Source organism: Haliotis cracherodii, unplaced genomic scaffold (genome assembly GCF_022045235.1).
Source record: "Haliotis cracherodii isolate W230 unplaced genomic scaffold, xgHalCrac1.p SCAF_2, whole genome shotgun sequence".
NCBI lineage: Eukaryota > Metazoa > Mollusca > Gastropoda > Lepetellida > Haliotidae > Haliotis > Haliotis cracherodii.
In genome coordinates, this window is record NW_027266275.1 from 22,472,088 (window position 1) to 22,544,176 (window position 72,089).

General features: G+C 41.0%; 2 protein-coding genes across 3 annotated transcripts in view; both read left to right on the plus strand.

The window, feature by feature from the left end:
- Window positions 1-12,013: 12,013 nt before the first annotated feature.
- On the plus strand, window positions 12,014-58,148 carry LOC139467423 (uncharacterized). Of its 2 annotated transcripts, none has more exons than XM_071248986.1 (7): window positions 12,014-12,263; window positions 37,974-38,083; window positions 42,377-42,630; window positions 44,521-44,652; window positions 45,031-45,876; window positions 51,945-52,055; window positions 55,777-58,148. In XM_071248986.1, exons 2-7 carry the CDS (start codon window positions 37,986-37,988, stop codon window positions 55,782-55,784), a joined length of 1,449 nt encoding a protein of 482 aa, XP_071105087.1. In that variant the 5' UTR covers window positions 12,014-12,263; window positions 37,974-37,985; the 3' UTR covers window positions 55,785-58,148. The 2 variants fall into 2 exon arrangements, with proteins under 2 accessions (XP_071105087.1, XP_071105088.1); XM_071248987.1 differs by lacking the exon at window positions 12,014-12,263 and adding an exon at window positions 35,451-35,758.
- A 5,793-nt stretch (window positions 58,149-63,941) lies between these two features.
- The window catches only part of LOC139467425 (erlin-1-like), a 17,465-nt gene continuing 9,317 nt past the window's right edge, over window positions 63,942-72,089 (plus strand). Inside the window, exons 1-10 of the mRNA XM_071248988.1 lie at window positions 63,942-64,006; window positions 64,519-64,616; window positions 65,769-65,791; window positions 66,590-66,670; window positions 66,980-67,026; window positions 67,529-67,590; window positions 68,965-69,090; window positions 69,316-69,448; window positions 69,691-69,782; window positions 70,852-70,941. Coding sequence (XP_071105089.1) covers window positions 64,529-64,616; window positions 65,769-65,791; window positions 66,590-66,670; window positions 66,980-67,026; window positions 67,529-67,590; window positions 68,965-69,090; window positions 69,316-69,448; window positions 69,691-69,782; window positions 70,852-70,941 — 742 coding nt within the window. The 5' untranslated portion in view covers window positions 63,942-64,006; window positions 64,519-64,528. The remainder of the gene's footprint in view (window positions 64,007-64,518; window positions 64,617-65,768; window positions 65,792-66,589; window positions 66,671-66,979; window positions 67,027-67,528; window positions 67,591-68,964; window positions 69,091-69,315; window positions 69,449-69,690; window positions 69,783-70,851; window positions 70,942-72,089) is intronic.

Consider the following 72,089-nt stretch of genomic DNA (forward strand, 5'->3'; position numbering starts at 1 on the left):
TAACTTGTAATCCTGAAGTCCGAACATGCATACCGACAACACTGGCTTGTAATTCTGAAGTACGAACATGCATACCGACAACACTAGCTTGTAATCCTGAAGTACGAACATGCATACCGACAACACTAACTTGTAATCCTGAAGTACGAACATGCATACCGACAACACTAACTTGTAATTCTGAAGTACGAACATGCATACCGACAACACTAGCTTGTTATTCTGAAGTACGAACATGCATACCGACAACACTAGCTTGTAATTCTGAAGTACGAACATGCATACCGACAACAGTAGCTTGTAATCATGAAGTACGAACATGCATACCGACAACACTAGCTTGTAATCCTGAAGTACGAACATGCATACCGACAACACTAACTTGTAACCCTGAAGTACGAACAATACAGGACATCTTTGTGCTAGTTTAAGTGAATACTTAGTTGAATATACGGCAGGGACTTTTTAACACAATACACCCAACTCGAGGATCTTATGACAACACAGGAATGTAATGTTGACTGGAGCACAGTGTACATCACAGAGAAGAACGTCCACACAATAACACCATGGTTCTTCCCTAACAATAAATATCATTGTTATGAATAGATAAAAAACGACAATGCCTCATCCGGTCCCTATTTTTTAAACGAAATGTGCTCACATAGACATTAATACATTGCATCTCTGTGTTCTGTAATACGAAGCATCAAGCACGACTATAGCTGGTACATTTCCCTTGTCAGATTAAACCAAAGCGCAGTGAACAAGGCAGTAGTGTACTTCAAGAGTATAACAGAAAACAGCAAACATGTAGGGTTGTTTTCTTACAATACAAGAAAGAGAATTTACATCACAGAAATTATTTTGAATTAGTGGCAAGTCATGGGTAGTAGTCCTGCTGTAGATAGCCTCTCCATAGAGGTGATATTGTGTTTTGCGCCATTCCTGTTTGCGGCATACCCATGACGCGTTATACGTTGATTTTTTCAGCAACCCGTGGCATTGCTTAAGAGTAAATTACGGTTAAACAAAAGTATTTTATGAGCACGTGATAGCTAAACAATCACCGTATGTTGTTTACATTATATTAAAATAAACACGTGCGTTAGTTACATGCTCCCACCTAAAACACGCAAACATCCCATAGATTTAAGAAAATGTGGAGTTCAGAGCCTAACGCTCGCAATAAAGTCAAAGCCACGCATACGTTTCGTGTTCTATTGGTGGTGTTGATTGGACGAAACAGGAAATTCAGAGTATTGACATCCTCACACGAAGAATCGTGCCAGACAATACAACCTCGCTCATCCCTCAATTGGTTAAATTTACCAGTTATAATGGGACGGCTTGGATTATGGGGTAATGTGGTGGCTCTTCATGGCAGAATTTTATTGTGCACTTTTACACACATTTATTTGTCTGATGATCCTCTTATGAAACATGTCAAGACACATGATGAAAACAAGGCATTCCACTGTTTCCTAAAACGAGCCAAACATATAACCCCAATGTCAGTGTTGATTTTGTCGATGGTTCTGTGTGGCCAAACGGTAGAGAAATGAGAGTTAACCAAGCGAATTGCCATATCAAAGCGGCCCAGACTCAGTTTTTCAAGGACAGGCAATCAGAACGACCATTGACAACACTGCAGAAATCCTTCGCTTTGATGAATTCGGCTGGCCTAAAAATGAAACAGAAGGCATCAAAATGTAAATATAAAATGTAGATTATGCAATTTATTTAATGACACTGTCCAACACATTGTCAGTGGATGTCCAGCTTTGGCACAAACACAGTATCTTAAACGACATGATGGAGTGGCTCAATCCTTTTTATTACCGTCTTCGCCATGCTTGTGGTTTAGACACAGAGGTCCATCAGTGGTACGACCCAGAATATGTAGAGGGCGTCACGGAAAATGATAAATATAAAATTCTTTGAAATAGGCCAGTACACAGCCTCAGACCTATTAAGGCCCCCAAAAAACGATCTTGTCCTTTTGGATAAATCAACGAAATCATTTATATCATTAGATTTTCCGTCACTTTTGACACTAATGTGATTGACAAGATTAAGGAAAAACATGGCAAATATGCAGACCTCGCATTCGAAATGTCACGCTTGAATCTCAAGTACCAAGTTGTCCGACTCCCCATTGTTCTCGGTGCCTTAGGTTTGGTACCTCCCAATCTGTTGACTGACATTGGGAGAGTACCCGGGTTTGCTGCTAGGAATACATCCTTTCTGACAATCTGGGTAATGCAGATGAGTCTTCACATTCTCCGAAAAGTTCTGGATGGGTTTGAATAGGCAGCGCTTCCAGGAGAAATCATTTTTGCTGTTTGGGCTGCATGTAGAGGGAACAAGGGCCCTGAGCTGATAATGAGCCTGACTGTGCCAGGGTCACCCAAACCTTCCTTGCTGCATTTTTAATTTTAATCTGTACATGATATTAAAGCTCATGTTTAAACAGAAAAAAATAAATTACTTTGTACATATGCCTCGCATTGTAGGAACAAAAGTAATGTGCAATTTAGCCACAGACGTTAAGTATTGAAATGTCGCTATACTAACATTGAAAAATACTGGAGCCCCTGTACGTTGGGAAAACATAATTCATCTACTAAACATTACTACTACTAAATAATACTAATCACACACATCTGCCATGTTGCTGAATGCGGTCAGCGCTGATAATAGGTTTAAAAAGATGTGGTGTTTTGTAAAATGATATGAATGCTGTGACAGTGGTTCCAGTTCAACGTATACATGTATATAGCGTTGTGGTATGCTATCTCTCTTCTGAAATACGCAGTGATCTATCGCTGTAGGATTCCACACGCAGCAGGTGTTACCGCGAGATGACTCATTGCATTAAACTCAATAATATCGTTTGTAAATCTACCCTATCCATGACAATAGCCCAGAAGTTTCTGAGTATCATATGTCCACATATTAAAACCTTACAGCTATAAAGCCTTCACCTCGACCTCATCATCAGACCGAGTCACCCAATTACGCAGGTCGCAGACGTGGACGCTATATTAGACGGCAAATGCTGCATCAATGGCACGGCTGTTGTTAATCTATGTTCACGACTTGGCCAGTAGACTGACATACTTCTTGAAGGGATCAAGGTCCCAGGAATTAAAGAGGGATAACTCCGTGTAGAACTCACGCCACCGTTACCACCCTTCCCCTGGTGTGGATGGTGGTACGGGTGGTGAGTCACGTGATGTGTCATGGGGGTAGGGATGCCGCTGAGAAGACGTGTCGTGGGGGACTGACAGGTAGAGGTTTATGGGTTCGGGTTTGGGTGGGATGGGAAGGGAACGTCGTATTACGTTTAAATTTTTACCGTCTCTTGAAGGGGTGGATTACTGTAAGTGGCCATTACCAACTGCACGTCAGAGGTTTGCCATCAAAGGTCACACCGCTTTGTGGGGAGGGAGAATGCCATGTATGTCCCCTGGGTACACGGGTAGTCAAGGGAGGGTCGGGTTACAGGGCGGGATGCCGGTTACATCGTCGGTGAGGGGTGAGAGGGAGATTGATTACACATATAAGGGGAAACCTTACCACTGTGATGTCCCAAAAGAATGTTTATGTTGTAAGAGGTTTTGCTCTTTATTTAAAAATAAATTTGCTATTATCACGTTAAGCATTTCTATTCATTATATTATAGATATAGATTGAATAATAGATTTGGATTTTGCGTTTAGAAAATAGTTAATACATCCACATACCGCTATCGTGTTAAGTATCATGAAATGTGTTTGTCCACGAGACCTTCAATACTGAATAAACTCTCTCACTGTCGTGTTCGATCAGTCGTAGGGTGAAAGTGGGTTACCTGAACTGTCAACGTACAAAGCATCTATTTTATAATCACAGCAGCACTACCCAGGGAGTCACTAACATTGTACAAACTGTATCAAAATGGACGGTGGTTTTGAAAATGCGATTATAGAAAGGGGTCACGGGGTCAAATTGGATTTGAAACAAACTGTCAAGAGGGAAATGTTTAAAGGTAATGTGCGATATTCAATTTTCATTGGAAACGAATGTCTTGAGCTGTCATAAATACACAGACCCCAGGTGATGAAGATTGAAACAGGTCGGTTGAACAGGATCTTCGCAGCTGTGATGCCAAGTGTTTCTTCCGTGACGGCCGCACAACGTATGCCACAATCACCACTATATGGCTACACGTGAATGTGGACCCGTGAAGATCCGGGTTAGAATAGGTCTTCAGCACCCCATGCTTACCGTAAAAGGCGACTAAGCTTGTCGTAAGAGGTGGCTATGTTTGTCGTAAGAGGCGACTAAAGGGATCGGGCGGTCAGGCTTGCTGACTTGGTTGATGCATGTCATAGTATCCCAATTGCGTGGATCGATGCTCATGATGTCAATCAGTGGAGTGTGGTCCAGACTCGATTATTTACAACAAACAACAAACAAACAAAATACATGAATGTAACCTTGACCACAGACTGAAGCCCGTAACTGAACACGTCGTATGCAGACGCACGTGTAGATACATGGAAGCTGGGGAGAAATGTAGCCAGAGCACGCATCACAATACAACTACGACTATAACTGGACTATTGCTTGTTCCATCGTATCCTCTGATCTAGCAACCCCAGCCACACTCGTTCAGAAACACACTGTATGACGAGTACATTGAGTCATGAATCACATGGCCGGCTGGCGTTAAACTCGTGGTGTACTGGTTAATGAGTGAGTTGGGTTTAACGCCGCTGTTAACAATATGCCAGTACTATATTGGAAGGATAACCCGAAGTGATGCAGGTCTTTGAAGTGTACCACTTTGGTGAAACACACGAGCACGGGAATGGTGCTGACAAACCTAGTCGTGATGTGTCTGAGGGAGACAGTTGGAGTTTCGACGTAGGGGGTGTTTTAAATCTGAAATCGTGAAGTTTGACTTTTGACATAAACGTGTTGACATCCACATGAACCTGTTTACAAATAAAATACCTTACATTTACAGCAATGCATTTACGTATTGGAATTACAATGGTTGTAAATTAAAGATTACTTTGCGCAAGATGGACCTTGTAGGCACTGTGTCCATCTAAGCTCATCCGGGTCTTAACACTATGTTCTCCGGGTGTAGAAACGCTATTGGTCCACGTTATGAAACGATAAGGTATAGCCCACGGGAGACAGGCAAGGTACATATCTCAAGGAACGCAAACATTTGTTCGTAATGGCATCACGTCTAACCAGAAAGTACACATGGCCACTCCAGCCGGACAAACAATACCAAGACAAGACGTTGTCGCTGTAAATCACGTGACTGACAGGAGGCACTGAGGCATGTTGGGTAACTATACGTGTTTAACATCCATGCGGCGACAAAGGGGGTGAGCGGACATGACATATGATGTCATTTAATCCCGGACAGATGCGAGTTACGTTGATAACCGTCACATGCCATGTGATCAAGTGGCCGCTTACACTTTATGACCATACAATGACTTATGTCCATTTAGAGGAGGATTGACCGCTCGGACGGCGCCACGGTTGATGTTTACAACCATATTGGGGGATGTTGACACTTTCTTAAAGAATAGGTCGTCCGTCGTCTAGTGGATACAGCTTCTGCCTTTAGAGAGGAAGATCGGTGGTTCGATCGGTGGCCGCGTCATACACTGTAAAAAATTGTTTTTAAGTTCCAAAACACAAACCTAAACATCCTCCTTGTCACGTGATTCTGACACGCTTAGGATTGTGTTTAACAGATAAAATTGTTTAGGGTCTAAATGTGGGAAAGACACGTATAAGTCTCCCGTGATATAACTGTTCAAATATTGTTTACAAACCTGACACTGTCCGTAGAGTATGTACCATTACATCCCGTATTACGTCATAACACGTCCCAGCAAGCTGAAACACTGGTTGTAACGTATTCACGGACCATCAGTATCACAAACTCGTTGTCTCGGCGCCAGACATCCATCATGCTACAAACCCTCCAATAACGTGAATTTCGTGGAATATATATATATATATGTGTGTATGGTATGTCCACATTTAGTCCAGCTCTGTTGTTTTTTTCTAATCCTTTGACCGCCTTTGTTTTTTCGCGTGATGGAAACAAGTATAATCACCACAGGTACAGAATGTGGTCTGGACGGGATTCTCAGCCTGTTGTGCAAGTAGGATCGCAATGCTCTAGCTCATCCCTAAAACTTCATCTATGACATCAAAGCGCTGTCCACCCTGTCTCTCCATTTGATAGAAAAGGTCTTGTCTTTTTCTGAGTCTAAGTGCACGATTGCTTTTAAAAATTAGAAAGGACTGCGACGACAATATCCTTGGAAATGTGAATTGGAAGTTTTTTTCAGACTGTTTTGTATTGCTGTATATATTGTATAGTGGGGATTCAGGTTGGCGTTGGCGTTCATGTTGAACCAGACGAAGCAATTAACATGGATAGTGTAAACTTATAGCTTATATTCTGGCCGATGCCGGTCCAAGTTCCAATAGTCGGGACGCTGGAGAAAGTGTTTCATTTCTGGTCCACGCACAAGAAACAAAGGATAAGACTAAGGACACTCGTTGTGTCTAATTCCGTTTTCTCGAAACAGGTTCTTTGAGTCCGCTTGCTAACCTGCACCTAATACAATACTCGGCTTTGGATAAAGATGATATGTCTACGATGGAATAGTTATTGTGATGCCCTACACGGAATAGTTATCATTTCAGTGTTATTTTCCTAGGAAAGCTTTATTTCTTCGTATTGCTGTCAAAATATGCTAGTACGTATTCCTATGGGTTGGCTTTCTTGAATACTCCAATCTACGGGAAACAGATTTCACCTTAAATTATATCAACATGTTATCCATGAAAGATTTTATATAGTTTGGCTGGTTGTAAACTTCTGATGTATCCGATGGGTGATGGTTGATAAGCGACTGTCGACTGCAGGCGTGGGGTGCCGGTATTCATGTGGTCTTTGGCGGGCTTACCCAAATACGAACCACAGGCCATACGAACTAAGGGCCATACGGACTACGGGTCACAACAATTACAGACCATACGAACTACAGGCCATACAAACTACAGGTCACAACAATTACAGGCCATACGAACTTCAGACCATACGAACTACAGGCCATACGAACTACGGGTCACAACAATTACAGGCCATACGAACCACAGGCCATACGAACTACAGGCCATACGAACTACGGGTCACAACAACTACAGACCATACGAACTACAGACCATACGAACTACAGGCCATACGAACTACGGGTCACAACATTTAAAAGGCCATACGAACTACAGGCCATACGAACTACAGGCCATACGAACTACAGGCCATACGAACTACAGACCATACGAACTACAGGCCATATGAACTACGGGTCACAACAACTACAGGCCATACGAAGTAAAGGCCACAAGAACAACAAGCCATACGAACTACAGGCAATACGAACTACGAGCCACAAGAACTACAGACAATACAAACTACAGGCCATACGAACTACAGGCCACAAGAACTACATGCCATACGAAATTCAGGCCATACGAATTTCAGACCATATAAACTACAGGCCACACGAACTACAGGCCATACGAACTACAGGACACACGAACTACAGGCCATACGAACTACGGGTCACAACAACTGCGGGCTATATTAACTACAGGCCACAGGAACTACGGGCCACAAGAACTACAGGTCATACGAACTGCAGGCCATACGAACTTCAGACCATACGAATTTCAGACCATATAAACTACAGACCACAAGAACTACAGGCCATACGAACTACAGGCCACAGGCACTACGGGCCATATTAAATACAGGCCACACGAACTACAGGCCATACGAACTACAGGCCATACGAACTACAGGCCATACGAACTTCAGACCATACGAACTTCAGGCCACAAGAACTACAGGCCATACGAACTACAGGCCATACGAACTACAGGCCATACGAACTACAGGCCATACGAACTTCAGACCATACGAACTTCAGGCCACAAGAACTACAGGCCATACGAACTACAGGCCATACGAACTTCACACCATACGATCTACTGGTCACAAAAACTACAGGCCATACGAACTACAGACCATATGAACAACAGGCCATGCGAACTTCAGGCCACAAGAACTACAGACCATAAGAACTACGGACCACAAGGACTACGGACAATACAAACTCCAGATCATACGAACTACAGACTAACGAACTACAGGCCATACGAACTTCAGACAATACGGACTATAGACCACAAGAACTACAGACCACACGAACTACGGGCCACAAGGACTACGGACAATACAAACTCCAGATCATACGAACCACAGGCCATACGAACTACAGGCCATACGAACTTCAGACAATACGGACTACAGACCACAAGAACTACAGGCCACACGAACTACGGGCCACAACACCTACAGGCCATGCGAATAACGGGCCACGGGAACTACAGGCCACACGAGCTACACAGTCAGTGAACAGTGTGATAAAAACACAGCCCAACTCCAGAACTTAATCGTGTATTTTGACATGCTAAAACACATGTTCAGAAATAAAGACAGACAGCATTGTACCATTGCATAAATGTTACGGAGGAACTCGAATACGCCATGGGAGATCTGGAACCAACACGAATCACCTGTGATATCATTTAACCTACGATAGTGATGTTCATTTCAGAGTTACATCATGACTACAAGAGCTGTTTATCATCCAAAACTGGTTCCCACTGGAGATATCGCTTGGATGAGATCAAGCGATATCTACACTGTAGATATTGCTGCAATGAAATTACATCACAATGCTTTGCAGACCATTGTGACGTCACTGGTTACCATGACGTCACAATCAAATGACATCACTAATGGCTCTGCTACTGACGCTGTTTGCAGTACTTTTTACACTGAAGACACTGCTAATTACTGTCTACAAATTGAAAAAGTTGGAAGAATGATGTTGGATGATAAATAAAATCTCACCCTCGTGTCTTTTGATATCAAATATATCAACACTCGTTGATAAAAGTGGCAAAAATCCTCGGCAAGCCTCGGACTTTTTCCACTTTTATCAACTTGTGTTCATATATATGACATCAAAAGACACTCTGGTGAGATTCTCTATTTATTGACTTGGACTGTAAAATCCCCGAACAATGTATAACAAATGTGAAAAACTTGCAGACCTGTTTTATTAGACTATAACCTTCTTTCTCGACATAATTAGATAAGAGAAAAAACGCATCCTGGATCACGAACAGTAAATGAGCCATTGTACAACATAACAACGACACTCGTGGATGTTTTAAAAGTATTCAGCTGAAGTGTTTAAGACAAGGCATAGTAAACTGAATGAAAACACATTCGTGGTTCTTGAGCAGTGTAAGGAATAATACTACACGCTGTCTACATACTGGCGGCACATACACTCCGAGTCCGTGTCTGGCACTGGTTGGTGGGAGAGAACGTACTCGGCTGTCTAATACTCAGCCAGGGGGTTTATGGTGTGGCCATTGAGGAATCACGTCTGTGTCGTCCATAACGAGATGACACGGCATCACTACACGGTGTGTGTCGCCCTTTTATTATAAACATACACGCTCCCAATATACAGAGTTCGCTACGTGATGTAGCGCTGTGTGTTCTTCCGCTATTCCTTACAACGATTACAACGACGGAAATGTATAACAAACAATTTAAACGAAACACATGCACGTATGAGGGCGGCAGAGAACTGAGACATACCATTTCCTGTATGCAACGCTTGCTCCTTTGCTAGGCGTAATGACGTCAACAAGGCAGCGTGTTGAGATTAATTAGTATGGCAGTAGCCTTGAGTAAAATAAAGTTCAGTTGAGTTGTATTACCACGTAAGAACTAATCACCCTGTATATAATAGTATTTAAAGTGTCTCCTCGGCCAAAACTGTCCTTACATGTTCCGTATTTTACTGTTTATTGTGAGTGTGTGTGTGCGTGCGTGCGTGCATGCGCGTGTGTGTGCGTGTGCGTGCGTGCGTGCGTGTGTGTGTGTGTCTTGTATAGGGAGCGAGTCAAAACGGCCCCAGGTCAGAACGGCCTCAAAAGGTAAAGTCAAAACGGCCACAGTATGTACACCATATGAGACACAACTTAATTAACAATCACTTTATTCACTGAACAGACAGACAGACAGACAGACAGACATTTAGTATAAAGGCCAGAGCTTATAATACAGTCATTTCATATAATTTAGAGACGCTTGCTTATTTTCCGTTACATTTTGTAGATACTTAAACACACAGCTGTACAAGTTATGTAACAGGTTCACCTATCCTTCATAGATGTACTGTATAAAGATACAGCCTAACAGTGTACAACACTTCATTCTTTGTAGATACCAACAGATTAACAAGATGATAGGTAGATTTTGATAATTATTATTTTCATGTGGTAGATGGTTGCTTAGATAGATTTCTCTTAATACCTTATACCTACTACAAGTAAACATAACATGAAATCCATCTTCAATATATAACTGATTATTATGTTTACAAAATGAGCACAGTCACTGCATATTCAATATCTGTGGATCTACCAGTTTCGACAGCTAACCTAAAGTTACTGCACTCTAAATTTTGCCAAAGAAGACCTTAAGCAAACAGGGATATTTGACGAAAGATACAATTTATCACCAAGCCACAAATATAGCTGATAGTAATAGGCGATAGTGTCAACAAACACAGGGTAACTTCACGACTAATGCGGGAATCGTGGAAGCTGAGACCACGCTCGTCCCCATGATCCCCAGCGAGGTGGCCTAGCTTTGGTTGTTGGTGGCTTCTGACCCGTGTTTTAAACAGTTGTAAATAGTTTTGGTATGCTAAAATATGTTTGACAAATTTGCTTTTAAAAATAATTTTGATGTACAGTAAACTACGGTTATAACGAACTCAAAGGAACTACTATTTTTAGTTCGTTATAACCGTAGTTCGTTATAAGCATATATACAGCATAACTACAGCAAATAGTCGGGACTAAAAAGTAAGTTCGTTATATCCGCCAGTTCGTTATAACCGTGTTCGTTATAACCGTAGTTTACTGTATTAATATGACGGACTTGTAACTATTTAAACATGTTCTCGTCGCTGTATGGCTGAAATAATGCCGATGCGACGTTAAATTATAACTCACTCACAAATAAAACACAAAAATAACTTGGGCGAAGGAAGTTATATAAACGTCATAAATTCTTTTTGTAACTTTTACCCAAGTGTCTTGAATGGCTACTGCGGTAAATCTTCTCATAAATCCGTCTAGTGTTTTGATAAGTCCACTTAGAAAGCGCCTTTCTCACAATGAGAGTGCTACCTGTCGCCTGAAATTGTTGATCACCCCTTTCTGTGCATCAGAAGTCTATATCTTTTGTTTCTGAATAGCTTTAACTGTCCCGTTGGCGTCACCGGGGGGCAAGATTTTCTACCCCGCTACTGCGCGTTTAACTGGAATGTCGCCATTTGACCCACCCGACAATGATACCCCTAACATAACAAGCGATCTGACCAGTTGGGCGGGTGGCTGTCGGATACTTATGATTAACTACCCATGAAAGTCGCCTTTAGAACGTGTTGTCACGAAATCTGTTTATGATTCATGGTGATTACGAGTCCTTATGTCGCAACGTTTAAAGTCACCGGTGTGATCATGTTCCGATTTGTAATGTTTTTAATAACTATTATTATAAAAAAAAGTATTGCGAAATGTTTGGGTTTTTTAAAATAAAAATATAAATAAACGTTAAAGTTCAGTTTAAATATTCCATTTACGTACATGGTATCATAAACAGGAGTTCAAATAATATAAAATTCCAATCATTTCAGAAAACAAGTCAAATTCCGGGTGTGTGGTGGGATTAACCCCATATGCGCGTTATATCGAGGCGAGTGTGTATCGGTGTCCGCGAGTCAGGCATGCATGGCAAGGTATGCGGTGGTCCCCACTTCGGTTCAAGCGGCAGCCGAGGCGAGCGGGTGACAGTCAACACGCTGGTCGGGGACAGTCAACTCAGTCAGTGAACGCTCTCATCACTGAGGGAACACATTTCGTGATTGTTCCTTGAAAGACGCCAAGGTCCAAGCCTGGACTAGCTTGTTCGTAATCAGCACTGACAAGCTGAAATGGTAGTGTAGAGAACGTGGGATATAACATCACTGGATTTGGAATTTACCTGACCGGCGTCTTTGAAGTCACAGGTAAGGCAGTCAGTGTGATTCTCGTATATTGATTTGACGTCGTCAATGAAAGACGACCTTTGGTTTGAAAGACCTTACCACATGTGTTTAGAATGCGTACAAAAAGTGTCGGGTGTGTTTGGTGCATGTATTATAACTTGATATGGTCAGTAGGTATATGGAACGTAATGGTAAGTTGGTAGGCTGTCGTGTATATATATAGGTAAATAGGTATAACACATATAATATAGGTATGTTTAGATTACAATACAATGGATAAACCTATTCGCTAATCGGATCACTTTGTCTTGTGAAGGTATAACGTTTATGTGTGATGTAAGGGTAATTATTACATCCCTGTTCTTCTACACAGTATAACCCTGTTAGCCCGGAAACTATTGCCGCCGAGAACGCCCCTATAGGTACATTACGACGTAATTGTCATTCGTTAATATGGAAATGTGTGAATCACTATGCCGGCCTCGGTAACACCTTGTCGCTGTAGTCGTCAGGGCACACCTGTTTTATTTTTTTCTACAGTCAATGTCTAAATTAAGCCATTTTTCAAAACAACTGAAACTTCATGTCATTTACAAAATTGATTGATTCACTCCGTCAAAATATAACTAGCCTGAAAATACCAATAATTTATTTGACAAATTCTTCTGGTAAATTAACTCGATCACTATTTGGGGTAAACACTCCTCCCTGCCTCAACTGACAAGAATGCCTGGTAAATAAACACAAATAAAACACATGCTAAAAAAGTAACAAGACAGTAAAAACGAAATTCTAAATTATTATATACCCTTAATTCTGATCACGTTTCACTACCTGCATAATCAGTTAATCTGTTAAGTAAATTAATGAAATTTCAAACGAGTTGTTATGTGGTCATATTCCCAACTGATGGTAATTTTGGCACTCGGGTGCATGTAGGAAATCAATTTAATATGATTTTATCGTAATTTGTACCATACATACCCTAAATTAATTCAATATGTGAAGAGAGATATAAGACAGGCCCACAAACTCACAACGCAATATATGTTTTCTCCTCTCCCAAAGAGGAACACTATTATACCATATATAAACATATCAGGCCTTATGAGTATAAAGGCTATTCCATCCAGTGCACCTTTGTAAGGGTTGGAATACAAAATATATACGAAATTACTCGTTAGAAAGGGACGAAATACTATCAATCTCACACGCATTGAGTGTGTCAGTTTGTAAACAATATGTATCATAACATTAAAAAGTGTAATTTGTAAACCTGTAAAACATACACGCATCTTAAACAGTAAGGCCCCCACAATAAAGACGTCCCACTGAGACATAACAGGGGGTGAACGGGGGCTGGAAGACTGATTTTGCGTGAAAATACACGCCTTTTATTCTCTTTTGGTGGATAATGGAGAATGCATATTTCTAGAATTGACCATATTTTTTTACCGATGTTTAAATTGTCTTTAGTTGTTCACTTGCCTTTTTTCATATTACTGTGGGACCCATGAAGATCTGTTTTGGAATAGGTCTTCAGACCCACGCTGGCCTTAAAAGGCGACTATGCTTGTCGTAAGAGGCGACTAATGGGATCGGGTGGTCAGGCTTGCTGACTTGGTTGATGCATGTCATCGTATCCCAGTTGCGTAGATCGATGCACATGTTGTCAATCATGGATTATCTGGTCCAGACTGGATTATTCATAGACCGCCGTCCTATAGCTGGAATATTGCTGAGTGCGGCGTTAAACAACAAACAAATAAACATATTACTGTGGCGGCAGCAATCACACCTGTACATTGGAATGCGGATTGTGCTCTCTGTTGACACGTATTTCGTCGTCAGGCATTACGCGCACTCGCAGCGGTGATAATACAGATCATGAAAAAAATCTTCCAATCTCGTCTTTATTTGCTCTGTGCAGGGTTCAATTTGTTTCTCGACATTTGCAATCAATTCAGGTAACTTAGGTACCGGTTGACATACACCCAGCAAACCGTACACGAGTATATCAGCGGGAGGTGAACACACGTGTCTATATATATATCTGGTTTGAATCCACAATTATAATTAGCAATATAAATAATTAAATATTTCAGTGACTTTACATGAAGGTATGTTTTCATTACTGCTCACGGAGAGAGTGACAGAAGCGTGTCGCTGTGATGTTTATTGTTTGTTTGTTTGTTTTTTTACGCCGCACTCAGCAGTATGACTCCAGCTACATGACGGCGGTCAGTTAATCGAGTCATGACCACACAATCCAGTGATTGATATCACCAGCATCGATTCACGCAATTGGGATACGATGACATGCATCTACCAATGGTAGTGAGGCTGATTACCCGATCCCGTTAGTCGTCACATTTCAAGTGTTTAGCGGAGTGTCATGACAAGTGATATTTGGATACAACAACGCTGATACATAATTATAACGGACATTGGAGGACATTATTACTCGTGTTTTTAAGATTCTCTCTGAGTATGTTTCACATATTACCGATGTGATGGTGCCATGGCGAGGTAAAAAATGGTCCACCTGACACCCACGGGAGTGCCCGGGATGACGTATATATCCGAAAATGCTTCCTAGATTGTTTGTGGTCATTAACAATGTAAATTATTTCCGATGGCTTCTGTACCAGGGCCCACTTGCACAAAGCGATCTTAGCGCTAAGACTATTGTAAGCCTATGTTAAAGTATGGGAGTTACGATCATCTTAGCGCTAAGATCGCTTTGTGCAAGTGGGCCCAGGTTTTGACCCTAGTACCCCGTGCTTATCTTTAGCTGACTAAAATGAGGATCGGAAGGTTACAGTGAGTCATTTTACCCCAGACTGTCATTTTATCCCGTCGCTGTTGACCTTTTGCGCGAACACTTGGTATCATCACTAATATGGTAGCGATTCATGAACACATGCTCATGATATAATGGGAATCGCACAATGGACTCTGCCTTTAGCACGTATTTCTTATGATTATGCAAATGGTTTTGTTTAATTTTAATCATTACTGTACATGCCGTCGTGATATAAGTGTTATATTAAAAACTGTGGTGTTGGACATTCACTCCATCCATTTAACGTCCAAATCTTAAACTGAATATATGGTGATGGGACACTGAGATTCTGAAATGACTTTGTTTTGTTTGTCAACCGGGAGCTGTGTTATACCTTTATATTCAGCATAGTGTTGAAGCTTATGGTATGTGTCACATGTCATATTACACAGGGACACAGTCAACACCCACTAATTCCCTCGGTCTAGCACAACTTCCTTGTTCGAGTGCACTGAGCGTCTGTTGAATTACCAATTTGCCGTCTCATATATCTATATTGTCATTTAAGGTCCGATGCCCTATCATTTACGTACTTAAATACCTTGAACGCTTAATTTACAACACATGGTTTGAACAGAATGATTTGCTCACAATTACTCTGCATGCACTGAACGCAATTCTTGCTTTTATCTTCCGTGAGGGATAATGTTTTTAGCTCTACAGCTGGGGTTCGGGAATAAATTGTCATTCAGCTTATTAATGGGCCAGAAATGGAGAAAGCCCACGTCGAAGTGTTTTACAGTTTGTAATTAAATTTAGTAATGTGTAACACAGAGCTCCAGATAAGCTTTTGGTGTTGTGGGTATTTTACCCATGCATTTTATAATCATTAGGTATCAGTAATTCTATCTGGGTATTCAAATTTCTGTTACCAACTAGTTTTACACATGTGGGTATTTAAGTTAAATATTTAAAAACACTATTCATCTAGTCCCTGCAAACTGGTGTCGTGTGGGTTCGAGAGCTTTATAGGACTCAAAAATACCACGATACTTCCACAAGAAAGTGTGATGGCAAATGATCATGATGTAACTGTCATCGTGGGGTTTGGCAAGGTTGACGGAATGCCCGTTTATAATTTCAAAATTTAAAATGTAATGTTCGTTGCGTATTTGATACGCTTGGATTTTGTTTTACTGCATATTTCTGCATTTCTGATGCGTATTTTACGCAGATACGCAGCTTATCTGGAGCTCTGGTAACAACTTGTAAAGCAAGTACTGACTGTGTTTATGTGTCCCTGATATCTTGTTATCTGAAGGTCCTTGTTGTATAATGCCTTAAACACTATGGGACTCTCTAGTAGTAGTAACACGACTGTGATGCATTTGAACTATGAACTGTTTGAGCCATTTGAATCTGGGAAAGGTACCGCATTGTACGAGAAAGGTCATCCTAGCTTTAAATAGCCCCGGGGAGTGCATGGGGTCAGGCAGCGTGGTCACGCTGATTATTCAATCCCCGTCAGGTAGTTAATACAGTTTGATACAGGTGACTCGGTTGTCCAGGTGCGTTTCATGCCTGCGATAGACTTGTGTTACCTGTAGCGCACGCTATGCCGACCTCCCATACCCAACTTATCTGTGCAAATGTCAATGACGTTGGTGGCCTTGGTCCTGTTCATTGAAAAAAATATGTTTTCATATAGGTCAAATGGGCATGGCATTTCATCAACATAGAACACAACTTATGCAAGATACCATACGGAAAACGCAGAGTAGCGTCCCTTAGTTTTGTCAGGATACGCTCATCGTGGGTTCGAATCTCGGGTTGGGCCAGAATGTGGCTTGGTTTGTCTGTACTATAGTCTGACCACAGTCATGAGTTTCACCGATGCAGTCGACCTGTGCGTTGACGTCCTCTTTGGCATCAAGATAACACGCCCTAATATAGCTGAAATACTGTTATAAGAATGGGACCACATTTGATAAAAGACCCCAGTGGTGTACAAACTGCACGAGACAAAACCAGGAGGATTTCATTTATTTAGTGGGTAAATATCTGTCTTTTGTTATTCCTTTCAGTTGTATCATTCGCATTCGGTTCTCTGTCCAAACTGTCATTCTACATAAATATGAAACTCTAATTTTGAACAAATCGTTAAGAAATTTATGTTCGGTTATTTAAGCCGTTACATTACTATTTCCTGAATTAACTTACGTTAACTTACTATGGAATACTGTAAGGGACAAAAGTCGAGATCGGGAGATATCCCTTACAGCATTCCATAACTTACCTATAGCATTGCGCAACACTGTTTTGTTGTGTGGGTATAAATCTGATACTATTAGGTATTGTTGTGATGTCTGAATGTAATTTGTTAGTTATTTGATAGTCATTGTTCCTTGTTTTGTACATTTCATTCAAAGGACGAGTCAGTATGTGACTAAACTATTTTCTTCCAACGTATCAGTACTTCCTTACGGTCCGCCCCCGTGGCCCAGTGGTAGAGCGTCCGCCCGGAGAGCGGAAGGTCCGGTGTTGGATCCCCGGCCGCGTCATATCAAAAGACGTTAAAAGATGGTACTTGTTGTTACCCTGTCTGGCGCTCGACATTAAGGGGCCAAAACAAGGACACAAGTCAGTATACTGTGTCTGAGTGAGGTATCCATATTAAACTGCGGCATGGTATCTCAATATAAATATATAAATCGGCATCAGTGCGGTCGCTATATAAGTGCAATAACCTTGGACGCGACGTAAAACACCATCCCCCCCCCCCCCCCCCCCCCACCCCCCCACCCCTTCACTACCTTACGGTCGGTCCCAACATGATATCAATATCCGCGTGCTTTTAACCAATTTTATGTGGTTCATCAAAACCATGGCAGGTTATTCAGGTTTAATGGCGGTAATGTCTTTCTTGATAATAAGGGTAAGGGTAGACAAGCTTCACAAAAATTGTGGCATTGTGGTAAAATGTTTTAAGCTGGAAGTCATAAACATAGGTTCACAAGATTAATGACATCTGTCCCTATCCGGCATATTAGCAGCGATACGTGTGTATACCAAACCGGTTTTCACTCCTCGTTTAGGTAAGTATGGAAAACGACCTGGGTGTATGTGCTTTTCAGCGTCAACGTAGCGCATAACGAGGAATGACGACCCCCCGCAAGGACCCCGCTCGACATCGTCGCTTAGAAAAATACGAATTGGGCAGGACTCGTAATATGACATGGTTAACATTCCTATGCTCGAGAGTTGACGATCATGAAGGTAGTTAGTTATACATACATTTTTTTGCCAAAAGGTTACATTAGGTGGAATTAAATACTTCTTGTTGCTTCTTTGATTGCCATTTTTGCATGATAGGTAGAGTACTGTATGCGATATATGGAATATACATTGGAATGATAACCACGAGGTTACATAATTATGTAATGATAGTCTGTTATGAGAATAAGAAACGTGTGTACCAAGCGCGAGGGGTTTCTTGATGTCCCATGATTTCCCCACGCCATGAACTGGGAAGGGTTGTGAAGAATACTGTTATCTTGCAGTATAGTGAGGTTTACGGGGATAAAATCATGTTAAAGTATAGAGTTGGTGAGACATGTAGGATGATGCAATACTTCGACGTTGACAGGGATAGTGAGATGTAATATAGCGACGTTGGCAGGAATAGTGAGATGTGATGTAGAGACGTTGACAGGAATAGTGAGATGTAATTTAGAGACGTTGACAGGAAAAGTGAGATGTAATATAGCGACGTTGACAGGAATAGTGAGATTTATATAGCGACGTTGACAGGAATAGTGAGATGTAATATAAAGACGTTGACAGGAATAGTGAGATGTAATATAGATACGTTGACAGAAATAGTGAGATGTAATATAGAGACGTTGACAGGAATAGTGAGATGTAATATACAGACGTTGACAGAAATAGTGAGATGTTATATAGCGACGTTGACAGGAATAATGAAATGTCATATACAGACGTTGACAGGAATAGTGAGATGTTATATATAGACGTTGACAGGAATAATGTGGTGTCGCAATTACATAACAAACATCAAGAGAAACAGAGCCATTAAACATATGTTTGGGCATTCATGACTTGAGGGCTCAAGTGACTAAGTGATTTAATGGGTTTTTCAAAGGTGTATCCATTTAACCCCCAGGGTGATGAAAGATAATATCATTTGCCCGTGGCATTCATTAACAACTGAAACATCTGATATTCCTGAATGAAGGGCAATGACTAATGACACATGTTATGTATCACTGACTTCTAGTGCCTATTATATATGCAGGAAGACAGCCTTGACATATTGATTTCAACAGTTTTGTTCTGTCAGTGCGACGTTTCGTTACCTTTACTAAGCAACTGATTAGTGAAGGTACCAGCATCTGTAAACGTCTCACTGAAACAATAAATAAGTTAGAATTCATGTGAAATCACTAATTTTTGTTTGTTAGAAACGTGTTTTACACAATTTTAAATCACAAATCCACTTAAATCCTCGAAACCTATCTTAGATTCTATATGAACTTTCATGGCGGAGTGTCGAAATATGAAGGTGAAAACATAGCACTGATTGACAGTTGATGTCAGCGCTGAAGATAAACAGTACAGTTCTCCGAAGACCAGAGATTCCCCCAAGCCGAGCCTGACCACAGTGACCCCAGTAGAAGGCCACTCTTTATCTATATAAATAACGTCTTTCCTGTCAACACAGACTTTGTCCTAAGTCGTGTCAAATCTTCCATAAACCTGTAAACACCAAATCACTCCTTAGTGTTGGGCGTTTCTAGTAGTCTGTTTAAGGAAATGCTACTGCCATGCTTGCTTTGGGTCGTGATTTGGCAATTTGTGTCATTCGTCCTTAGTGTGACACCAACTATTGCATCTTCTCCCCGAAAGGTTGACAACAATGATGGTGTTAGAAGGGGTTGACAACAATGATGGCGTTAGAAGGGGTTGACAACAATGATGGTGTTAGAAGGGGTTGACAACAATGATGATGTTAGAAGGAGTTGACAACAATGATGGTGTTAGAAGGGGTTGACAACAATGATTGTTGTAGAATGGGTTGACAACAATGATGGCGGTAGAAGGGGTTGACAACAATGATGGTGTTAGAAGGGGTTGACAACAATGATGGTGTTAGAAGGGGTTGACAACAATGATGGCGGAAGAAGGGGTTGACAACAATGAAGGTGTTAGAAAGGGTTGACAACAATGATTGTGTTAGAAAGGGTTGACAACGATGATGGAGGTAGAAGGGGTTGACAACGATGATGGAGGTAGAAGGGGTTGACAACGATGATGGCGGTAGAAGGATGGGTTGACAACAACGATGATGGTAGAAGGAGGGGACAAACACACTCATCAATCCAATCAATGTACCCCACCGTGATAGAACTAATGCCTCATTCGTGAATAAAACCGTCAAAACCATTCCACAATCATTAGAAATATCTGCTAAAACCTGAGTACGAGTCCGACCATATTGCAGGCATGTATTTATGAATCACTATCAAATGATGATACCAGATGTTGCGAAAAGGTAAGCCTATCCTGTCCCGCAGCTGGCACCGTTAAAAAGAATGCAAAGGCTAATTAAATGTGCACCTGAAAAACACAGGAACATAATCATGTCTATATATTCGATGCCATTTGTAAAGACGAAATGTTTTGAAACTATTTGAGATTTTCTTATAAAACTGAGGATCTCTTTAATTGGCACTGGGGACTAATATTGAATAGAATTATATTGCCTTTTGTAAATACGGTCACCTCAATTAAGTCAATTGAAAAAATAGGCTTCGGACGTCAGTTGCCTTTAAGCGACCACCTGTGTACCCGCTAGTTGGTTTCTCTGCACCAATCCCTCGCATGTTAACTAAAATTGTCTGAATCAAATATTGTTCGAGTCACCTTTAAATTTTTAACGAATACATGCAAGAATAAGCTGCTAAACTACTAGACTTGCACGAAGAACAAGTAAACTTCCTTGTCAAATATCCATTGTTTAATATATATACGCATTCTCTCTATCATCCAACAACGCCCCTGATTATGTTCCCAGGTTTGCCTTATACGTGCTCACGGGTTTCACCAAAGTGATAATCTGTGAAGATCCGGGGTAGAATAGGTCTTCAGCAACCCATGCTTGCCGTAAAAGGGAAATGTGTTTGTCGTAAGAGGCGACTAACGGGATCGGGTGGTCAGGCTCGCTGACTTTGTTAATGCATGTCATCGTATCCCAAGTGCATGGATCGATGCTCATGATATCAATAACTGGATTGTTTGGTTCAGAATCGATTATTTACAGAACGCCGTAATATAGCTGGAATATTGCTGTGCGCGGCGTTAAACAACAAACAGACAAACCAAACCAAAGTGATAAACGCCCAAGATATGCATCACTCCGGACTTTCCCCCAACATCAAGTTGATATAACTGAAATACTGTTCAAAACGGCGTTAAGCCAAACCCACTCACTCACTCACTCACTGTTTCACTGGCGGTTAACCCAAGCTCGGGCTCTGTGACGTGGTGTTTCACTTCCGTCAAAATGGCGGCCGTGAGCGGCGACGTTAATTTCGAATCATGGTTGTCTGGTACAGACAGGGCAATTAGGGGATCAGGTAGGACGCCTCCACCTGAATGTCCTCAAGTACCTTGGCTTCAGCAGGCCTTTACTCACCTTGGAAATAATTGAGGTAATACAGTACCTTTGCCATATGCCACATACCGCAAAGCTTTGTTGAACAAAAGTAATTGTATATGAACGTTATGCACCGATAGAATAGTGCTGAACATTGTAACGCACCCAAAGACGTTTGATTTGAGTGAAGCTGTTAATAACAAGGCAGTAGGAGCTGTATATAAAAACTTCCCATAGTAGAAGTAAACAACAGAGAACAAGGCCATACTTGTATACTAGTATGTATATAATCTGGAAAGCATGTATATTAAACAGAATAATGATATACAAGACATGTTTTCCCAGTGTAAGCCCCATTAGTATTTCTGGGCAGTTTATGAATGTGACTGGACATATGTATGTACATGTTGACCTTTTTAAGACCCCTGCGATAGGTTGGTCAGACAATACCGCCCTCGGGTGACCCTTCTGGGCATTGACCACGTGTGTCTTCCGTCACGTCCATATGTGTCACAGCATGGTGTAGGTATTGTCCCCACCCCTCAGGTCCGAATCGGCCCCAAAGATACACCCTGGTAACAATGACATGCTTCAATGTAAGTAATTAACTTCTTAAACCTGCTTTAGCCTCGCTCGCGGCCTCTTCCCAGCTGCAACCCGCGGACGCCATGTCTATCTCTGACCTGCACACCTGCCCCAGGCATCATGGCGTCTTCTGATGAATGACAGGTGCACTGCGCCGACCCCCCCAGGACAACTGCAGTTGGCTTAAATGTCACCAAACGTAATGAATACACTGAGATTAAAATAGCAAATGCAACTCATCTTCCCGAGGCTAGGGAGTTAACTGATTATAAAAGTCCAGTTTCAACCCTTGCCGAACTAGGATGGAATTATGGAGTTATATTTTGGATGGACTAACGGGTCTATGCACAGTCCAATCAAAATCGCGTAACGAAATCGACATCGTAAAATACCGTGCAGATTTCGGTCGATTGCAGGATTTGTGAAGCATGTGTACCGCCAACTTGGCGTCAAAAGATATTTTCTAAATCGTTTCATGGTTTTTTTTATGAAAACCTGTCATTTTCCATGAATATGATATGAGAAAATATCGCCTCATTTGCTTTTGATTCCTCGGCGGAATTATTCAGAAGTTATAAACAAGTCAATTTATTGTTTTCAAGAACTATTCAGTGCTATGCTCATGCTGTAAATTTAATACATATGCGTGTTATAACTAGTCGTCGCTATATGGCTGAGATATGACCGATACGGCGGTTAATTTTAACTCACTCGTTCCACCGTTTCCTACTCCGCATTGTACTGTACGATTGTATTTCTCCAAAGCTGAGTCCGTGCAGCAAACACCGGAATGACTCCAATTCACGTCATGGCGCAGTGTACGGCACCAATAAACGTCAACGAGTAATTCTTTCGGCTATTGGACGCGTTAACATATCCACCAATACCGTGCACCTTGGACTGTTTCATTTTTTATGTCCATCCCAAGTGCAAAATAAAATACTCACATGTGTATTTCAATTAACGTACGGTTGCCAGATGAAACGTGCTGGTCGTAATAATCCGACTGCAGCACGTACAGTATATGTAGTGATGTATTGTGTTCTTCTGTTTGATTGTTGAGTATACACACAGATTGGTACAGGCTTGGAACAACTCTCTCTCTTCATCTCTCCACAGATCCAAAATATGTAGTTGCTCCATTCCTCGAAAAGGAAATTTTGTGTGCAGTTTCGTTACCACATTATCGGATATTTAAATTCAATTAAGACGAGAACGGTCATCATAAAGGAAATGCAATTTTACCGATCCATCCGAACGATCAATTAAATATTATTCATATGTTAGAAGATTGAAGGCCCTGCAAGTTAATGTTACACCAAATAAATAAATGTATATCTAATATATCTATATTTAATGCTACCAGTATATACTCGTATTTTTATTGGCCCATGAATATATAGTATGCCTTTGCTTTTTGAAGTAGCGCGTAGGTTCATGCATATCTGGTAAATGTTTTTTATTTTTTATGTTGGCCTAAATACTAGTATATCAAGTATATATTCAGCCGAATATGACTTATTGCTTTCAAGCCACAGATACGTAGTTACATATATAGTGTGTATCCATGTTTGATGAGTGCTTCCTTACATATGTAGTATATGTATCTGTAGTTCGCTTGTCCGCGAAGTAAGTGGCATGGATGTATTGGATATAACTGTACATTATTGACATATTCCGATGTCAAAGTGAACCCCGCCTTATGATCTGGCCATACTGATAAAGAGACCCTCGTGTTGCTGTCTACTCCATCTGATACGCACAATAACCTATTTCATACCAGCTCCGTGCTCTCGTCATATACCTAACCGTTTCCCCTTTAAACTAGCCCAAGCGTTCATAACGTCAGGTGGTGAGTCACGACGAAGACTCGGCTCTGGTTGATCGCTTGGACCATTTGATTCTATGCTCTGTTGAACTTCATGTGTTGGACACAAGCAATGTTTCCGCCTCGCTGGCACACTGTACGCCAGTCAAACCCACGCCATGTATTTGATAGCACTGATTTACACAAACTTTTACGCGCCGAGCTTACCTAAAGGGTCAGAGGTCATGAAAAGTTGTCTGCCGGAGGAGACCCAAGGGCGTGAAGGTCAGACATTGGGACACCGACCTGCTGGGCAAGCTTATCTTTTATTAAGTCATCAAAGTTTAAGATTTCTCTTAGACCTTCCATTTGTATGTGGTGAGTGGCTATGAACGCGAAAACCTGTGCGGTTATTGAATTTCAAGCATTGTTCTCGTTTTCGTACCAATTTACCGCCATGCTTTATTCCAACATGGGGCTTAGTGTCAGCGGAAGTGTTTGTATCAACAATGTGAAGGTCACAGGGGCCCCTTCAGCACTTGGGTGTTTACGGGATGAAGTAAAGAGATTCGGCAATCAGTCTTTCATTCATGTTTACATTGATATCAGGTTATATGTTTCAGCAACAGTATGGGATAATTATCGAGTAGAGACGATAGGAACCCGCACAGTAGAGAATATGTGTTTGTTTGTTTGTGTGACGTTTAACGCCGCAATAAGCAATATTCCAGCTATATGACGGCGGTCTGTAAGTAATCGAATCTGAACCAGACAATCCAGTGATTGACATTATAAGCATCGATCCATTCAATTGGGATACGATGCATGCATTAACCAAGTCAGCGAGCCTGACCGCCTGATCCCACAGGATCTCGATGATAGCGTGTATAACAAAATATATTCGTACAGAAAAAAATCACACCCTCTATATACATAGATACTATGTATATAGAGGGGGTTGATTTTAGTCTCTATGTATATAGAGGGGTGTGATTTTTTTCTATATTATACGAATATATTTTGTTATACACGCTATCATCGAGTTCCTGTGCCTGATTCCGTCAGTCGCCTCTAAGAGAATAATTATGTAATCATTTCTTCCGATCGTGGCAAGTGTTATTTATTTACCCTGTTCGAAGAAATAAGTGCATCGAGCGCTTCGAAAATTGATGAAGTTAAGAGTTTGTCAAAACCACACGCAGGGGTACGGGTGGCCCAGTCTTCTGTGGCGCTAGAATTCGCCGGGCAGAGTTACATCCCTTCTGCACGTCAGCAACCTATGGTTGTCGGTTTTATACAGTTTCGACCCAATATTGTTTTTAGGTTTGTCAGTACCATACACGTGCTCGTGGGTTTCCCCAAAGTGATTAACGTCTGAGACCTGTATCACTTCGGGCTTTCCTCCCACATCAAGCTGACACGCCGTGATATAACTGGAATACTGTTTAAAGCAGCGTTAAACCCAACTTACTATACAACTCAGATCGAGTAAACACAGTTCAAACGTCGATGAAACTAAAACATTTTGTCGATAGTACTCACTGGGCAATTATAGACCTCATCTATGCTAATGATGTTTGAAAAATGTCTGAAATATAAATGAGAAGACAAGGGATGTCATGTAAAGTGTCGGTCTTAATAAGGAACGGTTGTAAGATTACTTACAGATTGGTCTAGAAGTTGGTCATAATACAAATTTCCGTACACTCGAATGTATGGGTAAAGCATATGTTTCGTTTGAACACAGGCGACTTTGTGACTTGGTTGATTTAGTGTCATCGTACTACGATGTTTGCAAGGGTTGTTCATGGTATCGATCACTTACAGACCGCCATCATATAGCTGGAAGATTGCCTTGTTGTGTGTTAAACAACAAACACACTATCACGCAAGGCTACTGCAGGTGGTAGGACTGTATTAGAGTCAATCAGAATAAATGAATAAGAATGGTTTTGCGCCGCTTTTGGCAATATTACAGCAGGAAATACTCGAAATGGGCTTCACGCATTGCCCCCATTTGGGCAATCGAACCCGGACCTTTGGTGTGACGAACGAACGCTTTAACCACTAGGCTACCACTGCTCACGAGTCAATCAGAACCCACAACTTATAACAGCGTGTATACAACTGTTCCATGAGAATCGTAGACGCCAGGTAGTCGCCAAGCCAAATCACCAACTTCGGTGTACATTAAATGCTCACAATAGCTAAATCCAGACTTAATGTAATGTAAAACAAACGTAGATACTATCTACAGATTCCGAGATAAGGCAACAACGTTGGCACGGGGAGGGTAGCCGATATGGGTGGGGCACATCAGTTGTTTCTGGGGTCAATCTCCGGCCAGATCTTTGTTGGGTTGATTGTGAAGTGTTTGAGGGATCATATGTTCAATTACTGAACCCAACTTGCAGATTTCCTACCACGACCTGCGCCCACTTGCACAAAACGATCTTAGCGCTAAGACTATTGTAAGCCTATGTTAAAGAATGGGAGTTAAGATCATCTTAGCACTAATATCGCTTTGTGCAAGTGGGGGCAAGTCGTGGTAGGCAAAGTCGCGCCATGAAGGTGATACCAAGACGATATTGAAATGATGTTAGATCCACAACCCTAATCACATTGTATTTGTAGCAGAGTTCCTTTTTGATAGATGACAACATGTTATATAAAAAGGTCTATGATTTTTGTCAAATTAAATTTTCAAGTATGAGGGTTTGTTTGTTGTTTAACGCCGCATTCGAGTTTATCAGAGACAAATGTTATAATTCTTGTACTTTAAATAAAAAGAAATATTTGCAACTTGTTTCTCGTGTCATTTACAAAACCGTTCAATATATAATGGTTCCATGGCAATAGTGAGTGAGTGAGTTTGATTTTACGCCGCTTTTAGCAATATTCCAGCAATATCACGGCGGGGGACACCAGAAATGGGCTTCACATATTCCATGGCAATAGTTTTAAAAACGTAATTTTATTTCCTTTTTAATGATTAACTCTTTTCAAATGCATTTATCCATTGGTCATGGATATCAATTACAACATGTTGTTAATTCTTTATTATGGTGTGCAAGTCTATCATCATCATGTCAGTACTTATAATCCAGTATATATAATATGTATATAAACTTCAAACAAACATGATACACAGATTGATCAAACTACATGCTCGTATACCTTCAAGCGTCCGTTCCGTGAAGAGATGTCTCAAACTCACGTTGCTCTGTTTCCTTATACACTGGATATTGGGATCGGGATGTTGAAGTATAATTATACCATCTCAGATCCGTTCTTTTCCGTTCTGTTCCGTTCGTCTCTGTTCTGTTCCGTTCTGCTCCGTTCTCCGATGTTTGTGACCAAGCACACTCTGAGTATGCAAGGCACGATGTGTGGCGTGTAAATATAGTGGACGTATAACTTCTATGAATGTGACATTCAGTATGATTACCGTCACATTTATCTTGCTTGCCACATACCATAGCATTTGGAATGCCGTATATACGTCAAATAACGGTATGATTCGGACTTGTTCGGATCGCCGGAATTTGGAGTAAAATTCAAGGGATATTTTTACAATTGCCATAAAAGTTTAGAGGAAATGTTAATGTGATTTGTCGTCCAGCTTTATCTCCATTATTGTAAATTGGGATATATAACAATATAAAAACAGTACTGAGATGTTCCTTATTGTTCCGATTTGGCAACTGTAGTCTTCATGACACTCTGTATTTTTTTAAACTACTCAAAAGATGATAGGGGCGGTCGGGTAGCCTAGTGGTTAAAGCGCTCACTCGTCACGCCGAAGACCCGGGTTCGATTGCCGAAGTAAGCAGGCTCAGAGAAGCGGCATATGTTATTCACTCGTACCCTATTTTAACCTGGTATTTTGTACCGTGTCAACAACACTGGTAGATTGAGATGGATTGTGTTCCGGCATTCCGAGCTGGATGTCGTGAAGGTGCCCCCTGGCTGTTGAATCCTGTCCGTACAACACATGCGTGTTTATTACCGCCTGCGGAACGTAATGTTCATGGTGGATATTAAACCGTTTTCTAACATCTCACGCCCCCGGTGACAGCGCCATCATGAAGGGGCATTGTTCTGACTGGGCGTGACAAGCACCGACACCCACAGCAGGCGGTGATGTTTGGGCGACGCTTGGGAATGTCGGAAGTTTTGGTGTGAATAACTTTGTTGTTGCACCAGTTCCTGAAGTTGAGGTGAAGTGACGTGATGTGGGATTTAAGGTGGCGTAGTAGATTATTACACTTATATAACGACGTGCATGCGCCCGCGCGTGTGTGTGTGGTTTCTTGTACTAGTCCGGGCGTATGCCGGTTTTATAGTGGTAGCTCACTTAGATACCTTGCTGCAGTTTAATATGAATTCCCCACTCAGACAGTGTATTCCGAGCCGACCAGTTCTTGTTTTATCCACTTAATGCCAAACGCCATGCAGGCCAACAAGTACCATTTTAAACATATCTTGGTATGACGCGACCAGGGGATCGAACACAGATCTTCTCGCCACACACTGAGATGCAATACAGGGTGTGGTCGTGCGTGCGTGCGTGTGGCTGGGGTGGGTTTTGGGGATGCTAGGGAGGAGTCGGCAAAAGTTATTTGCTTCAGGCGAATAAAGCCTTCTGGACAAAGTTTTCCCTTCAAAGAGCTATACGTAACCGGAACAGAATTTTAAAGATAATTCTTTAGGTGACAAGGTAGACACTCTTCTTCATTGGGATGTTGGAGAAAATTCTCGAGGAACACCTCGTCTAGGTCTATTGGGTCGTGTTTGTTTTCTACCTGCCATTGTGTCTACACCAATGGATGCCGTACACAATGGAGGTATACCTGTCTCCGAGGCCTCCACAGTATAGAGGACATTATGCAGGTGACATTATGCTGCACAAAGCCATCGTTGTCACTGTCTCTGGGAAGCGCGAGTTATAAATCCTGGAATGTTAATGTAATGTTTGTTTGGACATACCTGTTTTATATGAAATTAGCATATTCGTGAACAGTCAACAAGGCAACAAGATGTTGCAGAATTTCTGCTGTTACATCTTTTCTTTAGATTGCTGATGCGACGTGAAGCAATACTTACTCACTCAAACTTGTGTTACCAGCTGGCTAACATTACTTTTCCCAATTCTCCATATGTGTCGAAGGAGTCGACTACCTGACGCCGAGCGTTGTACCCGTGAAGATAATATAATAGTATAATAGGTCTTCAGCAACCCATGCTAGCCGTAAAAGGTGTCTATGCTTGTCGTAAGAGGCGACTAACAGGATTGGGCGGTCAGGCTCACTGATTTGGTTGATGCATGTCATCGTATCCCAATTGAGTGGATCGATGCTCATGATGTCAATCACTGGATTGTGTGGTCCAGACTCGATTATTTACACCCCGGCGTCATAAAGCTGGAATATTGCTGAGTGCTGCGTTAAACAACAAGAAAAAAACAACAACAAAAAACGTCGACCGTTGCTCTTGTCTTCAATTCCTGGCTTGCCTCGTCCAGACTCGATCACTTATTGCCCACTGTGATATAACTGGAACATTGCTACGTGCGGCGTGAACATCAGTCACTCTTGACTTAGGGTTTTTTATGCAGCTGCATTACTAAGTTTTGATGGTTGTGCACACATGTTCCTATGAGTGAATAAGTTTGTTTCCCAGCATGACCAACAATAATACAGTTATAAAAAAAGACACATTGTGTATCTCAGCATGTTCCAGAGTCGAAATGGCCAGGAATGGCCCCATTTTACTCATCCCTGTTCATGTTGGTGCAATCACTAAATCACTGAAAGGGCGTGATCCCACAGTAAACACATGGCGTTGATAGTGCCTGTGGCGTGACAAAGCTGCATCCATTGAAGGGGGACACGATAGTTAGGTGACCAATACATGAACAGTTGGCGGGACATGATTTGACAAACACTTTAGTCGTGCACAGTGTAGACGTATTGTAACTAAGATTGTTTAAACTTATTTATTCTACATGGTGTGCCCAACACGTCAAGAGTGCTGAATCCAGTGACATCAATTGTAAGCCATGATTGAAGACAAGATAAGTCAAGGAGAAGGACGAAAGAACATATAAAGGGTGACAGGATTAGGGAGGTAAATGATAGCAGGTCAAAGGTAGAGATGGGGGGGGGGGGGGGGGGGGGGTAGATATGGTTCCAGGTGGTTATTGGACCTGTAAAGATCCGTGTCAGAATTTGTCCTCAGCAAACCATGCTTGTTGTAAGAGGCGACTAACCGGATCGACTGGTCAGGCTCGCTAACTTGGTTGATGCATGCAATCATATCCCAGTTGCGTAGATCGATGCTCGGGATGTCAGTCACTGGATTGCCTGTTCCAGAATCGAATATTTACAAACCGCCATCATATAGCTGAAATATTGCTGAATCCGGCGTTAAACAACAAAATACAACAACCGGGTGTTATTGACAGGTGGAGACAGTGATAGAAGGTTTGCAGAGACAGGGATAGAAGGGGCATTCTATGTGGGGGTAGAACATTAGAGGGTGGGGTACAATAGGGAGGGAAAGGTCATGATGGGGAGGGGGTCTATAGAGGGCACATGTCTTGACCTTATCCAGCCACCAAGTGGTCAACGCTGATTTACTCAGCCCTATATTGTATTGGGAAGCTGAGTGTGTGGGTTGAGTGTCAACACCAACCCTGTTGTCCCTGACCTGGCTGATAGAATGGACGGCCCGGGTGAATTTATGGTCAACGGGGATAATATCCTTGAGGGGTTCCAAGGACCATTGATATTGTGGCTTACACGACTGAACCCTTTGAAGCGTTGGCTATCGTCCTGGGTGTGAGTTGGTCAACGCCATTACGTGTGGAGATATGACTTTGGTGTGTCCATGTCAACAGGTGCGTGTGTGATGATTCGCAGATCTATGGTTTAATACTTTCTTCAAAGGGCGAGAAATATAGTCTTCTATGGAAAAGGTATTACTATTTCTGATAACTGTAATAATAAAAGCGACAATATCTTTTCCATAATCATAAGAAGTTCCTGCTAAAAGAAGAACCCATTCATTGAACGATTCCGGCTTCATCGAAGCAAATTGATCATTACAGTGAAACCTTTTATAAATTACTGTTGCCCTAGTCTGCTGATCGGGTGGTCAGGCTCGCTAACGTTGTTGATGCATGTCATCGTATCGCAATTGCGTAGATTGATGCTCATGATAACAATCACTGGATTGTTTGGTCAAGACACGATTATTTACAGACCGCCGTCATATTGCTGAAAAATTGCTGAATACGGCGTTAATTAACAAAAATAAACAACAGGGTGGTGTTGACAGGTAGAAACGGCGATAGTAGGTTTGCAGTGACAGGGACAAGAATAGCTGCAAAATTGCTGATGCGGCGTTAATCAATATTCACTCAATAATACTTACACAAGAACATCTAATGGCTATTCCGACCCTGACACGACACCCCACATAGTTTACATGAACGAACCAGGATAGTATGTTAAAAAACGTATACAGAACTATTAGAAATAGTTTTTAAACCCCTTGAATACACCAGTATGTTAGCAATACGTCGCATAATGAGAAATTCCTCAGGATAACACCGCGTTGTTCTGCCGGCCTGGCAGATGTTCACAACAGCCCCTATGTGAGCATCTCACCCCTTCAGCCCGGCATCCTGAAACGAACATTCACAAGCCCTCTGTCTCACGACTTGAGGCAAAACGATCTCCGTCTATCCTTTACCTCAACCGAGACGAAGCTCCTCGTGTTTATAAGGTAATGCACTGCGCCTGATCTCTATGTATCTTGCATGTTACCTCTATTCACTAAATAAACACTTTCTGAGAACAAGAAATAACGTATCATAGTTTTTTCATTTGATTTCCATACTGTCGTTTAATCCTTGTTATAAAACTAGGTTGGTTTTGTATTTTGCCCGGCTTACTGCGGACGTGATACAGGGGCATGTCAACGACGCTTCTCTGTTTCTGGGCCTGCGCGTGTCTTTTTCTTGGGACTCACGGTCAAATATTTGTCTGCACCATAAGGTTCCGGAATCACATGTTAAGCTTTTGGCAATTTATGTCTCATGCTAACTGCATCAGAAACTGCATGTGTACGGGTAGGAACATTTCAGATTTCAAGAAAAACAAATAAAAGGGATTATATCATAGCAAGCTATGAAAATGGATGTTTGGGTGTCAAACACACCAGGTGGAACCTCCACCCTTTGATAGACGTGCAGCAGACAGACTCATGTCCTTGTGTTGGCGTAATAACTGTTTTGATAGGTTTTGATGGTATACGATGGCCAATGATGCTGCTGTACGCGTGTCTTATGAATGTTCCTAGTCACCCTACAGCTGCCCATACAGCGGTCCTCTGTGGAGGTTCATCTGACTTCACATGTCAATACATCGGTCCTCTGTGAGGTTCATCTGGCTTCACATGCCCATTCACCGGTCCTCTGTGGAGGTTCATCTGGCTTCACATGTCAATACATCGGTCCTCTGTGAGATTCATCTGGCTTCACATGTCCATTCAGTGGTCCTCTGTGAGGTTCATCTGGCTTCACATGTCCATTCAGTGGTCCTCTGTGGAGGTTCATCTGGATTCACATGTCCATCCAGTGGTCCTCTGTGGGGGTTCATCTGGATTCACATGTCCATTCAGTGGTCCTCTGTGGAGGTTCATCTGGATTCACATGTGAATTCACCGGTCCTCTGTGGAGGTTCATCTGGCTTCACATGTCTATCCAGTGGTCCTCTGTGGAGGTTCATCTGGATTCACATGTCCATTCAGTGGTCCTCTGTGAGGTTCATCTGGCTTCACATGTCCATTCAGTGGTCCTCTGTGGAGGTTCATCTGGATTCACATGTCTATCCAGTGGTCCTCTGTGGAGGTTCATCTGGATTCACATGTCCATTCAGTGGTCCTCTGTGGAGGTTCATCTGGATTCACATGTCCATCCAGTGGTCCTCTGTGAGGTTCATCTGGCTTCACACGTCTATCCAGTGGTCCTCTGTGGAGGTTCATCTGGCTTCACATGTCTATCCAGTGGTCCTCTGTGGAGGTTCATCTGGATTCACATGTCCATTCAGTGGTCCTCTGTGGAGGTTCATCTGGATTCACATGTCCATCCAGTGGTCCTCTGTGAGGTTCATCTGGCTTCACATGTCTATCCAGTGGTCCTCTGTGGAGGTTCGTCTGGCTTCACATGTCTATCCAGTGGTCCTCTGTGGAGGTTCATATGGCTTCACATGTCTATCCAGTGGTCCTCTGTGGAGGTTCGTCTGGCTTCACATGTCTATCCAGTGGTCCTCTGTGGAGGTTCATCTGGCTTCACATGTCTATCCAGTGGTCCTCTGTGGAGGTTCATATGGCTTCACATGTCAATACAGTGGTCCTCTGTGGAGATTCAGTTGCACAGGTCTTGCGTGACCTGCATGGCAGTCCACATATCATTCACTCGCAGACCTAGAACCAATCTCATTAAAATGTAGCGAGAACTATGATCTGATTTTATGAGTATGACCTGGGACAAACCATTAATAAATTTAATTTCTATCAAAATAGAAGAGCCCGCGTAACATCAGGTACTGCTGCAATAAAATATATGTGCCGTTCAGCATGTTTGGGAAATGTTATGCACGACTTCAATACAGAATAGATAGTTTATATGTTTGACGTTCACGTCTCATGTACACTGCCAACAGTGAGTGAGTGAGGTTTTACGCCGCTTTTAGCAATATTCCAGCAATATCAGGACGGGGGACACCACAAAGGGGCTTCACACATTGTACCCATGTCGGTAATCGAAACCCGGGTCTTCGGCGTGACGAACGAACGCTTTAACCACTAGGCTACCCGACCGCCCCACACTGCCAACAGAGACAAACGTGCAACGTAATGTTGCTGGAATATATTGCCTGGATATCCCTGTCGAAGGTGGAGTGAAAAGTGAATAACAGATTACGTTTCTGGACCTCCCGGTGAGGTAAATGAGGACATAAGTAGAGAGAAGTATATGGGAAGATCGTATATAACCTCGAGGGTAACTCTTTGCCATGTCTAAAAACGTCGTATATTCTCTAAGCACCAGACAGCACCCAGGAGACAAAGCGTCGGATCACATCGTAACTCTCCGTAGCTTAATTCTGACAGAAGATCGATGATCGATTTCGTCACATGCGATTGCTCGTGGTTATCACGTGACAGTTTAAGTTAATACGTGACACCCAAAGGAATGGGGTTATAATACCAGACAACACATACCGATATTTACATGTCTATCATCAATAGTCACCATGTCTATTATCAATAGTCACCGTGCAAAAAAGACAAGCCTCTAGTCTGTGTCGCTGTTTCAATGGACAGGTTAGACACTTTCAACATATTCTATTGGGGCAGGGGCGTTTACGTCAGAACCCGGTCGAGGCGTTCACCTGAGGTAGTGGGCCAGCTCGCACATATGGGTATTATATGGGTATTGTATGGGTATTACTTTCCAGGCAGTCGTATTAACACGGTTTGGGGCTTTCAACATAATAATTCTTTCAAATTGTGTGACATGACAACCATTTAGTCAGTTTAGACGTCATAGTCACTAGACAGGTGAAATCTTGTACGTAAACTGTCTGTCATTTAGGTTTTATGTTCAGAGATGATTGTTTGTTTCTGTTTTTAATATTTCATATATGTTGTTAATATACACTCTAAATATGCTCTTATAAAATGAAACCTCAAAATGACAGTCATTTAGTTTGTGATTTTCTTCGCCATACATCAGAACCGGGTTCGATTCCCATTGTGAACATAGTGTGAGACATATTTTTAGATTCGCTACACTATCATCCTGTACTTACTCACACTCGCTTACAAATTATATACCCCCTAGTCGGTGACTATCACTAATCTCACGTAACTTTCCCTAATACAGTAATCCTACTCTTTATGCTACACTAAGTTCCATTGCAGTATTTTTCTGGTATCTTAATCTACAGCAAAGTCACAATTACACAACCAAGAGTTAGAGCTGCGGTATTAGCCAGTAGTCTACATAACAAAGGTGTGGGATATACTGTGATAAGCCGGTAACAGCGGCCAGTAATGATATGTCCCACATGGCTAAAGTTACCTGTCTTGACAGTGTTAAAATGTTCTGTGCAAAGATTTCCTTAACAAATCAATAGCCAGACTGAACACATGTAATCGAACCCCGCAAATCCCGCGCTAGCTGCCAAAGCAGACGACAGGTGTGCACGAGACAAGCAGACGACATCACGAACCAATGACAGAGCTAGTTGACCACATGACTTGATGGGAATTCATGCTAAGGTTACGACAGTATACTCAAGTCCAAAAAGGGAAAGCTAATGTTGATATTCTAAGTCCTTTGTACTGTGGATCTGTGAGAAGCGGCCTAGAGGAATATTGTCGCTATTCGCTGATTATCCCGTGTGACGACACGTCTTGTTCAGGCGAAAATTACCACACAGTGGGACACGAATGCATACAATCCTGGAACTCAAAGCCGTTTCATTGGGACCATGTCTGACGCAGACGAGACAAAGAACTGTCTAAAAAGGAATTTACTGTGACATTAATTTATACTTTTATGATGATAAGTAACCGCCGCCACCTTTAAGGTATGTAGCCTATAAACGTTTATCTACACTCATTTACCATGGCGCCTCGTATCTCTATATATCTCTAGCCACAAATGGAATTTCCTATTCTGGATAACTGGCATCTAAAACAACTAATTATTATATTCAAGATGAAAGGGTTGTTGGAAGAGCACTGCTTTACCTGGTTATATTTGAGCGTTGTAATAATTCATGATAATTATATTATAAGTAATGTTAGATTATTTTGCCTACGTTTACAATTGTTATGAAAGATTTGGAAAATGTAAGTTATTCTTCTCAAATATCCACGCCCTTCGATGCTGTTCTGTGTACAAATATGTAGTCACTCCCAGGACCGAGACGTGACAAGAATATCACGTATATGTACAAATTCAGGGTTGATATTTTTTCTGTCATCACACCCATGTACAATGCACACTTGAACTTACCTCCTAATAAATAATTCAATGTTTGATAAGAATGGAAACTGTGAAACGAAAAACCCGCTTTGTGGTAATTGAAATAACACTTGTGGTAATTGAAACACGGTAGTTTGGCCATCCAGGAATTCTACTCACGCGCTCAACCGGTATCACAAACTGCAATGCACTCGGAATGTCTCGTCAATGCCCATTCAGATTCAAGTCATGCAACCTTTGAGTTTGGTCTCTCAAAGCAATCGAAGAATTCTAAAGGATATGCGAAATACTATAAATCTGTGTTATTAAATTGCATTGTGCAAAGCATAGAAGACGTGATTAGGTTTCATTTACTCCATGTTATGTACAGCATTGTTAAAAAGGCACTCAAGCTAACATTGAATGATATAAGAGCATGAAGCGCAGGGTAAGACAGACTCTATTTATTAACGTTTCACATTTGATCAAGTACACAGCTGGGACCGACCATTTGATTTTCTCGGGGTGGGGAGTAGGCAGTATATAAAAGAGTTGAACTTATACGAGTAAAAAAATTAATTTATGTACTTGTCAGGTCCAGATACATTATGTGACCATGAAGGCCAGTCTCGCGGGGTTTATTAAAAAAAGAAAGAGTTTTTTTTGTGAATGTGTTCATGTTGAATAAAGAAACATCAAAACGTTTACAGCGCATTTTTTCTGGAACTAATGTGGGTCACTGCCTGGTAAAAAGCATGAAATGATTTTTTTACACTTTCAGCAAAATTGCTAGCAGTACATTCGAGAACCTATAATAATATCAATATTGTATTGTTTATCCATTGTTTTCGTTCAAAGAAGGAATTAGATAGTGCAAACTCGTTCAACGTATATTTATTATCAATATTATACAATGGCAAAATTTGTTTATGATTCTCATGAAATTGATTTTATGAAAAAGCTTTGTGTATATTCATTGGGCAATATCGAGAACAAAGAGATCGTTGTCGACAAGCTCCTTGACATATCTATTTAAGGCGTTTGTTTATAGGCTTTTCAAATCAATATGTTCATCCAGGCATAGATTAACCTGGTTCTTTTCAGTGGGGCCGGACCGTGAATTAGGCCGTGAGCGTTCTGGTACATGTACCCATGCACATAGGCTGGCATATTACATGACTGAACTATCGAGGTCTGACACAATCATAATTGGATTAATTCAATTTGCATGAAGCAGGTTTAGAAAGTAATAGATGTTACATGTATCAAACAGCGCTGCAGTTTTTTAGGTATCGACATTTTGTTTTTGAATTTTGTTTCTAGTTTTAGAGATCACTATAAAGTCTGGGTGGATCATTTTTTATTATATAGATTTATGATAAAACAGTTTAATATTTCCCAGCTTTTCTGATAAAATAATAATGGTTAAATTGTGTCTCATACGTGCATTTTCGTGCGACGTTAGCTCTTTGTTTTGTAACATGTTGTTTTTTTTTTAAAAGAACAACATATTTTTCTTAACAGTTTAGTGACAGTGTAATGAGAAGATGACTGATTTCTATTATCGTGAGACAAGACTTAATTGTGTTGCATCAATGTGCCCTCTGCTTTCATTCGCAGATGATGGATGACATCATACAATATGTGATCAAGTACTTTAATAGCGAGCGAATATTAACTGGTATTAACACAGTGACAGTGTGGACTCATTAAAGTATTTCGTCCGATATCTTACTACAGAATAATCATACTTGCTTTCCTGCCTTTTTCAAAATATTTCTTGAAATATTTTTTTTATATCTTTATTGATGTTATGTCATTGTGTCTGTTGCTAGGTAACAAGAACCATGGATGACGCTACTCTCGGCTACATCATCGGCGGCTCTGTTGGGGGCGGGATTCTCATCATCAGCGTCATAGCCTGCATCATCTGCTGCACGTGCGGGTCAGTTACTTCAAATAATTACAAACGTTTTTAAGACAAATGAGTCAATAGCATTGTTATTTTTTCTATCAAATATTTCCCCTTTATATTTTTTATGTGAAGAGGCGTTGAACAGCGAAGAATCTTGTGTGCATAAAGGAGTTTTGACATGCACGAATAAAAACTTGACAGGATCATATATCATGGTGTGCTTTAATGGCCCTCATTTAAAGTCCTGTGACAAATTAGACGTCTCAGCGGGGGTCTCATGTCTTTTTCTGAAAAAGCAAGTCCAGAAAGAGACGTTTGACCTCATATAAACGATTTTGCAAGTAATGACGCTGGTGTACAAAACACATAAAGTTTTTATATCTAAACATATTTTAAGTGTGGCTGTACATATCTAGATACATATACATCCCGGGCTCTGAAACCTTTGGTGATTGATCTTGACCAAAAACAACTCAGAGATAACGCTTACACGTCAACGGTATTACCCAGCCGTAACATGGCGTTTAGGTTTGAGTGTAGGAGTGTTGAATGCCTGTCTGTTCAACCTAAACAATTAACAGGGGTGGATGTTTGTACTGAGAAAGGTTTTAGTCGTGTTGAAAAGCAGGACATATAGCACGTAATAGTGAAAGTGGCCAAGCCAGCAACCCTGCGATGTCATGTCGGCTGTATGGTGAGAGATTGAGAGCCAAAGTGTTGACATTACTACAGCAAACCCTTCCTTCGTTGGAATACATTCTTTTTGAAGTGCGTTCCATATGTTGATATAAGTATGTATACTCAGGCTTATCTAGAGCTTATTAGTTGCCCGAGTTTCTGCGATCTTGTATCTTGTCATTTAGATGGTCTCTGTGGTATTTGCTAACTCACTTCTGATAGCGGTTGGTGCCAAGGTGGTAGACAGGAGTCGTTGCTGTTATACCTTATGAATCTTATTCTTGGAATGGTGTAAAATAGTGTTACTTATACTAGCTTATTTTATATATCCAATTATCGTGCCATTCAAGAAGTAATTCCTTGTTAAGACAGGTTTTGTTCATTTCATTTCATTTATTGACATCCCAGTAGTATTGATTATCAAAAGTTACTCGACATTGACTTTTTCATTTTATTTTCTAAATTAACATTGAAGCATTCTTTAATGATAAATGAATAGACAGGCAATGTGTCATATATTTGGAATTAATACTTTTGGTGCTTGTATATGAATGCGCATGAATTCTAGATAATTAGAATGTCGATAATGTTCAAGTAAGAAGGAAATGTAACGTTTATGTTCGTGTCATCTTGGGCAGAGAGGCAATTATTCTACCTCATCAGGAAATATACATTAAATGCTAAAAAGGTAAATTTCCTAGCAAGAAATTGTTGATGGATGAAGACTCAATTACCTGGCAATAACTTGTCACTCTTAATGTGGCAATTATGTCTGAAGATGAAATATGATCGATCCAACAATCTGTTACCTCTGAGGGTGCTTCCTGTTACAAAATGTGGCGTAGCGACCCCAAACGAATACGTTACATTTAAATATGATTAACACGATATGATTGCAATTATTTATAACTATACCACCAATTATTGTCAAATAAAGCGTAAAATATAGTTGGTGAAATATGTATAATTAGAAACCTTGTTTCCGGGGCATTGGATAAAACAATCATCGCAGTGAATGTACTACTAAAAGACAATCCTTATAATGTCACTCAATGCTTTAAGCTTGGGAAAAAGATCCATCATCCAAGATAAACCACAATTCGCATGGGTATATTCGGAAGAGCAGGAGTAGGTCAGGTATAAGCTTCAGATATACACTCAGAGCGACGTTCAATAATGCAGATAATGTAGATGAACCGTGACTGGTGACTGCTGCTGTTGCACTTGCATTGTTCCACATGAGCACACCCGACCTGCATGCACCATGGCAGCGAACACAGTCACGCCATAAAGATCAATCCATAAACTGTCACAACTATAAATGGCTATATCATACACACGAATGGGAGTGTTGATGAAGAAATGTCAGCCGTCTTTGTGTACGCAGGCAAATGTGTATTAAATATATGATTAAATATATGATTGAAGCCATCCGTTTTTGGCTAAGGTTATAACATCCTTTCTTGTGTATACTGATATACTCTAGACTTACATTTCTTACATCGTGATTTTGTATCGACTGTGTGTCAGCCTTCGTGGGAAGTTTTAGCGCAGATGAAGTCAATCATATTAACCGTGGGAATGTAAGCCTACTGTAGTCATACGTTAAGCATGGATAATTAGTTGTGAGGATGATACTATTAGATGTACTTCTTGTACGGCTTATAGCCTCACCATGTATTGATATTATCCTGATAATATGTGCATATTTAATCTGAAGCTGTCGCATCTCACCAACGACATGTTCAGTGAAGCCATATATAGGTGTTTTAGTTACAATGATTTCGTCAAACCACATCAAATGTTCAACACTAGTGCATTGATAAAATATTTCAAATTCGAATTAACAATATACTTTAAAGCATTTTGTTAATATATAAATATTTACTTCTAAAATTATTCAGCAAGCATATAGTCAATTGTTTAGGGGGACATCTGAAGGTATTCCACAAGCCCCAGGGTCTGCTGTTTAGTGGGACATCTGAAAGTATTCCTCAAGTCCCAGGGTCAGCTGTGTAGGGGACATCTGAAAGTATTCCTCAAGCCCCAGGGTCTGCTGTTTAGGGGGATATCTGAAGGTATTCCACAAGCCCCAGGGTCAGCTGTGTAGGGGACATCTGAAAGTATCCTCAAGCCCCAGGGTCTGCTGTTTTAGGGGGACATCTGAAGGTATTCCACAAGCCCCAGGGTCTGCTTATGTAGGGTCATCTGAAAATATTCCTCAAGCCCCAGGGTCTGCTGTTTAGGGGGACATCTGAAAGTATTCCTCAAGTCCCAGGGTCAACTGTTTAAGGGTACATCTGAAAGTATTCCTCAAGCCCCAGGGTCTGCTTATGTAGGATCATCTGAAAATATTCCAAAAGTCCCAGGGTCAACTGTTTAGGGAGTCATCTGAAAATATTCCAAAAGCCACAGAGTCAACTGTTTAGGGGGTCATCTGAAAGTATTCCTCAAGCCCCAGGGTCAGCTGTTTAGGGGGACATCTGAAGGTATTCCTCAAGCCCCAGGGTCAACTGCTTAAGGGTACATCTGAAAGTATTCCTCAAGCCCCAGGGTCTGCTTATGTAGGGTCATCTGAAAATATTCCTCAAGCCCCAGGGTCAGCTGTTTAGGGGGACATCTGAAAGTATTCCTCAAGTCCCAGGGTCAACTGTGTAGGGGGCATCTGAAGGTATTCCTCAAGCCCCAGGGTCAGCTGTTTAGGGGTACATCTGAAGGTATTCCTCAAGCCCCAGGGTCTACTGTGTAGGGGGCATCTGAAAGTTTTCCTTATACCCCAGGGTCAACTGTTTAGGGGGACATCTGAAGGTATTCCTCAAGCCCCAGGGTCTACTGTGTAGGGGGCATCCGAAAGTTTTCCTTAAACCCCAGGGTCAACTATGTAGGGGGTCATCAGAAAGTATTCCACAAGCCCCAGGGTCAACTGTTTAAGGGGACATCTGAAAGTATTCCTCAAGCCCCAGTGTCAACTGTTTAGGGAGACATCTGAAGGTATTCCTCAAGCCCCAGGGTCAACTGTTTAGGGGACATCTGAAAGTACTCCTCAAGCCACAGGATCAACTGTCTAGGGGGTCATCTGAAGGTATTCCTCAAGCCCAAGGGTCTGCTGTCTAGGGGGTCATCTGAAGGTATTCCTCAAGCCCAAGGGTCATCTGTTTAGGCGCATATGGAAACAGTCGACACAGGCATGCCAAATCTATGAATTTTAAGTGTGGTAGTTCGTTTGTCGACCTATGAGTGAGTGTGTGTCATATCTTTCATCCAGCAGTCCGTGACAAACACAGAGAGCTACTGAAGCTTCACAGATTGTTCTGAAATTGCTCCTATCTAATCGTCCTGGCCATGCAACTGTGATGAATCAGACCTACCCACGTCCTTAAATCCCAAACAGGTTCTCACTATTGTCATCACACGTAGGTAGTAACCCACAGTACACCCAGGTATAGAGCGGGTGTGTCTACAGCCAGTCTACCAGCAACGCCAGTAGAATGTGGTAAGTGGTGTGTAGGTGGCGACATTCACTATATAAGATTTGACAGCAAATAGTTTCACAAAACACAGAGACGTACTTGTGTTTGGACCTGTAGCCTATACCAACGTCATGCCGACCAAAATAACATTGCTTGATCTTCTAACACCTAACAGGTCCAAGAGGAAGAAGAAGAGACATGAGAAGAAGTTCCACCATCTTACCCCGGACTCTGGGCACCAAAGTCAACACTCAACACTCAGTCACATTGACCCCAGGGGCCTTCCTAAGGTGGGGAATGGCTTGTGGGTGGAGGCCCCTGCGGTGTACCAAGCAGCCCCCAATCAGGGGATGTACTACGGCAGACCAAACCCCAAATATAGAGTGGAACCCGGGGTTCAGAGGTCAGCTTCAGAACTACGTTTGCAAGGTTGGTTGAAACTCAAAATACGGAGAAACAAGGTATTCCGCATCTGGTTATATGTTTTTGAATTTACAAATAATGAGGTCTGAGAAATGTTTCTTTGTATGGTGGTATGTATGAGACACGGTATCAATCCGGCTAGCAGGGATCCGGATTAACGGAGTGTCACTGTAATCGTTTCTCAACGCAGGTTCCCCGGAATATATATTTTTATCATTATCTACGCTGAATCTCGTGAGTGGGATTATATTTGTGATAACAAACGGAATAACAGCTTTGATTGCACAGGAATGTGATTGGATTGCTTGAAGAAGAATGTGTCTTTGTCCAAAATAACGCGCGTTCAAAATGATCAAGGTCAGTGAGTTGGCTTGCGCTGGTGGGCACTGGTGTCACTGGCAGTACAATAATTACCGTGGAACTCCCGATCTATCCACCTCTTTTGCCATCTTGACATTATTTCACATTTCCTTACCTTATAGTTGGACGTGGACAGTGAGCAAAAATGACTTTTATAAATTTACATGAACAATGTAATAACTATAATGGGTACTCGGAGCTGATATATAATAAACGTTTTCTTGTAACAGTGGCTGTATTTGTTTGGGGTAACAAGGAACAAGTATGTGTGTAACGTAAACACAGGTCTCCGACTTGAAGCATGTTGAAACGCTGACATCTTACAGGACAAAGTCTCGTTTAGGTGTAGGACTTTCTGACCCCAGTTCCGCCCTGCTTCGTCCAAACACATTGTTGCGGGCCACGTGTTCAATGTGAACAGTACAATACATGCTGTGAAACGCCCCCATGTTGACGTGCATTATACCCGAAAATGAAAGTCTACAATGCCCTGTTGTACGTTAAGTATTTAATTATAGGACAATACACCAGTGTTCCCTACACAACCCGTCAGGGGCTGTCAGTGACTCATTCCATCAAGTAATCGAGAGATTTAAACTTTAACCATACAACCTCCCTCTGTATGCATTTGTAGAGCAAAAGCCTATGATGACATTCTCAGAGAAGTATGTAAACTTTGAATGTCAAAAGTGTTTTCGCACTGAAACGCAGAAATGCCGTCTGTTTCTGGCGAGTTGAGGCAACGTCAAATATGTAAACCCCAAAGGACGATGTGGTTAAGACGAACAAGTTTACATGTCAACATTTGTACAGATACAACAAACATGACGACTGCTAAAAGATCGAGCTGTAGTGTCTTACTAACGCTGCTTCACATGTAACGCCAATAGGCACGATCAGCAGCAAACACATACAGCCTTTTTAAAACACTACGTTACCCAATAACAGGAAATGTTTCTCCAAAATCCTTTCTTGCATGCATGGGTATGTTTTGAAAGTCGTTTATTTTAGACGTGATCACAAACGCTTTATTCATTTCGTAAACCAAAGAAATGTGGGCAAATTGACATTTATAACGACTTCAGCCCTTTTCCCACGCTATCACAACAGTTTCGTTTTATCTGGTTTAGAAGTAAGTCCCTTAACTTTCGCCTCACATTGTAGTTCTAACTCGGGAAGGAAGAGTTTGTGGTCAAGTCAGTATGTATTTCCATATCAACTTTTATAAAGCAAACTTCATTTTAAAGTAAATTTACACGTGCTTCGGGTAAATGATGAGATATGTTTTCAAATTGTTTTATTGGCATCGGCTGCTGCTCGGAATTGCTTTACAAAATTCATGATTGAATTTTGACTATTGAAACTTCACGTCCTTGGTGTTTGTGGTCAATATTCTTTCAACGATTCTTGTGGTGACTGTGAGAATTCTTCATTGGATCCGTGTGGAACGATTAGGGTGGCGTTGGTCATCATGGCGGTGGTGGTATTGATGACGATGACCATGATGATGATCATGATGATGTTTACCACTTACAGGACACCCGCCTCCGGGCCATGCAGTGTACCAGGGCAATGTGAGGATATACCACAGTCAGCAACTGACCCCTGTCTATGAAGTTGTGGACACATCCAGAGCACCTGGTGTTATAAGTATATATGAATATAACGGTGAGTTAATACGACTATTTTGCAGAATGATTGAACCCTTATCTATTAGCATTTAACATTGTTCATCGTTATATATAAAGCATGATAGAACTTGAACTAACATAGAAATTTAAAAAAAGGTCTCATGATACATATATATCTGTAGATCTAACAGAAATTTGAACTTGAAGACCTCATCTGTCTTTTGTATATAATATATTGGTGATATAGGTTTCTTTAAGGTTACTAGACGATGGTGTTTGTGCTTGTCCATTCACTGGTGACTTGTTCTTAGTAACAGTTTGCTTAGATAAAAGACCGTTTGTTAGAGGAAGTGTGATATTTTGGTCAACAGGTATCATTTTATGTAAGGCATAACAATAATGTGGTTGATTTTAGATTTGACCCACTCGCGGTCACGCCTCATTAACCGCAACTCCGCCGAGCGCCATCATAGAGACAGCAAGAAGGTAAACAGGTCGCACAGTGACCTCAGTGGTCGACCCAGGGACAAGAGGGATAACTCTAAAAGACATTCTGGTCACTCGCATCAGTCAACCAGTGACAAATCTAGAAGCGACCAGCATTCCAGGCCAAGTTCAGCGGGTCATGTGAAAGTTTCGCAACAAAAATCACAATCTTTAGATTCTTTGAGGGCAGGAGCATATGACAATCCAGCTTTCGAGAATAAAGCTCCCGTGAGAGTGCCTCCATCAGCAGTTTCCCAGCCTCCCGCTACAGACAGCATGAAGTTGCAGGATAAGAAAGGAAAGGGAACAAGACCCCTTTATAATAAAACAGATGATGAAAAGCAAAAACCCAAACCTGTAGAAACCGAGGTTATAACAGACCATTATACGCACGAGGGGTCTGTGTATGCAGTTCCGAATAAACTTGGAATACACAGAGACGAGGCCTATGAGAACCCAATAGTAGCCCGGATGGAGGAAATGATTATAGAAAAAACCGAGGGGACGGGAGACTCTCGGAGGGCGAGTGCCATCAGAACAGAGAGTGTAGCTTCTAGTGCCAGTCAAGTCAAGTCAGGTCACGTGGAACGCACGAGCACACGTGTGGACGATGTGACGGCATCTGTTCCAGTGAATGTGTCAGACAGCTCGATCCACATCACATCCGGGACACGGGAGCGGAAACATCCGGTGACGGGGGAGAGACTGGACTCCGTTGATGGCAGTCTTCATCCACCCCTCAGCGCCACACAGTCGGAGGACCTCGGACCTACAGGTATATAGTAGTTTGTTTCTCATGTTAGTTGTGAAATCTCGGAACAACAGGTATATAGTTGTTTGTTTCTCATGTTGGTTGGGACATCTCGGACCAACAGGTATATAGTTGTTTGTTTCTCATGTTGGTTGGGACATCTCGGATCAACAGGTATATAGTTGTTTGTTTCTCATGTTGGTTGGGACATCTCGAACCAACAGGTATAAAGTTGTTTGTTTCTCATGTTAGTTGTGAAATCTCGGAACAACAGGTATATAGTTGTTTGTTTCTCATGTTGGTTGGGACATCTCGGACCAACAGGTATATAGTTGTTTGTTTCTCATGTTGGTTGGGACATCTCGGACCAACAGGTATAGAGTTGTTTGTTTCTCATGTTGGTTGTGAAATCTCGGACCAACAGGTATAGAGTTGTTTGTTTCTCATGTTGGTTGGGACATCTCGGACCAACAGGTATATAGTTGTTTGTTTCTCATGTTGGTTGGGACATCTCGGATCTAAAGGTGTATAGTAGTTTGTTTCTCATGTTGGTTGGGAGATCTCGTATGTTTTGTCGTGTTGATGGGGACATTAGGGGCGTTAGTCATATTCATAAATGTAAAACCTTCAGTCCCTTTAAATGTTTGACGTAACGATGCTATTTCGCTTTCAACCATATTCAAAGATTAAGTGACATTAATGTAAGTTATTTTAATTCATATCAACGGAGAAGTTAATATCAAAGGATACCCTCGGATGACTAACAGAGCGTCCGCGTCCCGCGTGCTGCTTTAAACATTTATTTACAAAAAGTGAACGGGATTGGGGTCGAGTTCATCTGACTTAGAGTGCCCTCTATGTACCGTTATGTTTAAGCCCACCTGGCACAGGGCAGGTATAAAAAGGTTGAACTGTTTACCTTGAACGTGGATGTGGCTCAAGGAGATGAATAAGTAGATAGCTGCGGCGTCACTCAGGTGTTTCAGAATCACTTACCTAGTCGACATCTCACTGCATTCCTGACATACAACACATGGGATGTGAGCTCCTGTTGACAAACACGGCTTCAATGTCTGCTCAATACATGAGGTTGTTTCCGTTTCCGTTTTTCTGTTAGTATCACTGTGTGGTGTATCCCTGATCAATTTTTTAGCTCCCTGTCGACTTGCCTAACACTACACCATCTATCTCGACTTGCCTAACACTACACCATCTATCTCGACTTGCCTTACACTACACCATCTATCTCGACTTGCCTAACACTACACCATCTATATCGATTTGTCTAACACAATGCCATCTATCCCGACTTGTCTAACACTACACCATCTATCTCTACTTGCCTAACACTTCACCATCTATCTCGACTAGCCTAACACTACACCATCTATATCGATTTGTCTAACACAATGCCATCTATCCCGACTTGTCTAACGCTACACCATCTATCTCGTCTTGCATAACACTACACCATCTATCTCGACTTGCCTAACACTACACCATCTATCTCGACTTGCCTAACACTTCACCATCTATCTCGACTTGCCTAACACTACACCATCTATCTCGACTTGTCTAACACTTCACCATCTATCTCGACTTGCCTAACACTACACCATCTATCTCGACTTGCCTAACACTACACCATCTATCTCGACTTGCCTAACACTTCACCATCTGTCTCGACTTGCCTAACACTACACCATCTATCTCGACTTGCCTAACACTACACCATCTATCTCGACTTGCCTAACACTACACCATCTATCTCGACTTGCCTAACACTACACCATCTATCTCGACTTGTCTAACACTACACCTTCTATTTCGACATGTCTAACACAATGCCATCTATCTCGACTTACCTAACTCTGTGCCATAGATCTCAACTGCTTGCTGAATTCAGATCATATTATTTGCCGAACATTATCGATTACAGTTTATTTATCCCCACAAGATAAATTGACAAGTCCTAAATGTATCAGTACAAACAGTAATATCATAATGATCAAGTTGAAATAATCGATCAAGTTGACTTTTCTAATACTGAATGTTGATGAAGATAACCTGTGGAACATGTCATTACTTTGACATTAAGGCCGACGTTTTGTGGGCATGTAAATGGCTGTAGCTGTGATGGTGTCGATATGCCTATCCCTAAATATTAATTGTTTCCTTTTTTATGTTTTTGCTCCACTATACAAACACTAAACAATGTTCTAGACAAATATTGGAAATAAGGTATTCCATATGCTCATAGCTCAGATTCCAAAACCCTATTCACATCGAGTTGACATGGGGACACATCCCCACAAACCTAGGACTTTGTTAAATATACCGATCACTGACAAAAACACGATCTTCATGCGATATTTGAACAGATAAATAAACTCGCCATTTCGGTATGGAGGCAGTGTGGAGGGGTATAATTACACATTGTCTGAAAACAGTTGCAGTTGTCTCCCCTCCGTATCGGTATTTTGTGTACTGTAGGGACAATCCGTGTTTAACTTACACAGGCCGTAATTTAAGCGACGGGAATTGCAAGGCTCACTAAACCCATAGTTGTCCGACAACCACGCCCAGGATTCACAAACAAATACATCAATACACGCTGATCATCTGAGGTGGGACGGTTACTCATGATCGATAGGAGCTATTGCTGTAATAAATTGCTTTTGTTTTTATCACCGATACATCTGTGGGTTTATGAAACGTGTGGCTTATAGCTGTGTCTGCTATTGAGATTAAATTAGCGATGGGACGGGCGTTCCCAAACTTGGAGTACTGCCCAGGGCGTTATAACGAAATGTTATATGGGAAGGTGATAAAACTTACATTTACCAACAGGTTTTGAAACGCCATTCATGAATAGCGGACTGTCCCTACATTATACTCCTTCTGTCATTGTGTACTGTATAAATCTCCTTACCATGCCGGTATGTGAGACTTTATAGTACTACGCATTGCCATAGGCAGTTTACCGTTAAGTTTCACGTTTAGTGTATTTATACCGCACACAGTTAACTATCATAATTATAAGGACATATTTAAGATTGTGAAACAATAGCAGATTGTATTCAACCTGCTCTAACATAATAATATTTGAAATATTATACTTTCTCCTTTGATGAAATATGTTTGTTTTTTGTTGTTGTTGTTTTTGTTTTGATGTAGAATAGGTCTTCAGCGACCCATGCTTGCCGTAAAAGGTGACTATGCTTGTCGTAAAAGGTGACTATGCTTGTCGTAAAAGGCGACTAACGAGATCGGGTGGTCAGGCTCCTCGCTGACTTGGTTGATGCATGTCATTGATCCCAATTGCGTGGATAGGTACTCATGATGTCAATCACTGGATTGTTTGGTCCAGACTCGATTAGTTACAGACCGCCATCATATAGCTGGAATATTGCTGAGTGCGGCGTTAAACAACAAACAAACAAACAAACATATTCCATCAAAGGAGAAAGTATAATATTTCAAATATTATATTATGTTAGAGCAGGTTGAATAATTATTATAAGTGATTTAAAAGGAACCTAATTTAAATTCAAACAAACTTTTTTTTTATATTCTACCTTGCCTTATGTGACGTAATACGGGTGTGGCCATACTAAACCCCTATTAAAGATAGACAGCAGTTTGAAAGATATAACAATTCTAAATACAGCATGAAGAAGTGTCGTCTGGTCTGTTGTGACTACCAGTGTGTTGTGTACAGGTCGAATGATCAATCTGCCAAGCACTATCGCGTACATAATCGACATTCTTTTTTTGGGGCGTATTACTCAAAGTAATCATCACAGTTATTTTCTCCATGGAGTTAAATTATTGCCAGCGTTAATACCGCGTACAAATATGACAAATATAAAGATGTCAGTTTCTTTGTTTAGACACCATGACAAAAGAAACTACCTGAGGGATACTGTGCGTATGTTCTGCTTGGCTTACAGCTGTCAAAACTCCGTCAGTTACCACGTGGAATCTTTTCTAACATTTCACGTTTTCACTTTTTCACTTTTTACCCAATGTTAAAGATTTGGGAATTCTTGTCAACTTTAAACGTTACCTGACGCTTATTCCACATTACCTGTGTGTACAGCAAACACCATCGTGGGTTCAAGTTTACACGACATTGCGCGAAGCTGGCAAAGAGCGCTCTGATTGGTCAATATTTAACCCTAATTGGTCCATACAAGAGACCCCCTTTGAACTCACTTCTGCCTTAAATTGTCATATTCCCCAAACAACGTAACGTATGCCATTTACGCTGATACTTGATACAGTTGAATCTCCATATTTGACATTGGTTTCATGTATCCCTCAGCTGTCTTCCTGCCCGAAATCTGAATCCGTAATGACTCGTTCGTGATTTGTTTATATAATGTGTTCTTCTAAACCATGTGGCAAGTCTATGACAATACCCACTGCTATTGTCGTATCCGAAATGTTGTATTTTTAGCATCGATATGCTTTAACTAAACGTGAGCCACGTTAGGACTATTGCGTGGGTAGACACGAATTTGCCTAATTGCACTCAAATGTAAAGAGTAAACTATCCCTGGCACACTAGTATAACGAGACTTGTGTCATCGTATTTTTTACCGTCCTCACCAAATGGGAACCGCCTCCGTGGTCTGAGACATGTAACGTCTGCCCGGACTACGGAAGGTCGGGGTTCGATCCTCGGCCGCGTCATACCAAAATATAGTACTTGTTGTTACCCTGAGTGGCGCTCGGCACCTTAAGGGGAAAAATAAAGACTAGTAGGCTCGATGTCAGTATACTCATGTGTTAAACTGCGTATTGTTATTTCAGTGTGCCAGCTGTTTAAGATTGGTCACACACACGTGCATGCACGTCCCTATATAGGTGCAATTATCTTGAACGCAACGTTAAACCCCATTTAAACTCACCTCGCTTTGAAAAATGCACATATCTTAATGGCATATGGTAGAGTAGGACCGCGGTTGCACTTTGCTGTGTCGTTCTAGCAAAGAAATACTTGATCGATATAAAGTCATGTTGCTGTGCTGATTTTGTGAATTAGGCATACGCGTGTGCCCTCGACAATCACGGGGAAGGACAGGACGGAGTGTGTGTAATTAATGATTCACCTTGTTTAAAGGACCCCAGAAAGCAGTTTTAAAGACAGTCCGTTCACACAAAAGGAAAGCAGCAGGATTGAAAATCTATATTTCTCTTATTGTTCAGGCAAGCGAAATTTCTTTTACTGTAACATAACTAAGAATTGCCGACTAAGACATTTACGCCAGGACCAGGACTCCCTTTGAGGGGAGGTAGGGTAGCCTCGTGGTTAAAGCGTTCGCTCGTCACGCCGAAGACCCAGGTTCGATTCCCGACATGGTTACAATGTGTGAAGCCCATTTCTGGTGTCCCCCGCCGTGATATTGCTGGAATATTGCCAAAAGCTCCTCACAGCCCGTCTCCTGGACGGTCGCAATCGGGAAATATGCACAAAGGGACATAACTCATTACCTTTGACCCGTTTATTGGGTTATCTGCTGATCTTGGTAGTGTTATTGTATATTTTACCATCTGGATAAACGAGGTTTCACTGTATATAACATGTGCACAGAATGATAATCAAGGTACCGTTACCTGCTGGAGTCCCCGCTATATACAGCTGACAATTTGCGGAATAAAACCTAGCTTGCCTGCTTATTCTTTGAGGGTAATGAATGAGTGTAGTTTTACGCCACTTTCCAAAGTATTGCAGAAATATCACCGCACCATGTTGAAATGGAGCCTTGGTCAAACTGGTCCCAGTCTCCACCGCCCCAGTATTGTGACTGAGAGAGTGAGTCAATCTCTAACGTCGCATCGGCAATATTTCAGCCATGTAACGACGCTAACGGTATATTCATTTATTAAAAATACTCGCAGTAAGAGATCAAGGTAAATAGAACACTCAATGTGAAACAAACTACTTGAAACTAGATAGATAAAGTTAAAACATCAAGACAAATATATGTACTATGATAATCATGACAAAAGCATGTAATTTCCTTAAGATATTTCAAAATATCGTTTATGAATATGATATGTATGTACAATGATTTCTGCTTCAGGGAACCAGGTGACGGCTGAGGCGTTCCAGTTCTTGGATAACTACATAGGGTCTGACGACGAAGGGGTGGAAAGCCCACCTGTCTCCCCCGGTCCAAGAGGAGATTTCTCAGGTAGGTTGTCCCCCGTTATTGCGCTCTAAAATGAATGGGAGTGTGTGCCGCAATTTGATTGGTTAAAAAACGTTGTTAAATGGGATTGGATTCCGGAAATCTTCTGGACTTTTTATTGGGTTTTCAATCCGAAAAAAGCACGTGCCATTCGAAGTTGATTCCGCACATTATATAAGTTTTTTATACGCAGTATTTATCAGAAAAACTTTGATGCTTTACTCTCCACATTCTGCTGACCATTCGTGTTCAGTTATCAGGGAAGCAAATCCGTTCATCCATTGTATCATTGCCGGTTCCAAATGATATTTCCTGGGATCAAATACCCAATAACACGCGCAAATCCGAAATCCGATGTCGATTCTTCAGGGCGCCTCAAAGCAACAACTTTCCATATATCGGGTTATGTGCGAAAACCGAAAATGGTGCTTATTGGGTCCTACTTCATGTGAAATCATTGAATGTGTACGGTATTACTGACATGGGTAAAACACGGTTGGAGTGTATGGAATTACAGGGGTCTGAGCCTAACCACATACAGAAAACCATAATTTGAATGTTTGTCTGATCATATAAGCCCTCAGGTGAGATTCACATGATTATAGATGACTTGATTAAAGTTTTGTCTGTTATATTCGCTGGTTTCTCAAGGGAAAATGATGTCTGCCCATTAACCGACTTCCAATTACTGTATGGTCGTGTCAAGGACCTCTTCACATAACCAAGCGCCTCCTCCTATACATTGTATATAGAACACTGGTTCCACACCACTGTTAACATAGGTGCGCGCAGCTGTGTCATTAGCCAATAACAGTTCACACCCCGCTGCCTGGTGAAGCCACTCTGGGTAGATCTACACCCCCCTTCCCCAGATTGAAGTATGCAAGGCATCTAGCGTGTCAAATGACCTAATAAACCACAGATACAATTTTCGGGAAAGTTTAGATGCTCTCTGAATAAGCGGGAGAGAAGCGGGTGTTGACCTCAATAGACAAAGCTGTTTAGTTTACCTTTCGTGTATGTAACGAAATGTAAAGTGTTTACATATTGAAAGTATTACACGGTTAGTCGTTGGAGTGTTTTTCGACTAAAGTGAAGGTTTATCCAGGAACAAGTTCTATCACTCTTGCATGAAAACAAACTAAACGAAGTGGGTGAGGATGAAAATAACTTCTGTTCAGTGAGTCCTCGTGAATTTCGGCCATAACACCCCGCGCGTCACGACGTCGGTAGACCTACATTTAGTCCCAGAACTAAACGTATCGTATTTAAAAATATGTAGCTACGAAAAATAAAACATAAAATCCAAATGGAACCTAGAACAATTCTTAATTAGTTTACACTTACCAACTTTAGACTACTTATTTTCTAAATTTATTCTCAACTTTCTCGGAGACAGACTACGAACTACGAAATATTCGACAACTGTTTTACTGTACATCTATTTGGCTACAAGTATTCATTTCTGAAGTTTCTTCTGCACGAAAATCCATACATGTATGTGTTTAAGGATCCACTGCACAAAAGTGTCATGTAGGTACTGGTGCTTAACCATATATCATGAAACTCAAGGTGGAGATTCCCATTCCCAATGATCAAAGTCTGAGATTTACCGCTTGGCAATACCGAATTGTATTCACCTTCAAACAAATGTATCCTCCACCGACCCTGCCCTATTTTGCCAACATTCCCCAGCAACCGCAGCGACTGTCGACGTCCTGTGGGGAGGGCTAAACAAGCCCGACAATAAATCTATCATCTGTCCTGTACAGAGGAGCTGCTCTCGTCATACCTGGTCCAACAAATCATTCCCTGAAACAAAAGTCAAGCTTTATCACGACCCAAACCCTGCCCTGACCAACGTCTGGTCATACCCAACTTGACCAACCTGTTGCCAAGCAACACGGCGCGCAGGTCACGAACTCAGATGCATTTGAACGTCTGATCAGGACAGTCATGTTTTCGCCCATTTCTATTTTTGCTTCCTCCCTCATAATAATTAAGACCATTTCTACGTTTTGGTTATTGTTTATTCGAGTTACCTTATTTCATGGTTATGCATATCGGAAAGTAAATACCGCGGAAAGATCAGAATAAGTTGGGTGAGAAGGTGAATCTTCCTTGAATGTAGTTGCTATGTTGTGAAATGTGAATTGAGTAGGTATTTCGGTTATGGCGATGTACGTGTTGTGTGTATGGCTGCATGCATTCTGTCACCCTACACGGGTGTCAAGAGAGCGGGGGACAAAAGAAGCCGCTCGCTCACTGCTCCTTCCAACACAGACAGTGAAAGGGCGAAACTAGGTGGTACATAAAGGTACGCGAGACCGCCATATTTACACTGACGTGACTGCCTACAGTTCTTCTTTGAGTCCGAAGGATTAAAGAATTTCATGATAAAAGGTCGATTTAAATCTCTTAAAAAGAACCGTGTAGCTTTATTTCATACAGTGCCCCAGTTTCATGTAAGTATTTTGTTATGTAAGTCACGATATATGAAAGCCTAGGGTATTTCAAAAATGTCGTTCCACTCCCAAAATAATGAGAGCGTATATACAATGTGAATTTAATAGACAGGTTGACAGATGGCAGACGATGAGTAATTGTTGTCTGTTGCAGTGAAATAGAGTATTGTACTAATGAAAATTATTCATGAACATCATAGAAATATGTCCTTTCTTCAACTAAAACATTGCTATAAAAATATAGTCATATTTGTATTGGGGGCAGTCGGGTAGCCTAGTGGTTAAAGCGTTTGCACGTCACGTCGAAGACCCGGGTTCGATTCCCGACATGGGTACAATGTGTGAAGCCCATTTCTGGTGTCCCCCGCCGTGATATTGCTGAAATATTGCTAAAAGCGGCGTATTATAAAACCATACTCACCCACTCATATTTTTATTGCATTTTATTCAATATTTTTAAAATGCTGTTAAAGTCCATTATAACCTTCCACCAAGTATGCTATTTAACATTTGGACGTCAATATTTTATGAATGAACCCAACTACGCTCTTTGTTGACTTGTCTCAAACCCGTTCCTTCTTGACAATGATCGGACAATATTTATCCGCATATTTCCCACTTCCTTTTTTTTTAAATATTCGATTCTTCAATCCTTTTTGTTCGTTTCTTGTCAATACATTCATTCTTCAGGAAGGAATATTGTTTATTTTTAAGATCCTTAATTTGCAAAAATATTCGTGTGAAATGTGTGAATGTGTGATCAGGTTTCAGCGAAATGCAGACCTGGGGAAACAATAGCCAGATACTGCCATCATTCAGCGGTCAGATCGCAATAATTTGCTCCGTATATCAATCAGTGTCGAGACGCAGTATTTGTGTCCGAAATCCAGACTTGTTTACTGAATCATGACAACAACATGACATCAAAGAGTGTAAACAGATAATTCGGTCCTGTCCAACGACTCCTTTTAGAGAATTCCTTTGATCTGTAATAACCCCATCTCCGCAACACATACGTTAGCAGGCGAAACATATAACCTACTTTCGAAACAAATGAAACGACTCCATATTATTTGCGTTTTGTTTCTATGACAACGGATTAAAAATATTTAATAAAATTATAAATAAATGTAGATTTATGCAAGAAAATGAAAATGTCATACGATTAAGTGCGTGTTGCTTAGATTGTGTATTATTTCAGGAATTCTCATTACGCCTTTTACTGTCATTGTAAACAAAATTAATGTTGTATGTTGCAGGTTATTAAGCCCTCCAGTTATCTGGCAGCACGGAGTGTTGCAAGGCAGCTGTTGCCGATATCACGTGACCCACATCTATAAATGATGTTGTCATTGGGAAAAGTGTCCCGTTACAGGGACGACATGGTTGCCTGGCAACAATGTGAGAACGAACGGAATTGATTGGCTGTTTCTGGTCCCAGCACTGGATGGTGACATAACGCTTCAAAGAAAGCGTGCTTCACAGATTGAAAACAGCGGAAATGTGAAGACGAGGACAAGGTGGTTTCCTGAGGGGACTACATAGGTTATACATGGAGCTATCTTACTCTCTCCCTGTATGGTTAGAATACACATTAATGGAGAATGTCAGTTTGGAATGTGCGAAGAAAATGTGTCGGTTCACAAATATATATAAAAAATGTAAACTACCACAATTGGTCACTAATGCTTTATTCCAAATAAAAACTATATCATGAAAACAAGCTTGCCCATCTATATAAAAAAACAACCCTGGTCCATTGTTCTGAGTCAGTCTCTCCATACGACGACCGTCACAGAAAAAAAACACTTTTACATCTACGACGAATATCAGTCATCGGTTCACATTTACCGAAATGAGAAGTTCCCATTTTCGAAATTATTCAAAGTGGCACGTAACGGTGTTATGTTGTTATGGCGTACAAATTGATGGTGCAGTTGACGTGAAAGATGTGCAATCATCACGTTGGCTGTAACTTTATATTAAGATGTAAGTTCATTGTATTGAGGGAAGCTATGGTCCATAGAAGCCCGCAAAAATCAAAAGTAGTTTCACAAAAAGTCAATTAGTTGATTTGTTGCCGTGTGTCAACTGAACGACGTTCTTTGGAAAAGATGATACGTAATGATGTAATGTTTGACAATAGTAACATATATATATGTATATGTCCATGAAGTTATTTATCACATTCGTATAGAAATCATTGTTGTATTTGACTGCAGTCAAATAGAGAACCAGATGTTATTATTTGGAAATTGTTTGTACATTACGTATTTGCTATTTAACTGGACGTGGAAACACCATGGTTGTCTGGTTTGATTTTCGAAGTCACGGCTTTAGAATACAACTTTCTATCTTGGCCGGTAAAAGGCATTTCCTTTCGTGTCCAACTCGTGTTATTCCGGGACAAGCCGAATAGCAGGTTACGGAAAGGGGCGAGTGCTAACGAATGAGGCATTTCGCCACCCTTCTAAAAATAGTCAAAATGACGTTGACTTGATAACCACGACAAAAGCTATTATTTTTTGATGTAATGAGAAACCGTCTTCCATTAATGCTGGTTAAGTTTGTTTCAATTGTTCATCAAATCCGTGTTGCATAATTACTCAAATTGGTTGTTTGTTGATGCGTGTGTACATTTCCATTTGACAACCTGTACATACAATGTAAATTTGTCAACCAATCTAGGGCCCATGTCCCATCCCTATATTTTTTGTCAGGTTCATACAACCCATCTGACCGATGATTGTTATACTCCCGAATATCTACAGATCAGCCTATCCTATGTAAGTCAGCATCACCAGATGACCTAATTCAGGAGCCCAAGTGATGGTAGTATCCCAGTATACGTTAATGTGCAATAGTGCTAAAGTGACATATGACTCTAATTATGTTTTTGACTGTCACATCGGGTGAAACTAGACGTATGGTGCACAGCAGGGGCTGGACACTCGACCAATATCCCTTTGTCGTGAAGAGTTGCGTCCCTTGTTCCACCGGGAACCGCTGGTCGAGTGTTCGAGAAAACAGTTTAAGAGCTGTACCACCATGCCCATGCCCATTCTGGTGGGTTTTACCACATCAGTAACGATCTATGATCTGCTTCACGCCGTACTGTAACTGAGAAATGTTTCAAAGAGGCGTTAGATATCTACTCACTCGGTGATGTGATTTTTTTTTCTGAAAGAGTGTATTCCGTAGAAATGTACTTAAACATGTCATGTCAAATAGATTTGAGTATTGGTGTGTCTATGGCACAAGATACACATACTACTGTATATTCCAATTTATGAAATACGCGTATACCTTAGATCTGCACTGACAATGTACGTATGCATTGTACCAGTCTATTTAACTAAGCTATCGTGACAACTAGTCCTACCCATAGCACTGTAACCCATATACAACACTATGACGGATAGTCTGAATGGTGTGCGTCGGCTGCAGACTCGGCTGTCTTCAGCTGTATACATCCGTCAATCCTCACCTGTACATAGGTCTCCACTGAGATTATACCTTCCATTCCCAGCATTTAATCAAAGTATTCTGGTTGTCCTCGGGTACATCATTATCCCATATACCCGAAACCGACATTTTTCTATTATTTTTTAATATCATGAAATAAACCATTGCGACCAATATAATAATTTGTGTTGTTTGTGTTCGTTTGTTTGAAGGGAGGGTTGTTTACGTGAAATATACAACAAAAAGGCTTACTTCATGAGTACACAAAAAATGTAAGCCCATTCAGAGTTCAAAACAAGCTTTTCCTCTGTGCACGTGCGTGCGTGGGACAGATGTGTCTTCAGCCGATAGTTTTAAGGATATGATATGCAACCCATAGCCAAAGAAATTAATTCTACAATTTCAGAAATAATAATCACGGATTATTTCGCACAACGGTGGCCAATCCGTGTCAACACATTGATATTCTTTGACTGCGATTTGCTGCGAAGGATGAAAATCACAGTTAATAAATAGATCATACTCAATAAAGAGTAGATATTGAAATCCATTAAGTTTGAGATTTAGAGATAATTTTAAGGTGTAGCTTGACCACAATATATAACCTAGTGTACCGCAATGAAGTGCCTACGTCCAAATGAAACTATTGTCGGTCACAGAAAGATTTTAAAATGACTCTCTAGGTAGTGTGTTGATAGTTCTAACAATACATCTTAAAGTAGCCTGAAAACTAAAATTTGAATCTCTCGTCAACACTGAGTTGTCTCCCTTGATTGTCTTGACGTAGGCTTACGATGGTCATAGCGCTAAGATATCTTTGTGCAAGTGGACTCTGGAAGTTGTGTGGAATTAAGAAGCCTACAGTATCTGTCGAGCAAGACAGGGTTGACTTGTGGACTCTTTGTATGTGACGTGTCGGCACATAAATACCGAGCACGGGCCTGGGTGTGAACGGACTTACCTAGATATCCCACAGGGGAGGGATCACACAGGTATGTGTGGATAGATAGAGAAGACGCATTATGTAGTGTAGAAATGTAACCTATATTGAAGGTAGTGAATTCAGCTGCTATTTTATTACGTAGTGAGTGAGTGAGTGAGTGATATTCCAATGAATTGTTGACCAAATTAAGGACAAGAAACAAAGTCTTTTGTGGAGATGATTTATTTAGGAAGAAAACTAGTAACAGCTGTTATTGTTACTGTCGGTATATCGGTGCATATGCTTTGGTTACCCTTTGATAACACGAATATAAACAAACCAAACATTTGAGAACAATGTCAAGACATGCCGTATTTCCTCTATTAAACGCCGGGCATCTAATAAACTGACGTCCAAAAGAAACTTTACCAGAGTTTGAAATCACTCTTGATCAAAAACAACAAAACATACATGCATGAAGTAAAGTGTATTGAGAAGATCAATATATCAACATAATCAACACTGAAAATGACAATCATACCGCGACCGAGAATGACGTCAGAGCCCCCCAAAGTTGGGTGTGGTACAAAACTCGAGCTTTCAGAATCATGGACAATAGGCAGAGTACATAAACAATCGCTCACAGTCAATAACTCGCATTAGTAGCGTTAGTGACCACCAAATGCCTCAATACACGCAAAATATCTTCGACGCACAGAAACAGTCAGTCGTCTGATGAGGTCACGTTGGATTTGACGCCATTCTTCTTAGAGGGCCAAGATCAGTTCTTGTCGGTTGGCTGGAGAGTGTGGTCGTTGTCGAACACGAGGATCCAACAAGTCCCAGAGGTGTTCTATGGGGGACATGTCGGGTGAGCGTGCAGGCCACGGCAGGCCGTTGACGTTGTTGGCTGCCTGGAAGTGACAATTCTGGCTGTATGGGCTCTAGCGTTGTCATGCTGATATATGACACCACGTGGCTGCTGTTGGAATATTGGTAGGACAACTGGAAGAAGAATGTTATCCATGTAAAGCTGAGCTGTCAAGTTTCCGTCAACGATGACCAGCGGTGTCCTCTCCTGCCCACAGATCCCTCCCCACACAATGGCACTCCCTCCACCATATGGTACGACCTCCTGCACGCAACACGCCGCCGTTCGTTCACCCCTTCGGTGGTAAACACGTTGTCTTCCATCAGCCCTAAACACACAGAATCGACTTTCGTCAGTGAAGACAACCCTTTGCCAGTCACGTCGTTGCCAACGTCGCACAGTCCGGGTCCATCTCAATCGCAGACGACGATGTTGCGCTGTCCATAGCTCTGTATGGTCTAAAAGCCCTGATTCCATGAGCCCTAAGTCTCCTGGCCACTGTCTGTCGACTAACCCTGTGACCTAAGGCATTTGTCGCCGATGACGTCACTGTCAGGAAGCGATTTCGGAGGTGCAAGGTACGCAAGTACCGGTCATCATGGGGCGTGGTCACCCTGGGTCTGCCTGTTCTTGGCCTGTCAGCGGTCCGCCCTGTCTGTCTGTAACGTTGCATCAAGTTGGTAACGGCAACACGGGAGCAACCGAAGGTTCGTGCAATATGGGCGTGGGTGGCTCCCATCTGTACCATACCCAAGGCTCGTTCACGTTGTTCGACTGTGAGTCGTGGCATTTCTTCTTCTGTTTTTTATCACTGTGGATGTCTGACTTGCCGTTGCAATCGTTTTATACCCTTACCCGCACGTGCATTTGCAGTTGTCCGTGGTGCACATGTTTTTCACTTTTTCGCGTGTTATCTCGCAAACATGTAACAGACGATGACAATTTTCTGCATACACTATTGTTGTATTTAGGTTATGTGTTTTAGATAGACTTCATCGAAAAAAAAATTATACTTTGTCTGAAATTTATATTTTCAGTTGGTAAAGTTTCTTTTGGACGTCAGTTTAGAAGCCGGGTCAATTGTTCAGTGCAAACAATAGACGCCGGGTCGATCAATTGATACAACGGGACATTCGTGGTCATAGTGAAATGAGGGTATTAATAGAAGCCGGGCCTCTAATTGACGCCGGGTCAAAGGCTTGTCCGAAATAAATAGAAGCCCGGGCGTCTAATAGAGGAAATACGGTAGTTGACGGCGAACAACGCAGAGCCCAGTTTCGCAAAGCGAGGTTAGCGCTGCGACTCGGCAACATTTGTTTATCACATAGACTTACGAGAGTCGTAGTGTTAAGATTTCTTTGTGAACAGGGGCCCCGGTAGTTGGAATCTAAATGCAATAGAAATTGACTACAGTAAAATAGCTCAACGCAGGAATCCGAAGGTCTGAATAAAATTCTAAACAACCAAATACCTTATTCGATATATATAATAATACCAGGAGTGATCTGCGATCACAAAAAATGTTAGATGAGTCATCAAAGCTAAGTATTGCTCCGCTATCCGATCAACAGGACGTTATCGCATAGGTTGGTGTTCCTTCTTTGGTAACGTTCTCGGGAGTCCGGAGACGGTGGGGTAGCCTCGAGGTTAAAGCTTTTGCTCGTCACGCCGAAGACACGGGTTCGATTCCCCACATGGGTAGAATGTGTGAAGCACATCTCTGGTTTACCACGCCGTGATATTGCTGGAATATTGCTAAAAGCGGCGTAAAACCATACTCACTCACTCACATTAAACAATATCGCTAAAAGTTGTATATGTCCTGTTCCCAAACCATATTCCTTTCGTTCACCAAATACTTCGGCTGAAAATATATTTTGAAAGTTGAGAACCTGTAAACGCGAAGAAGTCGAGTTTATTGCCTCTGTCGCTGTAACTATAACACGGCTCGATTCGTTCCAGGTAAAAGGCCCTACAGTATTTGAGATAAGGAAATGCAGTAAACCGGCAATTGTCGTTTCCAATGAATCTGGTTCACAAAATCATGCATCAACAACTCTGCAAAAGTTGATAATAATGATAACACATATATTACAAAAATAATAAATAAATATAAATAACAAAAATAACTAATTCTTATCAAATACAGACACTTTTAATGTGTGTAAACTGATGGACAAAAGGCAATGACAAATTTGATTTGATCAGCTCAAGGATTGCTCTTCATATGATTGAGGTTAAAATATGGTACTTGTTGGCACTCGGCATGAATGTGATGAAACAAGCACTGCTCGGCTCGGAGTCAGTGGGTACCCACGTTATATTGCGATATGGTATCTCAGTGGGCTACCACACACGCACGCACGCATGCATGCTCGTTGCTGTAATTGTCAACACGACGTTAAGCCCCATTTCACCTCCCCCTAACGATTGATGATGAAACAATACACCATTGGCAAAAAATCCACTTGACATAATTAAGAAATAAACTACGAGTGGGAAATGTTTATCATACAATAAAACACTGCGTGGAGAATATACCATGACGGGTGCAGTGGTTTATTCTCCCTGTAGTATTTTCGTGTACGATAAACAACTACCACGAGTCTATTATTTCTTATATGAAATGTCAATTTTATGTACAGCCTCTTGGGGATGTTACTAAAATGTCCAAGCATTAAAACAATTTACTCGTATTTAAATACACGTCATACCAAATGACGGTATGAGATGGTACTTGTTGTTACCCTGTCTGGCGCTCGGCATTAAGGGGCTAAAACAAGGACTGGTCGGCTCGGAGTCAGTATACTGTGTCTGAGTGGGGTTTTCATGTTAAACTGCGGCATGGTATCTCAGTTAGCACTATAAATCGGCATTAGTCTGGACTAGTACAAGCAGCCACACACACGTGCATGCACGTCGCTATATAAGAGCAATAATCTTGGACGCAACGTTAAACCCCCCTCACCTCACCTCTTCATGAGCAAAACTGTCACTTACCCATCCAACCTCTCAATGTGATTTACCTCGTTCTGTTTTATCCTGCTTGCAATTGTTTCATTCCAAAACACTGATGTGTGTTCTTACCTAATTGTGTCCACATTCCCCTCTGACTACGTAACGTCTGAAACACCATGCTCTGTCAAGTATCTAATCGCTCAAAAACACTGTCTTCTCCTTCACTATGCTCAATGGGGACTTTAAACAGTTTCTATTTACCAAATCTTTGTTGTAAACCACATCCTTGCTGATAAGGTATAATCGGTAAATGGTGGTGTCATAACTTCTCATGATGGCAGTAACAGCATAATGAAATTTTGTTGTTGAACGCTGCACTCAGCAATATTCCAGCCATATGACGGCCGTCTGTAAATATAATCGAGTCTGGACCAGAAAATCCAGTCATTGACACCATGAGCATCGATCTACGCCACTGGGATGCGATGACATGCACCAACCAAGACAGCGAGCCTGACCACCCGATCAAGTTAGTCGCCTCTTACGACAAGCATAGTCGCCTTTCATAGGTTGCTGAAGACCTATTCTACCCCGGGTCTTCATGGATTATTTGAGATTACTCATGCTATCAGTAAACCTTAAACTGCTACTGCATGATAAAATATTACGTGATAATATTGCTAGGAAAAGTGAAATTATGTCTTTTAGAAGACAAAAAAAATATTAACAAATCCTGAATTCATACAGAGACCATATATACCATATGCTCTCTGGTTTATAGTAATGTGAAAGCAATTAACATAATCAGCTTTTTAACAGCAAGAATATTAAAAGGGGCTACAAGGAACCGTAAGCAGATAAGCATATCTTCGCATTTTAAAAGCACAGATCTAAACTAACAATCTAAAAGAACAATGACTTCAGGGTGTGAAATTGAATGGTACATTTGCACATTCATAAAAGTTGTACATAAATGTCCAAATATTAACCAAAGTAAGGTTTTCGACATAAACATACCTTTGCTATTTCCTGTTATTCACTACTCATGTGCCACAGAAAACTGCGTTCGACTTTTAGGTTTCACGTTTTTAATATCACGAGTTTTGCAGATTTAGACACATGGTGTTATTGTTTGTTGACAGAGACACTGTGTCTGTTTTTCACCGATGTTGTCCGATTATTTATGGCGATTAGAGTTATCTTCTCATAATACAAGGGGGCGCTGCTTCCCAAATACGGAAGTGAACTTTCTACACGTGTTGGAGTGTGTTAGGTTGGTTGTTACGGTATATTTGTCGTCAACTGGTTAAGCGACATAGATTACTGTATAAAAATAGGATTGTGATGAAAGTAATAGCATGCTTGCAACATCTGCTATATAATAAGATCTAGATTTGCTCTGTGGTCGACATTTACCTTATTCAGTCGGTGTAGCTGCTCATGAATATCACGAGAATATCACTGTTGTGTGAGAGACATCGCCTATATGTTGTTACTAAGACTTGTAGACTCTAAATATCGACAGTAGACAGTTCAACCAAAGTAAGTTTATAACTAAGAAAGAGCCAAATGTTAAAATTTGTTTTTACTGACACTATCATATCATTTATGATTTACAAACCCAAGCAAATGTAGATTTCATTCCGCTCCCATGTCGTGAGGATTGCGTTTCAACTCCTAATGGCAAACTGATCGAGAACGAATTAAATCCGCCGGGGAGAAATAGTGGTGTAGTGTTTGTAAATTGAATGTATTGAAGATTGCAGCATCGGCTTCATATTGCAGGGCTGGAGACATGGCTCAAACAGTGGTGACGGCTTTGGGTGTGGTCGGTGTGGCACTGGCAGTTTTTATCAACTTCTCTATCCACAAGATAGAGGAAGGTACATGTTTCGTTCTCTAACTAGGCACTAGACCGGTGACTATTCCACTATTACATGATTAAGCTGCAACCTTAAATTTTAAACTCTATGGGACATGCCCTCATGCAGCAATCCAATTTTCTCATTAATCCGACAATTGGCTATATCCGACACTAATGATGGGAACCGATTATATTAGTGGTATTTAGACCTGTTAATCCGATATTCTCGCACTCTGACTCAGAATTACCGAAATCACTCATTAATCAGTCTCATTAATTCAACAAAGTGATCATCATATATACTCCGTGGTCATCTGCCCGTGAGTACACAGCCCCATATTTTGATGCGAGATGAGTCGGCTAGTAGCTACATATTACAATGGCTGCAAAGAGTTTTGTGTTAAGCTTTAGAGGTTGCAGATTAGAAAACATATTCTGCTGACAATGTAACATAACAATATGAATATTTATTTTTTTTGTTACGTATTTGAATCGTTATCTTTCCAAGGTGTCCAATTTTCGGTCACTAACGTTGATGCTACTTAATTTCACAGTGTCATCTTTTGTACGGTAGTTAAACGTGTAACAACCTTCTTTCACCTGTTTTCTGGTTCAGCAATGTTCAGTGAGTTATGTGCTTCTGTCCACAATGGTTTTCTTTCATGGCCCAATATACAAATCCATGTCACTATGCTGCTGATATTGCCTACTGAGGCACACATGGCTAATTCAGTTGACAGATTCAGAAACAGTGGTTTTAAAGAATCTCTCTTCGTGTGCCAGAATCAGCGATACAGCTTTCACCTTCAACACTGTGGCCTTTTGATAATTTAGGCAGAGCTAGACATACCTTTTTTTTATATTTAGGGGTACAATATTGCACCTTATGATCCTTATTGGTATTTAATTATATTTTTACAAGTGTGTAGTAGTGGGGATGTTTCCTTTCACACAGACTCACCATGGTCTAGTGGATAGAGCATCTACTCAGAGAGCGGAAGGTTTGTGTTTCGATCCCCTGACCGCGTCATACCAAAAGATGTTGAAAGATGGTACTTGTTGTTACCCTGCCTCATGTTCATGATTGACATATTGTTGCCTGAAATAGACATCATAGTTGTTCCTTTGTCCATTTGTTTTCATTTATGATGTTTGTTTCATTTGTTTTCAGGACATGTTGGTGTTTATTACAGAGTAAGTTGATGATTTCTTCATAGCATGATCTGATTATGATACCATGTACATTGCAAATTGTGTCTGACAAAATTGTTACCATGACCATGAGAATGAAAATGAAATAGTGATTTGAGTTTTTTCTTAAACATAGAAATAAGCCCTAAACCTGCTAAATTGACAGACAAACCAACAGGTTTATTCAGGAGTGAAGATCTCATGGCACAGAGTACAACTGAAATCAGCACATCTTTTGTTTGTCCCTAAACAGGAACTGAAGCAAATCTAGCTATCATTTGTTTAGAATGAATGTTTTATTAAAAAACATCTCATAAATGGATATGATCTACAATTTTAGTATTAAGCATGTTAAGTAAATCAGTAATTTTGGTATGACATTTGTAGTTTTTAATATAGGATGTTCATGATGATTGGAAAGGTGTTTATATCTGAGTTATCTTTGAAATAATTGGACGTATTACAAATAAATAGTCATGAAATTTGTATTCAATTTCACCAGAAGTACAGTTAGGACAAATATCATCAAATTGTTTACTGTCTTTTGCTTTGTGAAGCATGTTAACATTAAACTGTGGGGAGATTTTCTGTGTTCACACAGAGCTCTAACAAGTACTTTATCATTTCAACTTGCGATGTACATTTCAGTAAAAAAACACTGTATAAGAATGCTTTTAGAATGTACACAGGGATTTATCTAGACCTGTCTAGAGGCCATGTTGTTAGCGTGTGTTCCAACAGGAACCAACCCAGCTGACAAGCAGAATGTGCTTTTTCGAAAATGTGTTGTCATGGTTACAGGGAGGAGCCTTATTGAGTTCAACAAGTGACCCAGGCTACCATTTCCAGATTCCAGGCTTAACAACTTTCAGATCTGTACAGGTACGTGAAGAAAACAGTTGATGTGTAATTAGAAGTATAGCTTTCCCTGTGTTTCATAAGGAGTGACAAGAATGTTGATGATAAATATTTGTGGAAATGGATGGTACCTGATGTCTACAGTAGTGTGCCATCTTCCTGCCTTTTTGTCATGATTACTGATTTTATAAGAGTATCCTAGTCAAACTAGACTTATTCCTCATGTTCCTTTCCTTCTTTGATTGATATGTCTAGTGTATGACAAGGAATATTTCTTTTTGTCAGAACACGTTTTATATAGGTCATGCCTGAAATATTTCTGTGTTTGTTCAGACAACCTTGCAGACTGATGAAGTGAAGAATGTTCCCTGTGGTACGAGGTAGGTGTCTGAAGCAGTTTGTAAATAAGCTCCCCGTGTAGAATAGGTCTTCAGCAACCCATGCTTGCCATATAAAGCGACTGTGCTTGTTGAAAGAGGGGACTAATGGGATCGGGTGGTAAAACTTGCTGACTTGGTTAATGAATGTCATTACATCCCAGTGGCGTGAATTGATGCATATTATGTCAACCTCTGCATTTTCTGGTCCAGACTCGATTATTTACAGAACACCATTATTTAGCTGGAATATTGCTGAGTGCAGCATTAAACAACAAACAAACAAATGGAAATAAGCTTTTGAAAAAAATAACATTTGCTTGGATAACTCATAGGTGGGAATAACAGCTTTAGACGCTTTGGCTGTAGGAGAATAACTGTTACTGGTATTGCCTATTTTACAACGGTGCTTTTATCTATTGTGGTAGTGTTGCCACAGTAAAATTGATCTTTAAAGTCAGCCCCTCTTTAAGTCCATGGTGTGATTGACGGTTTTCTTTTTCAGTGGAGGAGTGATAATATATTTTGAAAGAATTGAAGTTGTCAACAAATTAAGCGTTTCCTCAGGTGAGCGAACGTTTAACAATACCCATAACATATATTGCCTGAATGTTGTTTCTCTACTGTGTCTTGTATGGCAATTCGCTGTTGCATCCCTTGCGTACGCCAGAAACCTTTGATTGTGGGTTTGGATCCCGGTTCGCCCCAATTATGTTTCTAGGTTTGTCAGCACCATACCTGTACTTGTGGGTTTTACCAAAGTGGTCTATCTTGAGACCTGCATCATTTTGAGTTTTCATCCCACATTAAGCTGACATACCGTGATATGACTTGAATACTGTTCGAAGGGACTCGTGCAGATCCGGGGTAGAAAAGGTTTTCAGCAACCCATGCTTGCTGTTAAAGGTGATCGAGTGGTCAGACTCACTGACTTGGTTGATGTATGTCCTCGTATCCCATGAGATCGATGCTCATGAGGTCAATCACTGGATTGTCTGGTCTAGACTCGATTATTTACAGACCGATGTCATATAGCTGGAATATTGCTGAGTGCGGCATAAAACAACAAACAAGCAAACTGTTCAAAGGGGTGTTACATCTGACTTCCTCCCTCACTGTCACTGAGTCTGTTGTGTATTACTGACTGGGATAGACGGTTCCAGTGCAGAACAGGTCTTCAGTATAGTAACCCATACTTTCTGTCAAATAAAATGTGACCACTTCTCCCATGAACGTGATGAATATGGCGGAAGTGTTTGCATTATGTACTCACCGACAAAAGAAATGTGAATACCATACATGTTGGTTAATATATGAAGAGTTACTCATATTCAACAGATATTAGATTGGTTCAATGCACAAACAAATATACTGGTATGGTGTATGAATGGACACTCATGAACGCAAACGTAGATCCATGACTCGAGATGCACCATCTGTCTCGTGCAGGATTAGCCTGTAAAGTTTGGAAATCACATGCAGCATATCGCAATAGGAATAAGGACACTCTCTGGTAACGCTGATTATTAGTTTTGACATTAAATGGTACACGTAGGAAACATCTCTTCTTTACGTACATACTTCTCTATGTGTTTCTATGGTTCGCGTTTCTTTTGGTGGTGAGTAATTGCCCTTTTGACCTGGATTGTTGCTATTGACAACAAATTTATCAATTTCAGACTTCGTTGCATTAGCAGTGATGCTGATGTTATATAGCTGATCAGGACAAAATATTCACCAAACAATTTCTGCACTGTGATCTAATAGTAAGAGGATTATCAGCATTATAAGAAACTAGTTTCATTTGTAAGGAAGTGTGTTTGATTTGTCTGTTACTTTGAAGTCTTGACTGATGACATACTATTTTTAGACATAGTTGTACAGTGTACCTCATTTTTGCCACGGAATATTTATATGTAGTTTTATTCAACTTCTTCCTAGTTTTCAATGTTGTGAAGAACTACACTGCCGACTATGACAAAACTCTCATCTACAACAAGATCCACCACGAGCTGAACCAGTTCTGTAGCGTTCACAATCTCCAGGAGGTCTACATTGATCTCTTCGGTAAGTGTTGCAGCAATACAAGTTAGTAGGCCTGTTGTATCACATTTTGCACTGATACCATGTGTTCATGTGTTTTAGGCATTCAGTGTTCAAGGTGTCACATGACCCAATCTCTGCGTCCGTCAAATGGAATCAGGAAATTCTCATATTGTGATCCAGAATGTTTATGGATTTAGAAAAAAGATGAAATGAACCAACGATTTATGAGTGATGTTTTTTTAACAGATCAGATTGATGAGAACCTAAAGAAGGCCCTGCAAGAGGATCTGAACACCCTTGCACCAGGACTGACTGTACAAGCCGTCCGAGTCACCAAACCAAAGATCCCAGAAACCATCAGGAAGAACTATGAAGCAATGTGAGTGTATTCTGTTTCTATGTAAGTGTGACTGTTTTATGATAATGTGAATATTTTGTCACTTCAATACCAGGATATATTGAGTTGGAGCGAGATTGTTTCATTGATCAGACCAAAACTGTTCTCAAGGCTTGTGTTTTGGAAATGAAAAGATTGATTGCAATCCAAAATTTGTAGGGATTGCTACAAGTGCAATGTCTCCACTTGATGTCCCTGGTGATGTACAATGGGTTTTTTTGCAGGGAGGCAGAGAAAACCAAGCTGCTCATCAGCATCCAGAGACAGAAGGTCGTGGAGAAGGAGGCAGAGACAGAACGCAAGAAGGCCATCATAGGTATTTCTGGCGCCATAGATCCCGGGTGTTGAGTATTGGTAGTTCATAGTCCCGGGTGTTGAGAATTGGTAATTTGTAGATCATAGTTCATGGGAGTTGAAGATTGGCAGTTCACAGTTCCTAGGTGTTAAATATTGGCAGTTCATAGTTCCTGGGTGTTAAGTATTGGTTGTTCATAGTTCCTGAGGGTTGAGAATTGGTAGTTAATACTTGTTTGGTGTTGAGTATTGGTAGTTCATAGTTCCTGGGTGTTAAGTATTGGTAGTTCATAGTTCCTGTGGGTTGTGTATTGGTAGTTCATAGTTCCTGGGTGTTAAGTATTGGTAGTTCATAGTTCCTGGGTGTTAAGTATTGATAGTTCATAGTTCCTGGGGGTTGAGTATTAGTGTGTTAGGTAATTGTAGTTCATATTTCCGGGGTGTTAAGTATTGGCAGTTCAATATTCATGGGTGTTGAGCATTGGTAGTTAATACTTGCTGGGTGTTGAGTATTGGTAGTTAATACTTGCTGGGTGTTGAGTATTGGTAGTTAATATTTGCTGGGTGTTAAGTATTGGTAGTTAATACTTGCTGGGTGTTGTGTATTGGTAGTTCATAGTTCCTGGGTGTTGTGTATTGGTAGTTAATAGTTCCTTGGTGTTGTGTATTGGTAGTTCATAGTTCCTGGGTGTTAAGTATTGGTAGTTCATAGTTCCTGGGTGTTGAGTATTGGTAGTTCCTGGTGTTAAGTATTCATAGTTTGGAGTTCCTGGGTGTTAAGTATTGGTAGTTCATAGTTCCTTGGTGTTAAGTATTGGTAGTTCATAGTTCCTTGGTGTTAAGTATTGGTAGTTCATAGTTCCTTGGTGTTAAGTATTGGTAGTTCATAGTTCCTTGGTGTCAAGTATTGGTAGTTCATAGTTCCTTGGTGTTAAGTATTGGTAGTTCATAGTTCCTTGGTGTTAAGTATTGGTAGTTCAAAGTTCCTGGGTGTTGACCCCTGGTAGTTCGTAGTTCCTGGATGTTAAGTATTACCTCAGGACCACATGGTTAAGCCTTTGACAACATTTGATATGTTTTTCCCGCAACAGAGGCAGAGAAGGTGGCTTTAGTGGCCAAGATTCAGTGGGAACAGAAGGTGATGGAGAAAGAGTCTGAGAAGCGGATGTCACTGATTGAAGGTAAGAGGAAACAATCTTCTCTCAGGGTTCTTCAACAGATGAATCAGCTCCTGTACATTTAGCTCACCTGCTTCAGAAGGTGGAACACCATATTCTCCTGAGCTGTCAAAGATGAATCAGTTCCTGTACATTTAGCTCACCTGCTTCAGAAGGTGGAACACAATATTCTCCGCAGCTGTCAAAGATGGATCAGCTGCTGTATAGTTAGCTAACCTGGTAACGAAGGTGGAATACAATATGATCCCTGCTCTGTCACAGAGGAATCAGCTGCTGTATAGTTAGCTTACCTGGTACAGAAGGTGGAACTCCATCTTCTTCTGGGTTGTCACTTATGAATCGGCTGATTGACAATCAATAAAGTGAACAGTTGCATGGATGAACACACTAATGATGTCTCTTAAAGAATATTTTTTCCACAGGTGTCACCAAGACTTTCCAAAATGAAAGTATCAGAATTCCAAGTTTTTGTATGTTATTGTCAAAGAACTATATTTTGTAACTCATCCTGCGTTACTCCTAAATACATTTACTGCTGTTTTTTTACAGTAAGACAAAGTTGTGTGAAATCAAGCTGAAAAAGAAGTTGTTCCGACTAGTTGTGTGGCTAATCCTGTCACATAGCGCCCACATGACCATGGAAGTGATGATGTCACGGATCCTCACATTACTGCTTGTCAACCAGACTGACAAGTCGTGTATAATAAAGCTCCAGCTAATCTACAGGCATCCTCTTTGCTTGGTCTCTCTTCAGTATTTATTTGCGATTTATTTCATTCTTTTGGATTATGTCTTCACGTCCTACCATATATTTTTGCCATCACATCAATATGTTGCTCATGATGATGGCTACAAGTCCCTGTAAAAATCATTGTTATGTTGTTTCAGTTAGTCATTTTGAATTTCCCATGTGGTCACATTCTCGTGTCTCATGTCTTTTATTCTTTATTGTTACTTGGTTATTCTTTTATATTTTTCATACCAAAAGCTCCCTGACTGGTAATTAAAGTGTTTTTCACTTTTATACTGCATAATTTTATCATTTTACTGCCCTGTTTTGGGGCTAAAAACTGCCTTAACATTCTCTTTTTTTGTTGTTGTCCAACTTGTAATTATGGCCTCTGGTTAAATCGCAGATTTTTGATTTCTCA

Excerpts from the sequence above, each read along its gene's own strand:
- LOC139467423 (XM_071248986.1), top strand. The coding sequence starts at position 37,986 with ATGGATGACGCTACTCTCGGCTACATCATCGGCGGCTCTGTTGGGGGC. Across the intron at positions 38,084-42,376 it reads ATCATCTGCTGCACGTGCGG|GTCCAAGAGGAAGAAGAAGA; the intron begins GTCAGTTACTTC and ends AACACCTAACAG. Across the intron at positions 42,631-44,520 it reads TTCAGAACTACGTTTGCAAG|GACACCCGCCTCCGGGCCAT; the intron begins GTTGGTTGAAAC and ends TACCACTTACAG.